The following is a 72,089-nucleotide window of genomic DNA, read 5'->3' on the forward strand; positions in this document are numbered from 1 at the left end:
TACATTTACAGACTTATCTACCCCCTGCCCCTCACTCAGCCTTCTGACTGCATCTGCTACTTGTCCTTTAATGCCTACATTCTGATGACCCACATGAATATTAAAAAGTCCTGCCTACGCAACTTTCATTCCAGTTGCTGGATAGGGCACTCAGAATGTTTGCTGGAAAACCCAACGCCATCACCAGAGACACTGAAACTGTAAACTAGGAAATGCATCAAATTGCCACTGCCTGTCTTCACTCCACCATCCAAGGAGGCTTTGAGCCCAGCATCTGGAAATCTTCTTGACCAACTGCCCGCTGGACTCAAAAACGGGGTCTGTAGTTTGTTCTCACCATTAATCTCTGTTTTCTTTTTGTTCCCAGTGAAATGCCCATTACTAAGTGCCTCATTTGTCACACCACAGGGAGGCCTAACTTAGGGGGGCACCTTATTCCCATCTATACCACCGACCCCTGAAATGAGACACAGCTGCTTAACTGGACTGACCTGTTTCAAGACTGAGAGGCTGATTCAATGAGCTAGGGCAATGGCTGAAATCTGTCCTTTGCTGCTTTCTTGTAGATTGTCCCAATCTATTGTGGTGTTTTTGTTTTCTCTCTCCCTTTGTAGATGTCTTATCTTACAAACCCTAACCAGAATCTCTCTACAGCTACCAGCTCGATTTTGAGATAGAAAACTTCCTGGAAAAAGGAAAGTTTCAAAGGGCAGAATGAGGGGTACCAGAATATGCTACTGCAAAATATGCCTCTTTGGCGTATGGATTATTTTGAGTTAAATACCACTGAGTAGCAGCAGATGCAGGAAAAGCTCTAAAAACAGTGCACAAGTTTTCCTTTTGTAAAGGGAATTTACATTTATAAAAGAAATTTCTATTTGTAAAAGCCGTCTCCTTCTCCCATGCCCTGAAGAGAACTCTTAACTCTTATCAATGGAGAAGTCACAGACTGAAATCCACATAACAAACCTTACTAAATAACCCCTGTTTACCATACCTTTCCAGGTCACTTTCCCATAACTTGTCTCCCCCACCCAGAAGCCCCAAACTCCTCTTCCTTTAGCCTAAAATGATTTTAAGTCCAGTTTCTAACCACCCCTTGGAGCTACTCATGTCTGGGGTGCTCCCACATGTAAGCTCCACGCACATGCTAATAAACCTCTGTTTGTTTTTCTCTCGTTAAAAAAAAAGTTCTGTCTACCTCCAAAATATTTCCCCCAATAGCCTGTGACTCAGAAGACCAAGGTAAAAAGTGTTTAATTTGAAAGATGTTGGTCTTTAACAATGATCTATGACACTTTAGAAAGGAGAAATAGATACAGCCCTAACAAGATGGAATACAATACAGGTCAGTTTTAATTAAGGTAAGGAAATAGATGAATTGGTTTAAAAAAAAAAAAAAAAAAAGCAAGAACAGAAAACCTAGCCAGTAGCCCGCTTCTTGCAGCAGTGAATTACAGAGGGCATTTCAGGAAAGTGGTGAGTTGAAGCGGCCTGAAGAGAGACCAACTCTCGCCCCTCCCCAACCCCCATAGGTAACTATGGTATTAGACATTCAAAGCCTAAAGAAATACAGAAATTCAGATTATTCAGGGACTTGTTATACATCTAGCCAGACAGCTTGAGAAACCTAAGTGGGAGGGAACGGTCCATTTCCCAGAGGCTTGATTTCATATGTTGACAAGGTAAGGTGGTTCATAGCCTCCTTCCCATCTTCCCACTTTAGTAATTATATTACAGGGCATACAAATGACTGCTTTGTCAGCACTTCTGTGCAGACACTAAACACAGGGATGTTTCAATTCCCTCCCAAGGCCAGCCTGTTGGCGCAAGCTCATATTTGCTCCATGAGGACACAATTCCCATGGTTTAGCATCTCTACAAGATCAAGCAAATCAGATTAATGCCTATAACTTTAAGAACCCACAGGCTGGGACCTGCTGAGAATAAAGCTGATTTTTAACACAGTGACTCTAAAAATAATGGCTCCTGTTAAACAAAGTCCCAACGAGAGGTTATGAGTAATCCCCAAACATGATCTACCAATAGTGGAATCACTGCATATTATTAAATATCCCTGATAAATTTTCACAATCATACATGTAAGGTTTGAATAGGAAAACCATTAAAGCAAGATCATCTAAAATACCATTGCCTGGGATGACATGCATGAGTCCAAAGCTTTAACATAAAATGACTGAAGCACCGTATGTGAGGTAGGAGAGGAGTGTTTCTGAATCTTCTGTCAAGGATGTTTACCATCATCACATCAAGTTCCAGTCTGCTCCCATTCCACCCATATTCCTCCTTTGGAGACAGCTCTACCAATTTTATGTCTAAAGAGGAAGGAAGGCTAGGATAGGAGGTCCACCCCCAGACAACCATAGGACCCAAGGGACCCCATCCCCTTAGCCAAAACCTTCATTCTAAACAGAGTTATTTAAGTCTGTGACCGAGGACTGATGGATCACAGTTCTTCCCTGGGATTCACTTTGGAACTAGAGGAGAAGGGGGTTATCCTTGGGTTACAGAGCTAGATGGATGTGATTCTAGAGCTTATGAAGGCACTGAGAGGACAAGGTCTGTGATGGGAAGGAATAAGGCTAAGACAGAGAAAGAAGAGCAGAAATAAAAGAATCGAAAGAGACAGAGACAAAGAGACAGAAAGCAAGCTAGCAACCAGAAAAGCAGCTGAATCTCAGGAGCTGGGGCAGACCAGCTTCCTCACTAAGACTTCAGAGTCTGGTTGCGGCTCCGTTATATTAGCCAAAAATGCTCATTTTTGCTTAGAATTCTTTCTGCTGGGTTTCCATCCTGCACAACAAAAAATACCATAGCTAATATAATTGACAATACACTCTAAATTTCAAAGTATCCCCAAAGAGCAGATAAGACTGTTAACCTCTCCTTCTATATAAGAAAATTGAACCACATTGATGTTCAGTGACTGCTTGCTGTTTTCTACATGGGCAAAGAAAAACATATTATTCTTAGAGAATAAAAATATTGTAAAACACAAATTCTTCCATGCTGGCAAGCTAGAGTTTCTTCAGTTTCCAGGGGCATTTTTGATGTAGTTTTGCTTCTCCTGGGCAGAAGCCAATGCATTCACTAGTGATTCTGTAAAAAACACAATTTACCAAGTCAGTGCACTGAACACCCACGGAGAAGGGAGCAGCCTAGGACAGGCCCAGAGGTCCAGAAACCTTCTCTAAAGCTCCATCTTCAATGTATTTTAATAGAGCTTGCTAAGCATTTGCTCAAGCTGGTGAGAGAAATATCTGTCCTAACACATGCCACCTCTCTAAGATAGAGTCTTTGGAGGAGCCCAAAGGCTACCATCCCGCACCGGGATCATCTTTGAGAATTAAAAAGGAGGGAGAAAGAAAATGGGGTAAAAATGTACATTTTAAGGACAGAACACTGGCCTTTATTATCCTTGTTGGCAAGTGTTATTAATAAGAGTTACCATTCATTCTCCACTTACTATGTGCCAGGAACTACTGAGCATTTCAGCAACAACTTCCCCTATGAGGCACGTAATATTATCCCCAATTTATAGACAAGAAGCTAAAATTCAAAAGGGTAAGTAATTTGCCAAATCCCACTCAGCTAGTAAGTGGCTGATCCAGGACCTGAACCCATGTGACAGGTTCATGAGTTTAACCATTATGATATATCGCCCTCTGACTTTTATCCATTGTTTCCCTCCAGTGAAGCCACTGCTCCTTTGTTCCTGCAGATATCAAAAGGCATTTAATTCATGGGTCCTACTGCACTATAAACACAACTGAGAAAAAGAAGACTAATGGTTAGATATCACTGACCAAGAAGACCTGGGACTTTTATACACTTTTAAGGTACTTCCTTCCATAATGACAGTTAATCTGATATGCAACTCTCAGCCTTACTGTTTTCCCTCCTGAATAAGAATTAATAAGCCGGGGCTTCCCTGGTGGCGCTAGCGGTTGAGAATCTGCCTGACAATGCAGGGGACACGGGTTTGAGCCCTGGTCCGGGAAGATCCCACATGCCACGGAGCAACTGGGTCCGTGAGCCACAATTACTGAGCCTGCGCGTCTGGAGCCTGTGCTCCCCAACAGGAGAGGCCGCGATAGTGAGAGGCCCGCGCACCGCGATGAAGAATGGCCCCCGCTTGCCGCAACGGGAGGAAGCCCTCACACAGAAACGAAGACCCAACACAGCCATAAGTAAATAAATAAATAAAATTAAAAAAAAAAAAGAATTAATAAGCCTGTGATCCAAATGATCTTGTAATAAGTCCTAAGAACAGCTGAGCAACGGCTGTTGAATAGCAGTGGTGCGCCCGTAGATGCTCCTTGCTGTAGACAACACAACCTAATTCTCTCTTCAGGAACTTAGATTCCCCCAAGAAGGCACACAGCACATGATGCCACATACCTCATACGCAAACATAAATCACGCTTTAGTACAACTACAGCCACTGTGGAATAACGTCAGATGTTAAACTCCTTGACCTGGTCCTCTTAAAGGCTTGGGTCTGGACATTCACCTCTCCATAACTGAAGCACCCATACTGCACAGGGCTGTACCACTGATCCTGGACTCTGCATTCTGCCCATCCGGAGTGTGTGAATGCCAGTGTCAAACTCTTCAGGAGTCCGCTAGCAGCAGTGTGAATGATTAAAACAAAGGGTTTTCTGTGGCAATCTCAACAGCAAAGGGGGATGAGGAACCCCCTCCCATTCACACCCTGCTCCCAGCTACTTGTGCTTGAGTTAAAGGAGGACTTGGCTCTGGCCTCGGGGGGCGGGGCAAGGTCATTGCTTATTATTTGGGGGTCAGCACTTACATGCCTGAACAGAGACTGCTTTTGCAGAACTTGGAGAGCTCTGATGGAGGAAGAGAAATGTTGATGGTGATGGTCGTGGTGTTGTTGTTGATGATGATGATGATGATGAAAGAAGAAAACAGTGATGGTGAATGCCACCTATAAATATAAGCACAAAGCAGCAATAGATATCCTTCTGGTCACTGCCAGTCATAACCATGAAGCAGCTTCCGCTCCCAAACCAAGCCCACTGAAATATTCCCCCTCAGAACTAAACACATCCAGCTTCAAAATAAAGCGCTGCATCCCTCCCTCCCCCACCCGCCCTTCCACCCTCCCTGTGCCAAGCTGCGAATGAGACTGTCCTGGCGGGTCAAGAGGGCTGGGAGTTAACAGACAGTTCTGCAGTGAGGAGCGTTAAGAAGACCCGGCTGGGGGGACCAACAACGCACTTCGGAACCTCTTAGTTGTGGAGCTGGAGAAAAGGACGCAGAAGGGGAGGAAGATAAGGTAGCCGGGCAAAACAGATTCGACGCCTCTGTCTAGAGCTCTGAAGCCCCAGGAGGCGGAGCAGGCAACCTTTGGTCGGGAAGGAGAAGAGGCAGGGCAGACCGCCAGCAGGACAGACAAGGTTCTCTTTACCTGACCAGGTGCAGCCGCCGTAGCGGCTGCAGCGAGGATGCTGCGCTCGAGTCCGGAACCAGAGCCTGAAGCCGCCGGCGCGCCGGCCTCCGTCGAGGCCCCGCCCCAGCCCCACCCACAACCACGAGGCCCCGCCTCCCTAGCACGCGCCGGCCAGACGGGCTGTTTAGGGGAGGCGAGCTGTGGACTGATCGGCAGGGCTGACGACCAATGGGAATGCGCAGCGGCTCCTGGGCGGGCGGATGGCAAGGTGGGGTGGGAGGCGACCGCGCTCAATCAGTAGAGCCGCTGAGCCTGGCTAGGGCACGGTGAGGTTATTGGGTAACGCAAATCCAGGCAGCCGGGTAGGAGGTGGTAGTCGCAACGCTAGGTCTAAGGTAGACAGCCAAGGCAACGGGCAATCCCCGGCCCCAGGCCCCGAGCTTGCCTGCTCCCGGGCGCCTCTCAGAGCACACGCCCTGGACTGCTTCGAAGCGATGGGGGGAAAGGGAGCAGGTCCGTGGCTCCCACGGTTCCTGAGATTCCCACGCCTCGGAGACCCCGCAAGGTTGTGCCACTCCCGTGGTCAGGTCAACGGCCTCTACCCTTGCACCCCCAGCCTAGCCGTTTTCGATCGTAAGTGCTAAAAGGAGCCAAGGAGGAAAACTCAGGAAACAGAATCCACACGTAAACACAAACTCTTATGTTAGTCTCCCTCACACTCCCAATTCTGCTCCACATAGCTCTTTAGCCAGAACCTACGGCAGGTAAATTACTTTGACTACTTGCAGTTAAGAGCTAAACAGGTTTGAGCGAAAGTGTGAGCTAGGGCCTTGGCGAACCGGGAAAGGAGGTTTGAGTCCAGATGTCAAGAGGCCTGCCTGAGCCTCACAATGGAAGCTACCTGCTTGCTGGAAAACCTTGGCGTTCAAGATCTGGTTGCCACTGCTTCTGTGCTGGTTAATCCGTGTACAGTTTGATGCCAAGGTAAACTGTTTTTCCGCTAAGTAAGTGTGTAATCGTTACTGGAATGAACTACCTTCAAACGTTTCATAAGAGGATTTGAGGCCTTAATGATACAGTGATTTGGTCTGTGATTTGGGTGGCATTTCTGTCTGTTCCAAGTAGGTAGGCAAGAAAGGGCATTGCCTTCAATCTACTTCCTGATAAATGCAAAATGTATCATCCTTCTGGCACGTTAGAAGAGAAATCTATCCTGAACAGATTCTGTACAAATAATATTCTGTTCAAATCATAAATAAATGTGAAAAAAATGGGTAAATATCTTAAAGTGACTTTTTCCTCAATTTTTTTTTTCTAGATAATAGTTTATGGACACTTTGATATGTTCTTACTCATATTAACCAAACACTAATAGGCAGTTTATATATAGTTGTCTCCTTCAATCCACACATCTATCTCATGTAAATTCCACCTTTTAGATAAGAACACTGAGGCTCAGAGAGGTCAAATAATTGTTCCAGGTTCATATAATTAGTTAGGAATAGAGTCAATACTAGACCAATATTTCTGTTTAAAACCCGTTATTATCAATTAGAAGAAGAACAAAGAGCATTAAGACAACTCATTACTTTGAAGCTTTTTTTTTGTTTTGTTTTTTTTACCTGAAAAACTATACTAGAGGGACCCAATTCTCACACTTCTTGAAACTGCGACTTCAGAAGCACTTCCAAGAGTGAAGCATCGCCTCTGAAATGTGTTAGGAGCAATTGCAAGTCAGCTTTGCTCATAGAAAAGAGATGTGATTTGATATTGATGGGTAGGAAGTAAATTTTTCCAGGGCTTGAGTCTAACTAGATTTTAACAGAAGTAGGACTCTTTTAAAATAAACCAATAAAATAACATCATGGCCATAAGAGCTTAGTCCTAGAAAGAAAAAAGAGGATATAACCCAAAGTCTTATTTTAGCATTGTTTCTAAAGCTTTCTGAAGAGATTCATAATCCTCTTCTAACCTTCTAATCAAACTTGGAAATATGTAATCGCTCTAAGTTTGGGAGGGAGGGGTGTGTAGGAAGCGGCTTAAAGAGAAAGAGAAGAAAAATATTTTTCCAAAAAGGTTATTTGTAAACACAAAATATAAGTAAGTTAAAGGTCATAGATAATAGATAGGTATATACTAATTAACAGGTTAGTGGTATAGACATTTAGAGTTGTACATGCTCACCTGGTTTAATAAACAATTACTAAGTGCCTAATATGTGTTAGTGGCTGTACTAGACTCTGGGGATATCCATTTCAATAAAACCCATTTCATGACCTTGATGAAACACAACTTAGTTGAGGACACACAGTTTGGATCAGGCTTGAAGAGATCACTTTGTAAATATCATCACTAGTCTTCACAGCCACCCAGCAGGGTAGGTACTATCCTCATTCCAAAGATGAGAAACTGAGATTAGAGAGAATGATAACTCACTTGAGGTTACATAGTTGAGAAAGTCTTAATCGCAAATTCTTCTGACTCAAGAGGCCCACATTTTTACAGTACACCATTCTGCCTTCCTAAGGGAAGAAACTATCTCTAATAATCCCCATAGAATGCACCCCTCTCTGAAATATATGGTATGAATTTTTAAATACTGAATTTGGTCAGTTTGTTTATCAAAGCACTCTATTTTCTAAATGGAACCAAGAAAATATAAAAGACGATTCCTGCCTACTTGGGCTTCATGTAATGTTTACATGTCCACTTTTTAAGCCCTTAGTGGTAGGTAGAAGATTTTCATGTAACTCCCCATCTATTCCCAAACTCTCTTCATTACCTCTTAGTTCACTTCTAGTGAAATGAGATAGTGACATTCACTCCAATATGTGGTCAGTAGACCAACAGGATCAACCTCACCTCAAAGCTTACTGAAAATGCAGACTCTCAGGACCACCCCAGACTTACTGAATTAGAATCTGCACTGTAATAAAATATCCCAGGTGATCCCTGTGCACTCAAGTATTGTTTAGCTTGTGTGAAATGCATTTAATAACTCCAGCAGCTTACTGCCCGAAGAGGACTGCTCCTGACCTTGGACTGGGGAGGAGAACATCTGCAGTTCACACGTTCACTTATGCTTCTACCATGACCTCTAACAGCAAGAAACATTACTAGTGCTCACAGATCATTAACTCTCAACTCCTCTCAAAAGATTAAACCATCCCTTTCCTACAAGAAAGGGAGAAAGAGAAACTTAAGCCAGACTCTAGACTCAGATGGATCCTCCATGTACCTGCAGCTTCTCAGTCCTACTGCTGTGACCTTCTACAGCCAATGAAAACCACCGATATCGGTTCAACCACTAAGAGCTTCCTTTCAAAGAATGAAATAAACAGGTCCTCCCTCCATTAAGCTCCAGCTCACAAGCCACTGCCTCCCTGAAGCCTTCCCTCCTCCCCTGTCAGAGTTCGTTTCCAGCTTTGCGCTTCTGTAGCATGTTGTTTGTACTTCTCTTATCCCCTTGTCCCTCGTAAAGGGCTGCAGACATATTTGTTTCCCCCTTTGGGTTCAAAGCGACTTGAGGGAGAGGATTGGCTGTGGTTTACCACTTTATCCCCATAATGCCTTGCATAAAATAAGTGATCTGCTGTGTTTAATTGCATCTCTGCCCTTCCCTGAAGTAGGTGATTTCAATGTCAAAGAAAAAGCAGAAGAGGTGTCTGAAAAAGAAGCAAAGAAGCCAGACACAGAGAAAAGGACACAGACATTTTGGTGGTTCCCTTTGGAAGGACTCCAATCCAGGCAGGGAACAAAGAGATGAGATGTAGTAGGTGGCATCATCTGTGGCCTCAAGAGTCCCACCTTCCCATTATGTGACCAGACAGGAGCAAGGAGTTTCTTCTACCCAAGGGCTGATGTCAGGGAACAGACATCTATAGAACCCATGTATGGATATGCCAAGGGGAGACCAGCTGGAGCGAACATGGGAACTAGACACTACAAGTGAATTCTGGGAGCTGTGATGGGAACATGGATAGGAAGAGACCCCCAGTGAGCACTCCCAGGGGGGTGGACTTGCTCTCCCACAGAGAAGGGCCATGCTCTGGCAGGATACGACAGCATAACAGATAATTCTAGAAAGGATCCAATATTTCCTCACACTGTGTGGCCCAAATCACCTTAACCAATCTGGACCTCATTGTCACGGACAGGGGATGACACAGTCATCCCAGAGCGCCTGCCATAGGACCACTAATTTTGATGTTGTTCTTTGTCCTGACTGAGCTAAATTTCTACCTGCAACGTTCTCCAGGATAGATTTTGTGTTTATTTCAACCCCGGGAAAAGCTGTCCACAGGAAACGTTAAACCAATGATCGCATCCCTCTGAAATGTAGGACACAGGGAGCAAACCTAATCTCCAAGATGTTTCCACCTCATTTGCCCTGGGCTGTGTAATCAGCTTTTCATCTCAACACCGGATAAATGCATTTTGCCCGCTGCCACATTCGTCCTCATATAGATGCTATTTTGTCAATCAGTAACTACTCATCACCCCCAAATTTCCTGAAAATACTTAGTGGTGCTAAGATGCCAGTCTCCCTAGCATATCCAGGGATCTAAGACACAGAAAAACAAGGCTTTGTGCTGCAACTTTGTTACTTAATATGGATTCACCGTCTGAGAAAAGATCAATGAGACCATGAGAAAGCCCAGAACTCAAATAACAATTGAATGTTACTTAGACCCCTGTTCAGGCCACCAGAATAATAGCTATTTCGATTAAGTGGGCTCTGTCCCTTCTGATGCCTCATCCGTATTTATTTATTCTCCAACTCATTCCGAAAAGGATTTGAAATGACAAATTATCCTTGGAATGTTGCAGTGCGTAGGTGAGCATTGTGGAGGCTGGTAAACTGTTTGCAGACTGGCAAGATCGTTTTAACTTGCCTACAGAAATATTAAAACTATCCCACATACCACCTGAAGTACCATATGGAGAAATTACTCTCAATAAGATGCAACCGTTACTGCATTTATGCTGTCAGCTTGTAGGAGGAAAGTAAGAACTTGAGTCTCAAGCTGAAACCATTAAATCTCTTGTATTAATTCCACGGAAAAGCTCAGGCTTGACTCAACAGGCAAAGTCATAATGACTATAGTTCTTTTGAATAAAGGGGAGTGGAGTGGAGTAATGTGTGATTGTTTCATGCCAAGAGATACAGCCTCAGACAGCGTAGCAGAACTTGCACTCAGTAAAATCCCACTGTCTCATCGTTACCTGGCAAAACAGGCTTACTACACTGCTTTGTCCAAGAGTCATCTGCTGAGTCATGGAAGCCAGCAAGCTGTACCTCTGAGGGCAGGAGAGAGATAACAGCAGGAATCCAAATCCACTGCTTTGTGCCCAGTAACCCAAAGGTGATGGGCTGGGAAGACTGTCCCTAGCTGGGGCAGAATTTCAGACAATGTCGCGTAATCCTGTTCCATTGCTCAGGCTAGCCTAGAACAGTAGCAGTCAGAGGAATCAGTGCCAAAGGCAGCAGGCTCTGCAGAGAACAGCTGTAGCCTCAAAGGAAAGGAAAAGCTTCTTAAAAGTGACTTTCTTTTTATTATAAAAGTATCACAGGATTGTTGAAATTTGGAAAATACAAGAAAGCACAAAGGAGAAAATTAAAAGGGATTATAATCTCATCATTCATGTATTTAATTCAGCGAGTATTTAGTCATGTATTTAATCCACAAGTATTTCTTGAGCCCCTTCTAAATACCAGGTCCTTTTCTAGGCACTGGGGATGGAAAGGTGAACACAAATCTGCTCTCTTTGAGTGTATAGCTCATGAAGGGAGACAGATGAATAATATAACCACACAAAGGAGACTATCAGGACTTACTAGGCTAAGTAGCACAAGGAAAGCAATATAGTCCTTAAAAGCAGATTATAAGAGAGTCTGTCCAGACTTTGGGGGATTGGGGGAGAGGAGTGGTGGTCTGAGAAGGCTTCCTGGGGGAGGTGACTCTTAAACTGAGGTGCGCAGGATGGCAGGAAATGATTAGTGAAAAGAAGGATGAAGAACCACGCAGGCAGAAAGAATAACATGTGGGAAGGAACATGAGGTGTGTTGCAGAACTGAGAGAAGCCAGTGTGGATAGACGCAGAGCTGGAAGGAGAGGGTGACATGAGACTGGAGAGGCAGGCAGGGTCAGACCCCACAGGGCACTGTTGACCTTCATCTAAGTTCTTCAAATAGTTTATTTATGCGTATATATATATGTATATGTGTATATGTGTACACATATACATGTGTATACATGTATGTGTGTGTATATACACATATATGTGTATACGTATATATACATATACACAACATATGTGTATATGTGTGTGCGTGTGTGTGTGTGTGTGTGTGTGGTTTAATCATCACCATCAAATTGCCAAACTTCCTTCCAGAACGTATGCACCAGTTTATTCTCTTGCACTGGATATGAGTGTCAATTTCACTTCATCTTCAGCAACATTCACTATCTTTTTTTTACCTTCAACATTTGATAAGCAAAAAGTATATCATTGAAGTTTTCCTTTAACAGTGAACAAATATTTATTGCCTGCTGTTTTTTTCACTTGCTTCACAGAGAGCAAGGCTTTCCTCTCAGTGAAATAAGTATGCTATTGTCAATGTCAGTCAAAGGCAGTAGGAATAGCCCCTCTGTTGGAGATATCTCTTGCAAAGGTTCAGCCTGGGTACCTAATGGACCCTCACCAGTCATCCTTGAGCTAAGGAATTAAAATGTGAAAGCAATCCATCAAATTAGTGTTTCCCATTAGTCTTAGAGCAAATGAAGGCATGAGATTAATTTCCTCCTGGCCAATCACATAGGACAGCCCTGAGGGAGAGAGGGAAGTCAGTTAAGACCTGTTGAGAGGAGAGAAGAGGCAGGTCTGGGCTTGACGGGGAATGAGCCAATCTGAAGGAGGGAAAGGAATAGTGGGAATAAAGGGCCCCATGAGGAGGCTGCATGCCAAGGAGAAAAGGATGGCCAGTAGGAGAGTGGGGCAGCAGAGAGAAGCGATTTGAACACAAGTTTGACAGCTTTGCCGTTCTGCCTAGGGAGCACTGCATTCATTAGCATGCATCTCATGCAAAGACCCATTGGCCTCCCTTCTATCCCTAAGTCCCTTCTGCACAAACAGGTCTTGATCTGGGAAGATCAAGACTGTGATAGAGGGTGTGTGAGGGCTACAGCGGCTTATACATAAATCAGATGTAACATATGTGGCATCTTCTGGGACTGAAATTACACAGTATGCCTGGCAAAAACCACAGCTGTAGGAGAGGACCAGGGAGGTATGGGGGGGGAGGCAGGGAAGTTTACTTATTTACACCCCCTGGGACACCAGAATCTTGATAACCATGGTCAGGAGGGACTCAGTCCAGAGGACCCACTACAGCAACACTGGAATAGTTGTTCAGCTTAAGAACTTTATGAAACAATAAGCAGAGAAATTGAAATTTTTTTGTAAGTGAAGTTGCCTTTATTTTGTATTTATTTTATTTTTAAATATTTTCGGCTGCGCCGCCTGGCTTGCTAAACAGGTGAGCTCTTGGTGGGGTCGGATTCTGTCTGATGCCATGTCAGAGGGGTTTTACTTGTTTTTGAGTGTGTGTCTGCGGTGGTGGAGTGGTAAATAATCCTGCCTCTCTCCCTCTGAGCTCAGAACTGATAGAGGAAATAAGCTAAGGTGCCAGCCAGGCTCCTAGGGGGCACCAGTGGGGCCGGGGATGAGGCAGTGTAAGAGTGGGAACCCTGGCAAACCTGGTCCTTCCTGGCAGGTACCTCCTCTCACCTTCTCATTCTGGCCTGTTGCTCCAGGTGCAACAAGTATCTGAATGTCATGCTCCCACCCAAGATTGGCCCTGTGCTACAGCAGTGCAGCGGCATTACTGGTTAATTATTTCATACCCCAAATGTGTAAGCTCAGACACAGAAGCTTTGTTTAAAACACACACATGGGCATGTGCATACTCACACACACCTACACATACACACACACATACAGAGAAATAAATAAAACTAGATCAAACTAGGGACCAAAAATGAGCAACCAGAAGTGTTTCAGTGGGAGTGTACCAAAAGGCATAAAAATTAAGATGGATGGATGGGTGGGTAGAGGGATGGTGGATGGATAGACATGCGATAAAGCAAAAAAGCCACAAGTTTCCTGTAGAAACTGGGTGATGAGTGTATGAGTATTCACTGCATAATTCTTTCTTCTTTTCTGTACATTAAAAAATTAAAATAAAATGTTGTCAAGGGAAGTGTAACTTGTCATATTTTGTTTGCATGCATAGTCTGCTGAAAATCAGGGGATGTAGTAAAATCCAGATTTTTATGTTTCTGTAAAAAAAATCTAAATTCTGGTAATACTGAACCTACTTGCCGAGTGGTGGGCTGAGGAGCATCTGCCTTTTCCAGGGGTGTGAGCTCACCAGGTCTCCACATCCTTACCATTTCCATTGCCTTATGTCCTCCCTGAGTCACTCAGTTAGGTTTCCTGCCCGACCCTCAGAGGTAGCTGAGTAGCAATCCCTGTCACAATTATACACATCAGTGGATTGATTATGTAAGGATTATTCACTTCATAAAAGTGATCTTCCCACAATTCCTCGAGATTTTTGACGTGAAGACTTTAAGAGTCTCCTAGAAGTATCTATAAATTTCCTGAAATTATATGTGTCTGAAAAATAGTGTGCCTATATCCTTATATTCATTTTTCTGGAGAGATTGTTCATAGCTTTTTATTAGGTCCTCAAAGAGATTCATGACTCAAACATAATTAAGAATTTACAAAGGCATTCTAGTAGTATATTTTAAATGATTCAAATTAAAAAATGCCTTCTACCCAGAACCAATCAGGTACACTGTTACCTTGGGACCCCTGTTATCCTGGGTAATAAAGTACCTGTGTACCCCTTCCTGAACCAGAATGGGTCAGGGATCTGTGTGTATGGGTGTGAGTGAGTGAGTGAATGAGTGTCTAGAGGTAAGGTGAGATTTATTGAAGAGGAAGGACAGCACATAAAGAGTCCCGAAATACTGTGATCCCAGTACTCTACTTCATGTGCATTCTTAAGGGCTGGTGATCTCCAGGAAGTTCTGCATCTTATGTGTACATGGTTCCAGGAGAACAAATTAATTTGGTGAATCGTTTCTTGGATATTAACAATTTTAAAACTCTCTCCTTCTCCTCTTCAAGTCCTTTCTCTAAGAACAGCTAACAGTACCTTGCTTCCCCTCCAAAACTTGACACCAGGATTTCTTGGATTTGTATAGACAGTGATAGTTTATTATTCTAAGTCATTGCTTGCTCACTCACCTCTCCTTCCCTGCAAGAATGTGAGAAGAGACAGTTGCAAAAAAAGTTCCTTTTTACACTCAATGATTCTTCCATCAACTTGCCTGATCTTTCCATAATTCTGACTGAACACAAACCACAAACACAAGTTAGAAATGGATTTCATCCAAAAAAACATGTGTTGTGGGCCTACCATATTTCATGTAATGTGCTAGTCTCTAGCACTAAGAGCAAATATGACTCAGTCCCTACATTCAAGGAACATTTGCTATGAATACTATTGCCTTGTTTTTTGTAGAAGTTACAAGACATAAAAGTCCTTAAGATTCTATTTGATATATAGCTTCTTGCTGAGAGTTCTTATATGGATTATCAAAATTTAGTTTTACTATGCTGAGGTTTTGCCTTTCAGAACTCTCCCTAGTCCCTTTTTCTTCAGGGTTGGTCACCCTGAACTTGATCTCACGAACATCCCTCCCAGCCAAGGGGGTGTTCAGGCAGCTGTGACTGTTTCCTGGATCCTAGGCTTGGTGACTGTGTGTACGGGGGGAGGCAAGGCACAAGTGATACGTCCGGGGCCAAGAAAACATTGGAGCCAAGTAGAGGTCTAGTAGGGTCATCAGTCAACGGTCCTGAGTGGAGAAGTAGAAAGGGGTTAGGAATCAATAGCAGGATGTAAAGTAGAGGTACCTGGATGGGGAGCATAAATGGAAATCTAGAGAAATTCTTATAGGTATTGTACTTGAGAAGCTTCTCATAGGGAAAGGGATTTGTGGCACATTTACACTTAGATCTCTTGTATAAGCAATTCTCTAGGCCTTTGGGTACCCCTCATCAATCACTAATATTTGTCTTCTCTCCATTTCTACTTTTTTATATATTAAGCTCTTCAATTCTGTCACTGACAATCTTCTGAATAATTCCATCTCATGGATTCTAGCCTCATTGCATCTGAGCACATCTATAAAAGTCAGAGTCTGGAATCACATGTAGATGAGTTCCCAAAAAAGGATATTGACTTTTCCAAAATTCTTCCAGTGACAGAACCAAGATAGGAACTTACATCATAAATTTAAACATAACTTTTTAACTTTTTTTTTTTTTTATAATAAGTGTTTCTTTTTTTTTTTTTTAATTTATGGCTGTGTTGGGTCTTCGTTTCTGTGCGAGGGCTTTCTCTACTTCTGGCAAGCAGGGGCCATACTTCATCGCGGTGCGCAGGCCTCTCACTATCGCAGCCTCTCTTGTTGCGGAGCACAGGCTCCAGACGCGCAGGCTCAGCAATTGTGGCTCACGGGCCCAGTTGCTCCGCGGCATGTGGGATCTTCCCAGACCAGGGCTCGAACCCGTGTGCCCTGCATTGGCAGGCAGATTCTCAGCCACTGCGCCACCAGGGAAGCCCAACTTTTTAACTTTTTATTTTCTATTGGAGTATAGTTGATTATCAATGTTGTGATAGTTTCAGGTGTACAGTAAAGTGATTCAGTTATACATATACATGTATCTATTCTTTTTCAAATTCTTTTCCCATTTAGGTTGTTACATAATATTAAGCAGAGTTCCCAGTGTTATACAGTAGGTCCTTGTTGGGACTGACATGTACACACTGCTATATTTTAAATGGATAACCAACATAACTTTTAATAAGTGACTCTTCTTTACTTAAATGAGCTGGAAGGGTCTTTGTAAATCCAACAAACTGATAAGACACCAATATATCACCCCATCTAAAGCTTATGGTTATAGCCCAGCCACTCAGAGGGGCCTTTTGACATAGGTACCAACTATCTCTGTAAATTCCACAACAATGCCCTCCCACTCTATTCATCTACCAACTGGGGAGCTGAGGCCAGTGAAAACTGACAACCAGATCCATATGTAACCACAAGGGACCCAGGTTATCACCTGAATCTGCACTCCCCAACATCCTCTACCCACCCCTCCCCAAATCAGCTACCTATTCTTAGTAAAGCTCTCATTTATCAGATTCTCTGGGTCAAACAGAGCCAAGAAGATGGACCTAGATAGGATTTATCAACCTCAGCACTATTAAACTTTGAGGTCAGATAAGTCTTTGCTCGAGGGCTGCCATGTGCATTGCAGAACTTTTAGGAGCATCCCTGGCCTGTACCCACTAGATAGATGCCAGGAGCACCACTCACCACCCAATTGTGAAAACCAAAAATGTCTCCAGACATTATCAAATGTCTTGTAGAGGCAAAATCACAAGTGCTTTAACATTAATTCTATGATTTAATCTCACACCAACTCTTTAAAGCTCAGAGAGAAAATCTGGGATAAGATTTCCAAACTGAGACTAGAGCAAAGAACTTCCATTTCCATGACCAGGGTCCTCTCTACAATCCCACCTGTACCCAAAATGAGTGCTAAAATGCAAATGGGCCAAGGTTCATTGGATTTTTCTGTTCAATGCTAATCCTGCTTTTTAGGAACCAGAAGTCACATTCACAACCTTCCAGATTGCTCTCTTCTTGATTTGCTTACTGCTTTAGTAACTCAGCTTCACCTCAGGTAACCGAATTCATTCACCAACAGATATCACTCCTACTTATTAGATTTGTGGTCTGTTGTGATTTCACAACAGACCTTCTTTAGGATAAGCTGTTCAAATTAGTTTTTCTCATTTAACAGAGAAGCATCTAATGCCTAGACACTGGAGTCATGTGAGGTGTGAGGATACTCCTAGCCAGGAAGAAGACAATGCTGACTACTGAGCTGGAACTTAACGATTCCCTGTGGAAAACGGAAAAGAGGAGCAAGAGCAAGGCCCGCATAATGGGGATCTGATCTTTCCTTTCATCCACGCTTGCTCTAGGGCACTGCCACCTCTAAGCCAGCAGGTGGCTTAGCTTTCTGCTATAGTGAAAGGAGAATGTGTTTGTTCCTGCGATACTGATATGCCAGCTGTTTTACTAAATGTGATCATTAACAAAAATGCAGTTCTTTGTGTGGCATCAACTCTTTTTTTAAATTGAAGTATAGTTGATTTACAATATTGTGTTAGTTTCAGGTGTACAGCAAAGTGATTCAATTATATATATATATATCTTTTTTTCAGATCATTTTCCATTATAGGTTACTGCAAGATATTCAATATAGTTCCCTATGTTATACAATAAATCCTTGTTGCTTATATATTTTATGTATAGTAGTTTGTGACTGTTAATCCCATACTCCAAATTTACCCTCCCCCCTTCCCCCTTTGGAAACCATAAGTTTGTTTTCTACGTCTGTTAGTCTGTTTTTGTTTTGTATATAAATTCATTTGTATTATTTTTTTAGATTCCACATATAAGTGATATCATATAATATTTGTCTTTCTCTGTCCGCCTTGCTTCACTTAGTATGATATTCTCTCATATTCACTTAGTATGATATCCTCTAGGTCTATCCATGTTGCTGCAAATGACAATATTTCATTCTTTTTTTAATGGATAATATTCCATTGTGTGTATATATATATAAAGCACATCTTCTTGAACCAATCAACTCTTGAGTGTCATGTCTCAAAGTATTAAAAAGAAAAGCAAGTTCACACCTGGAGTGGGGGTAGGACTAAGGTGATAAGGTGATCAGATGTCTTTGCTAATCACTGGATTTATTATCTTCCCTAGTACACTCATCTGGCTCCATGCTAGAGCAGAGACTCATTGGCTCCTTGCCAGAGGACACATGACTTGAAATATCCATATCTTACACAGTTCTAGAATATGAAAGAGGGAGATGAAATTAATTGATAGGAAGATAGTCTTCACCCTTAGAATTTCCTTTCTCATCAAGGTTTATTTTAGAGATTTGTGTATCATTGATTTAGGGCAGCATTCTAGAATTAGTTCATCCTGATCATTTAAGCTATAAAACAAGATAGAGACTTAAGATACTTTATCTTCACTATATGAAATATACTTACATTCAAGAAAACTGGAAGGCTGGGAGGAAGCTCCTTGTTTTGCCTGGGTTTTTTGTTTGTTTGTTTTGTTTTTCAGTAATTTCCCTCAATAAACTAATGGGTTTATATTTGACAAATTACAGAGATTAACTTAATTTTAAAAGATTTCTTGCAATCTGAGTCCTTGGAAGAAATGGCTGGGGAGGCTTATAAATTTTAAAAAGCCCCATGTAAACAAAAGACATTTACATAATAGTAGGCTGAATCTTCCTAAAAATAAACCTCTCATAATATGTATGTGAAAGATGGGAAAGTCCCACCATTGCCCTAGGCAGAAGTTTTTATTTTGATATAATTGGAATCACTCCTTCTTACTTTCCCTTCACCCTCATAATAATGTACAAGAGGGGATGCTGCATTTGATCTTTGAGCTCTTGGGAACCTGGGATCTGCCCAGAAATGAACCTGGTAAAACTGCACGTGCAGCCCTAAGGCCTAGGATATTCAACCACACCAACAATCAGTGTCCCAGCTGAGCTAGCAAATCCAGTGGAAATTTAAGTCAGCTGTCCCAAATCCTTCACAAACCAGATTCAGAAGTTGGCCCCAAACTGAAATAAAGTCACTTGGGCAAAGACTTATTAGCCAGAATGATAAAATTAAGAGGACAGTTGTGCCATGATCTGACTCATTTGGGTGGAGCTAGGCTCAGCTCTGTGTCATTTCTGTGAATAGTTTTGTTTTTTAAAAAAATGGTTTTTCAATTGTAGTTAGAGATAAAAACCTGAGTAACTTTAGATCAGTAAAGTTATGGACTGTACAAGGGCATAGACAGTGAATATTTATTTGAGAGACTGGGGAGAGGCAATCTCATGGTGTTAACAAAAGCAGTTCCCAGGATCCTCCAGAACCCATGTTCTCACCCAGAGAGCCTGAGAAAATAGCCCCTCAATTAAGATGAATATTAGAACACGTAAAGGATAATGGTTTCATTGAATGTTCAATTATAAGAAAACACCTTCTCTCTGATTGGGAACATCTTGTCAATCTCAAAGAATTTGACATCAGAGAGTAAGGGACAAGAATAAAGTATAGGCTGGACCAATTTATAGGAGCAGAGTGGAGAGGATCCCTGTCGTCTTGTGAAGTTGGAGAAGAAATCCAAGAAAAAGGAGCTGGTGTTTGGGTCTAAAAGTGTTACGTGTTTTTTTATATAACCTTCAAATTAGATCATAGCTCATGTAAAACATCTTATTTTAGTTGTCTGGGGAGCTCACTGAGTCCATTCCCTTGACTTTGGAAACATTCTGGAAAAAAATTTCCAATTTTGTATCTCTACTTGTCTCCTTTTGAATTTTTAAGTAAATGGTATATGAAGATTAACCTTCTCAGCCACACTTTGGGCAGAGTTTTTTCTCTGCACCTCACATGTATCTACTATGTTTTCAGAAATGTGATTACAGTATGATTTACTTTAGCCATTTCATCATGTGTTCTGCTTTCATATTTCATACTTACATAGTATTAAGAAGAATAATTTTCTATAACAAATTTATTCAGACTTCTAGTTCTTATTTTCTTTGCATTTCATCTACAAATAAGTCAAACACGCCAGAGTTTTCATTTTCCTGGAGCTTAACATCAAGTCCCTGCTAGTGGAATATGTATATCCATGACTGTGGATCTTTGGCTCCTCCATTTATCTCCCCAGAATTTTAACTAGAATTCAACTTAATCACGAATAACAACATGGTCATCAATGATGGCTAATATTTGTTGAAAACCTACCATCAGCCAGACACTATATTTAATAGAAGAAGCAATTGGCCATGTGCTCTGAGCATCCCTGCATGTTCTCCTGGGTGTGCCAAGGATGCAAAGCTCTGACCACTCTTTAGTCAGGCCATTTCTCAGAGTTGTGCTTGCAGCACATAACCTTGAGGTCTGAGGTAGGGTCTCCCCCCTGGACAACGAACAAGTTGGCTTTTGCTTTTAAGAAAGCGGTAAATCCCCAAACTTAACTTAGTGGTAAATCCTGCAACTTAACCCATTGTGTGTGCGAGTGTCTATCACAGGCCTTGAGTTGCCCCGAAGGGACTTGGGGGACATAGAGAACCAGTCCAAATGAGCAGGAAGCTCTGGCTACTATGAGTAATAAAGTTCTTTGTTTTTGACTTAGGAGTCTTGTGTCTTCTGCCAGCATCCTGCAGCACGCTGACTTGGTAGCTTATTAGTAGGGTAAAATTACAGACCCTGCCTGCACAGTTCCCGACAAAGTTTTGTATGGTATCAAATTTAACTCTCATGAAGCCCCTATCAGACTCTTTTCTCCCACTTTCCTGAAGTTATTCTTGACAAAAAAATTAATAGTCAATCTAAGAAAGAAATGGAAAATTTTATTTGTGCCAACCTGAGGATTGTAACCCGGGAGACAGTCTTTCAGAAAGCTCTGAGGACCATTCTGAAGAAGTAAGGTGAGGAGGGCAGTATAGACGAGATTTTGGTGAAGGGGTGCATGCAATCAAGCACACATCTTGGTAGAAGGTTACTGCTATTTGTGAGGAACAGATATGTTAGTTAATGGTTTTACTGCTTTTCTATGTATGGGAAGATGCAAGAAACTGGGCTCATAAAATGTTCTTCCAAAAATAGCTAACCATCTGAGGGCCGGTCCTGCCAGTTTTCCCAGAGCACAAAGTGCCTCATCCCGAACTTCGCCCTGCATTCCTTTCAGGGTTTACTTATTATAGGTCAACGACTTCAGTGACTTGATAGAACTGGATGGTGAGCAACATTCTTTATTTCACGATCCCCTCCTTTTTGTTCTTAATTTCAACCAAGGTTTGGGAGGCATGTAGTGACCAATTTGTCCCATGGCGCTAAAGTATTTAAGCTAAGAACTTTCATTAGGTGCAGCCCAATATCTCCCCAGATGGTCTGACCCAATAGGTTCCATACCAATTGCTATCTTTAAGGGAATTTATATATCGGCATTGTACATAAAAAGTTCACAAAGACATTTGCACATACAAGGTGAGCGGTTGGTCATCATGACCTCTTACAGGATTGAGAAAGGAGTATTATCTTCTAAGCCATTAAATCGCTGGCGCCAGAAGAAGAAAAATTGATCTTTAAGGTTGAGCAGGTATGTCTGCAATTGGGGTGGTCTGGTTAACGTATGATGCAGATGCACAATGCACACTAGAGGGAAGGGAAGAGGCCCAAATGAGCAGAGAGAAAAATTCTGTTTGGATTTTTCTTTTTTTTTTAAACTTTGGGTTTATTTATTTATTTATTTATTTTATTTATGGCTGTGCCGGGTCTTCGTTTCTGTGCGAGGGCTTTCTCTAGTTGCGGCAAGTGGGGGCCACTCTTCATCGCGGTGCGCGGGCCTCTCACTATCGCGGCCTCTCTTGTTGCGGAGCACAAGCTCCAGACACGCAGGCTCAGTAGCCGTGGCTCACCGGCCCAGCTGCTCCGCGGCATATGGGATCCTCCCAGACCAGGGCTCGAACCCGTGTGCCCTGCATTGGCAGGCAGACTCTCAACCACTGCGCCACCAGGGAAGCCCTGGATTTTTCTTATCTGGCCTTGAAATATGCATTTTATTTCATCACTATCAACACTCTACTGATCACATTTTCCTTCATCACTAAGTCTAGAGTCCATTGTTATTCTCTTGTCAGCACCCTCAACTCCATATGCTTCACCTGCAACCGCAAGGTAAAACCCACAAAGCTGTTCAATCCCAGGTAAACTTCTCTACACCTGTGCTGTTAAGAGCAGTCCTTTCATCTGCAGACAGGGAGATTCACCACATCCAGCCTCAGCTGAGTCATCTCTGACTTCTCTTTGCTGGTCTAAGGAGCGTTTCTGCCTCACTTTCTCCTCAGATGCTAAAACTTCACTCTTTCCTGAAATCTCTTCCTCTAATTCCTTGACTTCAGTGTCCTATTTCACAGAAAGCATAGATATTCCTGGGAAATAATTTCATCAACTCCCGTACACAAAGACTATTAAAGGTGTGTTTGTGAACATGGTCTCCACTGCTTCCGTTCTTAAAAACTCAAGCTTTTCAAGTCAAATGCTTCCCTCTAACCCATGCCTTTGATCTAGTCTCTGCTCACCCATTGAAACAGCACATGAAACATTGACAAGCTTAAACTGGTTTTGCCTCCTTAAATAGGTTGTTGATTAATCAAACCGTGAGTTATTTTACAGAGACAGCACTGCACATGTGCAAGATGGGAATCCCTGTCTCCAGGATGACCCAGAACCAAGAATCTTCAGTCTATGGAACTCAAAGAATAGAAATGTTAGCACCAAAGCCTTTTGAAAAACAAGTCTGTTGATGGGCATTTAGGTTGCTTCCATGACCTGGCTATTGTGAATAGTGCTGCAATGAATATTGGGGTACATGTGTCTTTTTGAACTATGGTTTTCTCTGGGTATATGCCCAGGAGTGGTATTGCCAGGTCATATGGTAATTCTATTTTTAGTTTTTTAAGGAACCTCCATACTGTTTTCCATAGTGGCTGTATCAATTTACATTCCCACCAACAGTACAAGAGGGTTCCCTTTTCTCCACACCCTCTCCAGCATTTGTTGTTTGTAGATTTTCTGATCATGCCCATTCTAGCACCACTTAAATTTCTAAGGTGGGCTCAGACCATGTGACTGAAATGTTATTCTTAAATAACCATAAGATGCCAAGTGTTAACTATGGTAAGAGTTGACATTTGAAGAGGCTGGTGAACTAATAGGTAATTTATAACAAATGACCTGCAAATAGGTTATGTCAGATCATTTGCTACATAGAGAATAGCAAAATATTTTTTTCAGTTTGAGGTTAACTTATTTGCATCATTTTTGACTATTTTTATTGTGTGCTCGTCGTGTATCCTGGGGTAGTATGTATCATAGCCACCACTGCTGTTTAATTTCTTTAGAGACTTAGATATTTAGCTTAAACTGCAAGAGTCAGATATTCCTTGGCCCCATGACATCCCTTGGCTGTACTCTGTATTCAATCATTTGGCAACACCTTCCCCCGTGATGTCTGCCAAGCACAGACATCAAATGTATGAGTGGAAAGATCCTTGAAGATTACTGAGTTCGACACCAAAATTTTACGGTTGAAACTAAGATCCAGGGATGCCACAGGAATTACTTAAGGCCAAGCAGCAGTTATTAGGAGAGATTAAACTGGAATTCAGTTTCTTTTAAGATTTAACAATAAGTCTGCTCTTATTTCTACTTCCCTGGCTTTGCATGGGGCCACTCAAAATGTGGAGCAAATCTTCTCTTAACTGCTGTTCCATTGCTTACAGCCTCCTTCAGCTGGAAGCAGCGTGGAGAGGTGCCCACTGCGTAGTGCTGAGCATTTGGGTACTGTTGTCAGAACCTGACTTTGACCTAATAGCATATGTGCCCTTGGGCAAAACCCTTCCCTATTGGGCCTAAATTTCTCCTTCAGAAAAAAAAGGAAGGAGGGGAGTTAGAACAAAAGACTCCTAAGATCTCATTCAAATCTCATTCTGTACAAATGCATAAAGTAAAACTTGAGTTACAGCTGTGAAAATTTGTTTTTTGAAAATAGAGATGTGAGTGTACTATATCCTCAAGGCATTTAAAATCTCTCTACAGATATTCAAGGAGATTTCTAAGAATTACAATTTATCATTTAAGTGGATTATATTCTTATTTCTAAAAAAAGGACACTCATTGAACTTTAATAACATCAGATCAGAATCACCAAAATTACTATATATCCACTTCCAAAACACATTTTCACCTAAGATTTTAGTGACCCCTGAGGACTAAGAGAGAAGGACCTGGATCTGATTTAATTAGGACTATTTCCATCATTTGAAATATTTGAAGAAAAAAATGGTAGAAAGGATTGTGTGTCCAGGTCCTCCAAGCAGCAAACACTAACATGTGATTAAACAGGCAAAGGTGTTATTAGGTGACATGCCTATGAGAGAAAATGGGGAGGGAGCCAGAAAAGGGTGGGAGAACAATCAGACTATGATGCCAGTTTGACCACAACTAAAGGAAAGGGGGGAGGAAGTTTGGGTGGAAGCATCCTGGACTCTCAGACAGTCCCAGGAAGGTTCTGCAAGGTCATCAGGGGTCCTTGAACTAAAGCTGGCCATCAGAAGAGTTCTAGCTTTAGGAACAGACTTGCCTCAGTGTCCCTCCTGTGTTCAGGGAAGGGGGATAGAGCATGGGAATCCATTCAGAGTTGGGGTCCTTGGTTGATTCAGTTCCCTTAATTAAGGTCTTTGAAGCCCATGCTCAAGGCCTCCACAAATTTATATTCCTTTGACTTTTTAATATCTTAGAAGTCTTTGCTCCGGGTACCAGTTATCATTTTACTGGCTTCCTCATATAGGTGATCCATGAAAAGAATATGAATTCTAATTCCATAATTTCCACTTAATCCCTCTGGAATTAACTTTTTCCATACATAATGTTGGCTTTCCTTATCGATCTATCTTTTAAAAAATTACTCTGAAACATGATTAAAAGCATCTTGTAGAAAAATTTGTAAGAATGCTTTGGGCTACAGAAATTGTCACAAGTATATTCTCACTTATTTAGTAGGTTAGAAGGGAGTGGAGTATTAAGATAATATTTTCCTTCAGGTCTTAAGAGCTGGACCTGGCCTGATCTTTGCTCACAGCCCCAAATTCTAGGAACCACAGAGGGAAGATGGAGAAGATTCATGAGAAGGATCAAAAAGGATGCATCTTCACATATCCACACTTAGCTCTCCCACATGTCGACCCTACTTGTGTGGGAAACTTTGCCTAAAGGGTGTTAGAGCCTCTTACTTAGATCTGTACTGTTCTTGTGCCATGCCCCTCCTGTTCTGGGATAGAGTTTCCCTTATATTTGAGAACTTATTGCTAATTGCAGGAAATGTGTATGTTCTCAGGCCATCAGTCATGGGTCAGATTTTAAATCTAGAATTCTCATCTATATTTAGAGTACATTGCTTTCCTCCAATTTCTCTCTTTTAAATGCCTGCTGCCAGTTCTTTGTCAAATGGGAATGTGTTGCAAATGGATGTAAGCCAAATTGGTCATGCAAACTCTCTTAGGTTCTTTTTTAACAAAACAACACAAACCGAAAACGTAGTCACTGAAAAGTGTGACGTGGCCGAGAATTAGCATCTCTCAGTGGCTGGAAACACCAATTTGGAATCAAGCCTGTGGTTCCATCCACAAGGTATAGGCTACATGCCTCACTGGATTCTTATAGTCTCTGTTCATGCATGAATAGGGTGTGATTCAAAATATTTTGGCCAGATTTTCTTTCATTAAAAATAAGGGGGTGGGGACCAGAGGGCAGGCAGCAGAAGCAAGAACTACAATCCTGCAGCCTGTGGAAAAAAACCACAGTCACAGAAAGATAGACAAGATGAAAAGGCAGAGGGCTATGTACCAGATGAAGGAACAAGATAAAACCCCAGAAAAACAACTAAATGAAGTGGAGATAGGCAACCTTCCAGAAAAAGAATTCAGAATAATGATAGTGAAGATGATCCAGGACCTCAAAAAAAGAATAGAGGCAAAGATCAAGAAGATGCAACAATGTTTAACAAAGACCTAGAACAATTAAACAACAAACAAACAGAGATGAACAATACAATAACTGAAATGAAAAATACACTAGAAGGAACCAATAGCAGAATAACTGAGGCAGAAGAACGGATAAGTGACCCGGAAGACAGAATGGTGGAATTCACTGCTGCAGAACAGAATAAAGAAAAAAGAATGAAAAGAAATGAAGACAGCCTAAGAGACCTCTGGGACAACATTAAATGCAACAACATTCGCATTATAGGGGTCCCAGAAGGAGAAGAGAGAGAGAAAGGACCAGAGAAAATACTTCAAGAGACTATAGTCGAAAACTTCCCTAACATGCGAAAGGAAATAGCCACCCAAGTCCAGGAAGCGCAGAGAGTCCCATACAGGATAAGCCCAAGGAGAAACACACCGAGACACATAGTAATCAAATTGGCAAAAATTAAAGACAAAGAAAAATTATTGAAAGCAGCAAGGGAAAAATGACAAATAACATACAAGGGAACTCCTATAAGGTTAACAGCTGATTTCTCAGCAGAAACTCTACAAGCCAGAAGGGAGTGGCATGACATATTTAAAGTGATGAAAGGGAAGAACCTACAACCAAGATTACTCTACCTGGTAAGGATCTCATTCAGATTTGATGGAGAAATCAAAGGCTTTACAGAGAAGCAAAAGCTAAAAGAATTCAGCACCACCAAACCAGCTCAACAACAAATGCTAAAGGAACTTCTCTAAGTGGGAAACACAAGAAAAGAAAAGGACCTACAAAAACAAACCCAAAACAATTAAGAAAACGGTCATAGGAACATACATATCGATAATTACCTTAAACATGAATGGATTAAATGCTCCAACCAAAAGACACAGGCTCGCTGAATGGATAAAAAAACAAGACCCATATATATGCTGTCTACAAGAGACCCACTTCAGACCTAGTGACACATACAGACTGAAAGTGAGGGGATGGAGAAAGATATTCCATGCAAATGGAAATCAAAAGAAAACTGGAGTAACAATACATATCTGATAAAATAGACTTTAAAATAAAGAATGTTACAAGAGACAAGGAAGGACACTACATAATGATCAAGGGATCAATCCAAGAAGAGGATAAGCAATTATAAATATTTATGCACCCAACATAGGAGCACCCCAATACATAAGGCAACTGCTAACAGCTATAAAAGAGGAAATTGACAGTAACAGAATAATAGTGGGGGACTTTAACACCTCACTTACACCAATGGACAGATCATCCAAACAGAAAATTAATATGGAAACACAAGCTTTAAATGACACAATAGACCAGATAGATTTAACTGGTATTTATAGGACATTCCATCCAAAAACAGCAGATTACACGTTCTTCTCAAGTGTGTATGGCACATTCTCCAGGATAGATCACATCTTGGGTCACAAATCAAGCCTCAGTATATTTAAGAAAATTGAAATCATATCAAGCATCTTTTCTGACCACAATGCTATGAGATTAGAAATAAATTACAGGGAAAAAAACATAAAAAGCGCAAACACATGGAGGCTAAACAATGCATCACTAAATAACTAAGAGATCATTGAAGAAATCAAAGAGGAAATAAAAAAATACCTAGTGACAAATGACAATGAAAACACGACAATCCAAAACCGATGGGATGCAGCAAAAGCAGTTCTAAGAGGGAAGTTTATAGCGATACAATCCTACCTCAAGAAACAACAAACATCTCAAATAAACAATCTAACTTTATACCTAAAGAAACTAGAGAAAGAAGAACAAACAAAACCCAAAGTAGGTAGAAGGAAAGAAATCATAAAGACCAGAGCAGAAGCAAATGAAATAGAAACAAAGAAAGCAATAGCAAAGATCAATAAAACTAAAAGCTGGTTCTTTGAGAAGATAAACAAAATTGATAAACCATTAGCCAGACTCATCAAGAAAAAGAGGGAGAGGACTCAAATCAATAAAATTAGAAATGAAAAAGGAGAAGTTACAACAGACACCACAGAAATACAAAGAATCCTAAGAGACAACTACAAGCAACTCTATGCCAATAAAATGGACAACCTGGAAGAAATGGACAAATTCTTAGAAAGGTATAACCTTCCAAGACTGAACCAGGAAGAAATAGAAAATATGAACAGACCAGTCACAAGTAATGAAATTGAAACTGTGATTAAAAATCTTCCAACAAACAAAAGTCCAGGACCAGATGGATTGACAGGGGAATTCTATCAAACATTTAGAGAAGAGCTAACACCCATCCTTCTCAAACTCTTCCAAAAAATTGCAGAGGAAGGAACACTCCCAAACTCATTCTACGAGGGCACCAGCACCCTGATACCAAAACCAGAGAAAGATGTCACAAAGAAAGAAAACTACAGGCCAATATCACTGATGAACCTAGATGCAAAAATCCTCAACAAAATACTAGCAAACAGAATCCAACAACACAGTAAAAGGATCATACACCATGATCAAATGGGATTTATCCCAGGGATGCAAGGATTCTTCAATATACGCAAATCAATCAATGTGATACACCATATTAACAAACTGAAGAATAAAAACCATATGATCATCTCAATAGATGCAGAAAAAGCTTTTGACAAAATTTAACACCCATTTATGACAAAAACTCTCCAGAAAGTGGGCATAGAGGGAACCTGCCTCAACATAATAAAGGCCATATAAGACAAACCCACAGCAAACATCATTCTCAATGGTGAAAAACTGAAACCATTTCCTCTAAGATCAGGAACAAGACAAGGATGTCCACTCTCACCACTATTATTCAACATAGTTTTGGAAGTCTTAGCAATCAGAGAAGAAAAAGAAATAAAGGGAATCCAAATTGGAAAAGAAGAAGTAAAACTGTCACTGTTTGGAGATGACATGATACTACACATAGAGAATCCTAAATATGTCACCAGAAAACTACTAGAGCTAATCAATGAATTTGGTAAAGTTGCAGGATACAAAATTAATGCACACAAATCTCTTGCATTCCTATACACTAATGATTAAAAATCTAAAAGAGAAATTAAGGAAACCCTCCCATTTACCATTGCAACAAAAAGAATAAAATACCTAGGAATAAACCTACCTAGGGAGACAAAATACCTGTATGCAGAAAGCTATAAGACACTGATGAAACAAATTAAGGATGATACAAATAGATGGAGAGATATACCATGTTCTTGGATTGGAAGAATCAACATTGTGAAAATGACTATACTACCCAAACCAATCTACAGATTCAATGCAATCCCTATCAAACTACCAATGGCATTTTTCACAGAACTAGAACAAAAAATTTCACAATTTGTATGGAAACACAAAAGATGCCAAATAGCCAAAGCAATCTTGAGAAAGAAAAACGGAGCTGGAGGAATCAGGCTCCCTGACTTCACACTATACTACAAAGCTACAGTAATCAAGACAATATGGTACTGGCACAAAAACAAAAATATAGATCAATGGAACAGGATAGAAAGCCCAGAGATAAACCCACACACCTATGGTCAACCAATCTATGATAAAGGAGGGAAGGATATACACTAGAGAAAAGACAGTCTCTTCAATAAGTGGTGCTGGGAAAACTGGACAACTACACGTAAAAGAATGAAATTAGAACACTCCCTAACACCATACACAAAAATAAACACAAAATGGATTAGAGACCTAAATGTAAGACCGGACACTATAAAACTCTTAGAGGAAAACATAGGAAGAACACTCTTTGACATAAATCACAGGAAGATATTTTTTGATCCACCTCCTAGAGTAATGGAAATAAAAGCAAAAATAAACAAATGGGGGCTTCCGTGGTGGCGTGGTGGTTGGGAGTTTGCCTGCCAGTGCAGGGGACACAGGTTCGAGCCCTGGTCTGGGAAGATCCCACATGCCGCGGAGCAAGTAGGCCCATGAGCCACAATTACTGGGCCTGCGCGTCTGGAGCCTGTGCTCCGCAACAAGAGAGGCCACGATGGTGAGAGGCCCATGCGCCATGATGCGGAGTGGCCCCCGCTTGCCGCAACTAGAGAGGGCCCTCGCACAGAAACGAAGACCCAACACAGCCAAAAATAAATAAATAATTAATTTAAAAAATAAAAACAAAAAAAAATAAACAAATGGGACTTAATGAAACTTCAAAGCTTTTGCACAGCAAAGGAAACCATAAACAAGATGAAAAGACAACCCTCAGAATGGGAGAAAATATTTGCAAACAAATCAACGGACAAAGGATTAATCTCCAAAATATATAAACAGCTCATGCAGCTCAATATTGAAGAAACAAACAACCCAATCCAAAAATGGGAAGAAGACCTAAGTAGACATTTCTCCAAAGAAGACATACAGATGGCCAAGAAGCACATGAAAAGCTGCTCAACATCACTAATTATTAGAGAAATGCAAATGACATTTCATCTTGCTTTGCATGTCCCACTTTTATAAATGCATTGTACAGAATAGATATGGTTTCAGTCACCTTTGTAAAATATTATTATGCATTATATTGCCCTTTGGACTTCAGAAATCATTTGGAAACCTAAAAAAAAAAAAAAATTTGGCCAGTCACAAAACTGCATACACTTAATTTTAACAGTAAAAGCCAAATTTCTAATATTTAAACTATTAACTAGTCATTAATTTTATAGATAAATTAATTTTTGAAATTTATTTCATTACCCAAGCTTCTGGTGTTGATTGGGTGATGGATAAGAGAAGTGCATGGAGTTGTTGCCTTTAGAATGTAGGCCTTCTCATTAGAGGCTTGCTGACCCTCAAGGCCAGCCGCATTCATGACTAAACAGCTAAAGGTGGGCTGTAGCTTAACCTCATCTGATACAGACACATCACACCATCCATGCTGAAGTAATCAGATGATTTCTTTCTCTTTATGGAACCCTAAGGCTCTTCTTTCTATCATACTTCTGTCTGCTGCAGGGATATGAGCCGGCCTTAGTGTACTCCCACTGTTGACAAGAAATGCTTTCCCTTCCTTCCCACCTCATCTCCCCCCATCTCTTCTTTCCTCCCAGCTCCACTCTGAGTAAAGCCAGCTGTTTCCTGCCTCAAGGCCTTTGCCCTTGCTCTTCTTTCTTCTTGGAGTGATTTTCCCTTGGCTTTCAATTGCCTAGCTCTTGCTCATCCTTTAATTCTCAATTTGAATGTCAGAGAATTAAAGGTAGAGGAACTTTCCAGTGTACCCCATCCAATTCAGCTGGCCCTATTCCCGTTACTTTTTATAACATCAGCCAGAGTGTTTTCTGCCTATATCATCTTTCTCATCTGTTTCAATTTGCTTGTTATTTATTGTCTTGGTAATTATCTGTTGCTTTAATTGTTTCTTATTCATTGTCTTATTTTAAGGGCCAAGAGGTTGGGTACCATGTCTACCTTGTTTACCACTGTCTCCTTGGTAACCAGAGGAATAGTTGCTCCTAGTAGGTGTTCATTAAATATTTGCTGAAAGAACATATATGGTCTCACACTCTGGGCAGGAGAGACGGACCACTAAACACTTCTGCTCATAGCAGCCAGGGTTTTCCTGTTAATTCATTTCAGGTTACCAAGGGCATTTTGGGGTCTTCAAAAAACAAATATTCTTTTACATATCACTAGAGCTTTCTTCCTTCACGCCCAACAAACTCCCTTCACTCCCTGTCTGTGAGACTAAGATTGCTCAGTTTATCACCCTATGGCTTGTATAGGTGTTTTCCCACCACTCATCTAAGTTTTTGTGCCAGTTAAAGATTATTGACTCTGAGCTCCAAATTCATCCTTTTTGCCTGCTCTGTGAAAATGGATCTTGGCTTCTCCAACACTGTTCCTTTACCAACTGACCAAGTGTCAACTTGTCAAGAGAGGACACCAGAGAGACATTGCAGGAGGAAAAGGTTTTGCTTCCTGGTTCCTGGTTTGCTAGGCACAGATTCAGCAGAGCCTAGTAACTTGTAAAATGTCTGTTTCCCAAGGCTGTAGACAGGAGGCACTGAATAAATATAATAGAATAACACTGGGTTCCTCATCTTAAGTTCTAGCCTGAGAATTCAGCATCTCAATAGAACTGTCTTGTCTGCATGGCCTGGTGCCAAATCACTTATTAACAAAGTTTCTTCTAACTTAATGAAATCTATTGACAGTGTGGCAGAGAATATGTACTCCTGGTTCCTCCAAAAAGTGCCCAATTTGTAAAGAGCTCTGAAAAGTGCAAATCATTAAAACCAATCTATTAAGAGGTGCTATGCCGTAAGATGTCCAATAGACACTACAAAAGAATATGAGATAAATCAAAGCTAAAGCCCTTCATCAAAAGTGGAACAACTAAAAGTAACACAGCAAGTGCAAAGTGACATACTGCATCCATGAACAGATGAATGGATAAACAAAATGTGGCATATACATAAATGGAACCTTGAGGACATTATACTAAGTGAAATAAGCCAGATACAAAAGGACATAACAGTATAATTCTAATTATATGAGGTATAAAATCAAATTCATAAAGACAAAAAGTAGAATGATGGTTGCCAGAGGCTGGGAGGAGAGAAAATGGGGAATTATTGTTTAATGGGTACAGAGTTTCAGTTCAGAAGGATGAAAAAGTTCTGAAGATGGATAGTGCTGATGGTTGTGCAATATTGTGAATATACTTAGTGCCACTGAATTATACACTTACAGATGGTTAAAATAGTAAATTTTATGTTGTGTGCATCTTAATGAAATAAAAAAATTTAAAGTGAATTCCAAAATGAAAACCTAAAAGGGCATCTTGCCCTGATACCTTCTACTTCCAACAATACACACACACACTCACTTCACCCTGATTTTGTGAATATCATACTTTTTCCTCTGGAAAAAGGCACAAAATAGCTCTGTAACATCAGTATTGTGCTGTTTTATCCAATAGATGAATTACTCATATGCTTTATGGCAGTGCTATCTAACAGCAATAGAATGCAAGGCACATGTGAAAATAATACTTTAGAGGCCACATTAAAAGGTAAAAATGAACAGGTAAAATTAATTTTAGTGTTATATATTATCTAATCCAATAAATCCAAAATATTATATCACTGCAGTGTGTAACCAATACAGAAAATTACTAGTGAGATATTTAATTTTTTTTCTTTTTTAACCATTCTAAGCCCTTGAAATCTGATTTATTTTACACCTCCCTCACATCTCATTTTGGACTAGGCATATGTGGCTAGCGGCTACCATGCTGACCAGTGCAGATGTAAGGGCTCCAAAAAGAAACATTTAGGGGCTTCCCTGGTGGCGCAGTGGTTGGGAGTCTGCCTGCCAATGCGGGGGACACGGGTTCGAGCCCTGGTCTGGGAGGATCCCACATGCCACGGAGCGGCTGGGCCCGTGGGCCACAATTACTGAGCCTGCGCGTCTGGAGCCTGTGCTCCGCAACAAGAGAGGCCGCGGTGGTGAGGGGCCTGCGCACCGCGATGAAGAGTGGTCCCCACTTGCCACAACTAGAGAAAGCCCTCGCACAGAAACGAAGACCCAACACAGTCATAAATAAATAAATAAATAAATAAATAAATAAAAGAACGCGAATTTCTTTAAAAAAAAAAAAAAGAAACATTTAAAAGTAAAGCACGTTTTAAAGAATTTGATATTTGATTTTTGTACAATGCAATGTAAAAGTTACCACATGGAAAATCGTATCTCATTTATTTTGTGATTTTTGAATTAGAATTGAAAATGGTGTCTGTTGATGATGTCATAGTTTAATTAGCAGTATCTTTTTTTTTTCCTAGTGTCACATGACATAATGGTGCATCTTCTAATTCATGACATTTCAGATTTTAAGAAATACAAATCTCAACCCTCACAGTCTCTGGCTTTTCCTCCATAGAACAAGACAACAAGAGGACCTATGGAATAGGGTTGTTAGGAGGGTTAAATAAGATAATGTGTGTAAAATATTTAGCAGCTTCTAGGTGCTGCCTCTGTTTCTTGGCTCATGGCCCCTCCCATATTCAAAGCCTTTGCTCTGACCTCTGCTTCTGTCATCATATCTCCTCCAACTATGACTCTCCTTTCCTCTTTCACTTGAAACAACCCTTGTGATTATATCAGGCCCACTTAGAAAATAGAGGATAATCTCCCCATCTCAAGATCCTCAGATATGATCCTCAGCTATGATCCATTATTCATATCTGCAAAGTCTCATGTGAGTCACACATTTATAGGTTCCAGTGAACAGTATGTGGATATCTTGGGGGACATCATTCTGGCTCCCACATTTGGAAAGGGGTAAGGTTTTGCTTTACCCTGATCTCTATACTCTCTCTATGCAATAGAAAAAAACTCACTATGCTAAAGAAACTATTCTTATCAATTCGAGGTAGGTGGCAGCAAATGCAGACCCAGCTGGAAGATGCCAAAGCAGCGTAAATACGAAGATCAGATGGGTGGCCGCATATTGAGGTGAACTCTGTCTTCCCACATAGAGATGTCCCTGCTTCTTCTCACTTACCTTCCCAATTTGGAAATAGCTGTCCCCACCTTTCTCTTTGCATAAAGAGCCTGGAGGTTACTCTAAATGCTTTTAGAGCAGTGGTTCTCAGCCTTGGCTGTATATTGGAATCACCTGGGATGAGGTGGAGGAGGGCTTTTCAAAACTAACAGTGACCTTAAATGAAATCAAGATATCTGAGATTGGGGCCCAGGCACTACTATTTTTAAATATCCCCAGGTGATTCTAATGTATTACTCTCTAATGGACTCTAATGGGAGTCTCTGGTGTAAAGGAAGTAACTGAATTGCTCTTCCACAGACTCACAGAATGTTCTTTCCCTTTTTCTTCTCTTTACTAAATAATGTTTCACTTTGGTCTGAGTATCTCTAGAATCACTGGCCTTGAAGGTTTAAGAATTTAAGTGTTGGATGAGATCATTGAAACGAGGTGACTACTGATTGACCCATGAGCTGGACCTGGGCAATCAGAGGCTTCTCACCCCTCCCCTGTCCTTGGAATGTGTATTTCATCTGCTCCCCCGCCCCCCACTCCAAAACTAGAAGATGCCTCAAGGACATAGTGTTGAAAATGCAAGGTGTTGTTGAGACCATCTGGGTGGTATACACGACTGAACCCCCGCTAAAGCTGCTACATAAACTTTAAGATTCTGGAGGGCGGGTGCGGAGATCTACTCATCTCGTGACCACCTAAGACAAGCCTCATATGTAAATGTCTTGCTTATTAAACTGCCATTTACCAATCGGGAGTGATTCACCTCTTCGGTCTCTCCTTGCCCTTCGCGTTCGGGGACGCGCAGGATTATCAGAGAAATTCTCCCTCCAATCTTGTCAATATCGAATCCATTGAAGACAAATGTTAATTGAATCCGCTTTGGAACTCTTTCCTGCAGACCAAATGTAAGTGAATAATTAATAACATTTCTTAAACAATTAGTAATCAAGTAAGCTGCTGTTAAGATTTTATCTCCTGGGAGAATTTTCTTTCCATGTTCGAAGGTTTAGTGGCGCTCTACCCTCTCCCTGGGCAGTTTAGATCAGTTTATTTAAAAGCCTGGGGAGTATTTGAATCACCATTTCTCATCTTCCCTCAGAAAGCCCTTCCTCCTCTATCTCTGAGGGTAGAAATCCTATCTCTCTGTCAAAGCTTATATCAAATGACACCTCCCTATCCTTCCTTCCTGCTCTAGATATAACTATCTCCTTTGAGCCTCCTTGACACTCTGTATGCTCTTAATGGTACTCGCCTCACTTTGCTTTGCCTTACAGTTACTAAGTACTTTTTATTAGTTGCTAGTAGATTATGAACTCTTTCAAGGTAGAAATTATATAATCAAATACCCAATTCTGCTGTGCCTATTTTTCCTAGCACAGTAGTGTAGGTAGGAAGGACATGAAAATTTGTTGACTTGACATTTTTTCTTGTAAGATTAGTCAGTGGTGATCTTCCCAACAGGACAAAACCCTGGGGAGAAGGGAGGTTTCTCATTACATAGGAAGTCACGGGTACACCGGGCTCCAGGCTTTTGTTGACTTGTCAATTTCCTAGACCAGAGACGCTCAGACCATGCCTGGAGAAGCAGGTGGATCTTCTAGCACCTTATCTCAAGTTTACCTCTTATTTCCAGACTGAAGCACTGACTGTGAACTGTACAGAGTTTAAAGTGTCATGTGGTTTTGTTTAAAGTTGACTGCAAATGTAGTTCCAGGTTAAACTGGCCTGGAAGGTAGAGAATCCCCTAAGCACCTACATTTGCAGCAGGAAAATTGTAGCAAAAGGAGGGATCAATAGACAGGAAATCCATTCCCCTTTTCATTAGACCCTCTTAGACGTTTCTCTCTGCCAAGCTGCCCCAGCCTTCACCTCCATCCCAGCTCACCATCGGGTGAATTGTAACTCTTTTAGTAGCTGCTGAAAGTCACCGCCTTTGCTCATTTCACTCTTCTGCGAATTAGTTCAGTGGGGCTGAGGAAAGCCTCAGGCTAGATCCAGGCTTCACCAGCCTGCCAACAAATGTCCCAGAAGAAAAGTAAATTCTGAGCTCCAAGCGGGGGTCAGTCTCCCACAGACTGATGGCAAACAGTAGACAGCTGCCCATTAGGGCAGCTTTGCTAGCTGAGAGCCTTTAGGACAGCAGCACGGAAGTCTTCTACCTGCCCAAGCAAGTGGAGGGAGCAGCACCTGCCCATTCGTGGTTCCTGCAACAGAGCTGGTTGCTCTTGAGCTCAGGGACCATAGAGCCCTCAGTTTCAAACTCATTGAACTCCCAGAGGAAGCAACTAACGCTGTGCTTTCAAGTTGGCATGCACACACAGGGGGCGAATGACAATGGCGTAAAGGCAAGGATTTCAAAAGATCTGATGCAGTTCTAACTGGTGAGTCTATATGGAGGGTGGGAGAAAGACCCACCAGGAACAATTCAACTGGGCTTTGCAAGACAGCAATCTGCAGGGGACAATGGCACCCCTGGACAGGGCTGGGTTCCCTCCAGGTCCAATTATTTTATACTAAAATCTGTAACCTGAGAGTGGTGTGGCTATGTGTGAGAACTAAAAGTTTCACTTGGGCTCCCCAAGGGGTATTTCAGGCAAAGCTGCTCTTGGTAGAGTCATTATCCTAATGATTACTTAGAATAATGACTAATAATGACTAAGGAACAGCTTCCCTGTTCCTCCCTCGATACAACACCCTCACCCACCTTCGAGTGACAACAGCCTTAATATTTCTTTCAGCTCCTCCCCTCCCCCTGTAAAACTCAGTTCTTCCACTTCGTATTTATACTAAGGTATGAATGGCCCTCAATGCCTTGATAAAGCATTTATCCAAGACACTTTTTTATTTTAATGGAAATCATTAAACTAGAGGGATAATTCAGCTCCAAAGGAAAATTTAAGACCGTGAAAGGAATGATAGTGGATCTCTATAGTAACTTTAAACAAACTATAGAGGAGAGAGGAAAATAAGTAATGGAAAAGTAACTGATTACACTTACTGATTCAACAGTTCTAGTACTTGGCAGATTAATATTATATTTGAAGATGGCTTCAAGGGTCTTGATCACTCTTTCTTACTTGCCTTTCGTGTTTCCTGGGGGAATCCAGAGGTGGCCTGTGAGCCCTGGCTCTGCCATTTACTATCAGGATAATCTCAGGCAGTTCACCAAACTGTGAAATGGAGACCATAGGAAGTATCTAATGCAGTATCTGCAGTACAGTTGATGATCTATAAATGTGGTTATTAGTAATTCTGAGCCCCCATTAAGTCAGCGTTTATAGTTCAGAAAACTTCGGAGTTACATCTCAACTTGATGTTGATCTGCCACACAGTTGAAGTCTTTGAGAGCATGATTTATTGCTTATTTCTTCAACTGTTCCCACTTCCTTCTCCACATCCCAGTGCACTAGATTGTGCAGTGCCTGGCACATAGTAGGAACTCAATAAATGTTTGTTGAACTAGAACTTTAAACCAAACTTCTTCTTTTTTTAAATTAATTTTTATTGGAGTATACTTGCTTTACAATGTTGTTAGTTTCTGCTGTACAGCAAAGTGAATCAGCTATACATATACACATATCCCCTCTTTTTTGGATTTCCTTCCCATTTAGGTCACCACAGAGCACTGAGTAGAGTTCCCTGTGCTATACTGTAGGTTCTCATTAGTTATCTATTTTATACATAGTAGTGTATATATGTCAATCCCAATCTAAACCAAACTTCTTAACTCATTCCTAGAGTTAATAGAAACACTGTTTCTTCTCAAGAAGAATTATAGAAACACCACCCTCTGAAAACTCCTGAGGATGAAAAGTGATGGAAGCAATTTGAGGCTTCCAGAGGGATTCCCTGGGGAAGAGGAAAGGCCAGGAAAGGGCTAAGATCACTGGGAGAGCTGAAGCCTGACAGGCTTGCAGAAGGTTAGGAGGAGGGCTGTTTCTCACTCATGCAAAGACCTGAAGGGACTAGTTCGTAAAACCAAAGAATGTCAGCACAATGGTCTCGGAAGGCACTCAGAAATCAGGCACAGAGAGCGTATGGTGACTTGTAGAAAATCAGCTACATAACAAAAAGGCTGGGACTAGGTTCCAAGGCTTGCTTCCTTATTCGGTGCTTCTTTCAAGACAACACTGGAGTTTGCAAAAAGATATTATAAAGTGCATTTTTTTTAAAAAAAAGACATTTTTAATGTTATGTTTGGAACAGGAGAGATGAAAGGGGCAGGCTACTCCTTAGGGCATGGGGTGTAATGTTAAAAGGTAAGAATCCTATTCCACATCAGCCTTCTCTATCAAGGACATTAATTTTTTTTTTTTTTTTAAACTTTGGGTTTATTTATTTATTTATTTATGGCTGTGTTGGGTCTCCGTTTCCGTGCAAGGGCTTTCTCTAGTTGTGGCAAGCGGGGGCCGCTCTTCATCGCGGTGCGCGGGCCTCTCACTATCGCGGCCTCTCTTGGTGCGGAGCACAGGCTCCAGACTAGCAGGCTCAGTAATTGTGGCTCACGGGCCCAGTTGCTCCGTGGCATGTGGGATCTTCCCAGACCAGGGCTCGAACCCGTGTCCCCTGCATTGGCAGGCAGACTCTCAACCACCACGCCACCAGGGAAGCCCAAGGACATTGATATTTAGCATGCTAAAAAAAGATAGTCCAGAATAGTTAATGGGTAATCAAATTTTAAGATAGGTGAGAAGATATAAGGAAAGTGCTTCAAGCCTTCAGACCCAAAGACATTCCATTTCAGAATACTGAAAGAAAGAAAAAAAAGACTTGGCAGCTGCTGTAACAGTTTCCTCGGGGAGAGTATAATTAGCCACTTTAAAGCAAGGGTTAACCAGCTGCCTGGGGTCAACAATTACTACAAAGCCAAAGGAGATTTCACACTCCAGCCTCTCTCCATCCAAAGTTCAGCAGTTTCTCTTCTACCAGGTGTCTCTGGTCATTAAATGGGCCAGTTAATTCCTCCATAGAATCAGGGTTTTGAATGATTGCAACAGACTGAAACAAAGCATCCAAACCAACAAATGAAATTTAATAGGGCAAGTGGTTAAGTCCTACATGGTTTTCAGTATATCGTTTTATCAGTATTTTTTTTTAATCTGTACAAATACAAAACAGAGAAGGTGTAGGATAAAAATAATTCATGTCCAAAAAGGTTAAGAATCTCGGTTGACTCGAAGCTCGTATCTTTGTGTGATACAGTTGCCAAGATGGCTAATGAAATCTTAGGCAGCATTAATAAAGTCATACTGTTTAAACTAAGAGGAGAATAGGGCTACTGTACTGTACCAGTCAGACCTCATCTGTAGTGTTCTGTTCAGCTCGGTAGGTGCCAGGGAAGGGTAAATAAGAAAATACAAGATCTAGAAGCCATGTCATGTGACAGCTTAGAGGACCTGGGAATGTTCATTTGGAGAACAGAAGGCTGTTCATTTTAGTGACTAAAATAGAAAGGAGGCGGTCAATTTGCTGTGTTGCTATATAAGATTAACTGCTAGATGAAGGCAAACTTTACTATAAGAAAGGAAACTCTTGCTGTTGAATGCTCTGCATGTGTCCTTTGTTGTGCTAGGTGGGTTAATTATTTTGTTAAAATCTTTCAGAAACTGATGGACCTGTGGGGTTTGGGTGTGATAAGCTCCCAGTTGCTGGAAGTGGGACGTCCGGCTTAGCACTGCTCATTTAAAGCAGCAGTGACCTCTCTTCTGCTTCCCAGACTTTTGAGTGCCATCCAGGCCCTTCTGGAGCCAGCTTCCTACTTGGAGGCAGGCTCTCCGGGTGGCAGAAAAAAGGCCGCTGTGCTCCTGCAACATGGATTTCCAGTACAACTTTAAGGTTTCAAATCCCCAGTGAAACGCTGACTGCAAGTGAGGGACTACCTAGTCGCAATTTTCCTAAGCCGGTATTTCCTAGCCAGTCTTGAACGTTGGAACGGGCCCACATTTGTCTAGAACGTGTTGGTGGGAAGGGCTGGGTAGTGGAGGAGAACCTAGGCCTTCCATTTGCTTATGAGGGGCTGTGACCAGAGACGGGAATGACTCAGGAGATAACACTCTGTGGACACATCTCTTGGCCAGTTGCAGGCGTTTTCTTCACATACACCTTTAGTTTAGAATCACCCAAATGCTGAAATCCTCCGGCCTAAGGCATGCCTCTGGCAGTGAACGGCGGATCAGCCAGGGTCTTGGCAGGAACCAGAACTCAGCTCGGAGGATTCCAATGACGAGAGTTTAAGGAAGGGACCATTACAGAGGTGTGAGCAGGGAATCAGCAGAGGAACCTCAAACGCAACAAGGGGCACACTCCACGTTCAAGGCCACGTACTTGCTGTCTCCCTGTCGGCCATACTACCCCCCTGGTATCCATATGCCTCCTTCATCGCCTTCAGGTCTTGCTTATAACGCTACCTTGGTTAACACTATAACGCTTCTCATCATCATTCCCCTCCTCCTCCCCCATGTAACTTTTTAATATATCCTAATATCATCTGATAGTTTTAGATTTTAATTATTTATTATCTGTATCTACCCACTACAATGTGAGCAGAGATTTTTGTCTGTTCCATTCATTGCTATCATCCCAGCGCCTGGAATACTGCCTGGCCCAAGGAAGAGGTTCAGTGAATCTTTGTTGAATGAGTGAATGAATGAATACTAATTGTACTTATTAGAGCTCACAGAATTGTCCAAGATCCATCTTTCTGCTTCAACTTGCGGATCACACTTGTGCCCTTTGGAGGGAAGCCTCTGAAATGCAATAGAGCTTGTATCTGGCCACAAGAGGGTGGTGTTGATCAGCTTTTCATTTTTCTAGGAGCCTTCTGAGACCATTTCACCCTCTCCTCCTTAGACCCCCAAAAGAAAGCGTGGGATAGTGTTATGTCGGCAGCCAAAGCAAACATACAGTATGTCTCTTCCACCCTGACATCGCTGTGCAAGTGAAATGCAGTTAAAACCTTTGTCAGGAATGGTCTTGGAAGGAGAAAAGTCAGCAGAAAGCAAGAACCTCAGGAATGCACAGGAGGAAGGAGCTGCCAAACGAAGGACCCTCCACCATTGAGCTCTGGTGCCCAGTAGACACCACCAGCTGGTCACACAACCTCGTGTTTTGTGCCACTTCCTTCTACCTCCCTTCCCTTTCTTTTTTTTCCCCCCTTCCCTTTCTACTGCCAATGCCCAGTTGGCTGTACCCGCAAAAGAAAGAGCTCTCATAATACAGGTCTAGGCTCATGGTTGTTACCCTCCAGATGCCACAGAAGGGAATTACAAATTCTTCAAGGAATCTTTGTAAAGACACTGTTCTTGGGGCCATGAGGGATGATACAGAATCAAGGGGTCAGAAGCGCTGCCGTCAAGACACACAGTAACAACACTACAAGGCACAAGTGGGCAGGGCAGTAAGGGAAGCCCAGAGAAGGTGCCAGCAGCATTCAGAAGAGGGCGGGCTTCCCTGGTGGCGCAGTGGTTGAGAATCTGCCTGCCAATGCAGGGGACACGGGTTCGAGCCCTGGTCTGGGAAGATCCCACATGCCGCGGAGCAACTAGGCCCGTGAGCCACAACTACTGAGCCTGCGCGTCTGGAGCCTGTGCTCCGCAACAAGAGAGGCCGCGATGGTGAGAGGCCCGTGCACCGCAATGAAGAGTGGTCCCCACTTGCCACAACTAGAGAAAGCCCTCGCACAGAAACGAAGACCCAACACAGTCATAAATAAATAAATAAATAAATAAAAGAACGTGAATTTCTAAAAAAAAAAAGAGGGCAAGTGGGGCTGTCTTGGATTGGGAGGGGTCAGAGGAGGCATTATGGGAGGGATGGCATTTGAATTACGATTTGAATTTATGATAGCACTTGAATTTTAGGGTAATTTTCTTCTCAACTGAGAATGAGTAACCATCCGTGGACATGTAAAAGGTCAGCTTTTCAGGATATCCCACTCCTGTAAGGCATAGCATAATACAAAATAAAAGGGCTTTAGGGAAGATAATGTGTTGTTATCTTCCCTAAAGGACTCACAGACCAAATTCACAGACCAACACAGTGAACTCTGATCAAACATATTTTTTATTTGAAAGAGAAACACTCCGGAGATAAAGCGAGGGAAGAGAATGAAATGAAGAGGTCAGATGTCAAAGCAGCAGCTCTGAGTCAAAGCTCCACTTCCTTTCTGGCCCATCCCCCACTTGGGGCCACAGCCATGCCCCCCTCTCCACTTGGGTGCAGTGTGAAGCCCCCAGGTCACTCCGGACTAATGTGGTAGAAGTTCTTCTACCTCTAGAGTGAGGAAGGGAAATAAGATGTCCCTCAGCCTCTTCAAGGTGTCTCTGCTCATTACCATGGGCAGAGCATCCACAAGGAGGTCTGGGTTTATGTACTGCAGGTAGAAAAGCACATAACCCAGCAGCCTAATGAAGATCATGACCATGAAGACAAGATACCTGAGATACCTGCAAAGAGACATTCATCGTTAGCATGGGGGAAAAAGATAGCCCAGGATCCAGCCGCAGGAGGTGAACTTCACACTTATAAATGACTGATGAATTGCTTTCTTCAGGCCAACCCGATGGGGAAGTGGGGAATGGAGACACAAAGGGTGAGGGTAGGGGATAGGTGATAACAGGAAAATATTGATGTGGTGGTAAGGAATTGAATACAGCCCTCCTGACATTTAAGCCCTCCAACAGAATAGATGTCCACACAGAAGAGTTGAAGGTGCAGAAGAATAAGACCTTCCAGGTACTATATACGCAGGCCTTTGTGGAGGTTGTCAGGAAAGGTCCAGGACTGTCACACTTATGAGTCTCATGATCAGTGGCCCTCTTCAGGCCCACTATAGAAAGCAGTTCTAGAGCTTGAAATAAGTCTGGGCCATCTCTGATATTAACATCCACATAAAATGGTTAAGGTTGATTTTTTTCTAAACATCAAGTACCAAAAGAAACCAACTTAAATAATAATAGATTGTGTGTGTGTGCGCACCTGTGTGTGTGTGTTTTCTTGTGTACACCCAAGAAAATTCCACCTGGAAAACTAACCTAAGGCTTTCAGTCTTTAACTATATTGGAATGGCATAAATTGAAGCTTTTTGTTAAAGTGCCACATGGAGTATTTTAGAGTTAGTCTCCTTGTTTCAAAAATTAAAAAAGAAAAGGCCTGGAGAGTTCAAGTAATTTTTTTAAAAAAAATTTTCAGCCTGCAATAAAAGAACTAAGAAAATTAATGCACCCTTAACTCTCTTTCTGGCAAAGAGGAGAGCAGACTATCAGATTTAGGATCTGAAAAACAGAAAGGGGCCCTACTATGGGTTGTAAGAATGGAAATTGAAACAAAAATGCAACCAGCCAGCTTCATCTTGAACTTCTCAAAAATAGCCACTTTTCCAGCCACCAAGTCCTGTATAACTCTGGTTTTCAGAAAACAAGGAAGGAAGAGTTAGGATAAATCCGGGGCTGCCTGATATTTTCTGGTTGGTGGCTATGTTAATCCTCACTCCATATGCCCTTACCAAGTTACTTACTTCTACGGAGTGAAGATGACCTAGACCAGGAAAAAAAAAACAAAAAAACCCAAGATTCTACCACTTACCTGCTGTACCAAAAGATTCTCTTCTGTTTCTTAATGATGGTCTTCTCCTGTGAGAAGCAATAAAAGCCACAGGTGTGCCTGTTCATGTGCTCACAGAGAGGCAGTATAGCAGGGTGGCTAGAGAGCTTGACCCAGAAGTCACTGGCTCTGCCACATGCTAGCTGCCATGGTGTGAAGCAAGGTACTGAGCCTCATTATTTCCTAACTCTATTTCCTAACTCTTCGCTCTTCCTGCCCCCTGCACCCCCACCCCCCCCACCATGGCAGGGGGCAGGAGGAGCGAAGCCAGGGGAGGAAGGGATAGAGGAAACTCCAGTTTGGGACAAGGAAGACTTACCATGTTGCTTTGGGTGGTCTCCACCAGAACTGACCCCGGTTTCACTATTTGGGAGGAGTTGTTCTGGGCTTTGAACCTGGGTGAGAAAGATCAGATCCAAGAATTAAGTAACATAGTACATGGGACTGATGAAAGGTGATTTTCTAAGTCATGCAACATCTATGATTTATTTCCTAGATTCTTGATAACATTCACAATGTACAATATTCAAAATTTATAATTGGTCAATGTACAAAGAAACCAAGAACTTGTGGTCCATTCTCAAGAGAAAAGACAATCAATGAAAAGTAACATGACGCAACCCTGATGTTGGATTCATACTGCAAAATGTCTGTCTTCTGGTGGCAGTTCAAACCTCAGTTTGAGTCTGATATCCTCAGCTGGGCTGTTCACAGAATGCCCTGGGCATGCATGGTTTTGGAGGTCAGCCTGCGATTTGGGCCAAGTTTAGACAAAATTTGAGGCTCTCCATCTCTGGCTCACTGTTTTTTATCCAGCAGTTTGACTACCCCAAACTCTATCCTCTATTTTCTAGCCCAGAAAGACTAAGTTTTCTCAAGGTATTTTAGTTGACCCTCACACACCAAGTTTAGCTTGCCCTCAGGCTAAAAGTGATAAAATGGGGAAATCACCTCCTGCCTTTCCCTTCTTCCAAGTGTCAACCACCCCTCAGAATCTGCTTGGTTTTATTCACTCTCCAGTGCCTTCCAATTGTCTGTTCACTTCTCTTGTTTCATTGTTCAGAGTTTAGAGCTGTTTCCTGCCGGAGGGTCAGATCCAGTAAAAACTTACTAGGCTTTACATGGGAATCTTTTTGTAATCATCAAATAGAGAAGAAAGGGGAGAAGTGACACAGACTCCACATTCTGGCCATGATGGAATAGCTTGTATCAGGCTAGTCCAACTCTACAAGCAACCATAAAAACTGGACAAAATACATAAAAAAGCCATTTGAGTGCATTGAGGAATGCAGTCAGAGGACGAGGGGATACAAACCCTGAGCAAAGTAAAGCTTACTGAGGTAAGCTCCTCATGCGTTCAAGGCTTTTCCCCAAGGGCACTTGCCAATTTGTGGTACAGGGAATAGAGTCCAAGGAGCAAGTGGCAGCATCAATTGGCTGAGGAGACAGGGATTGGAGTTTAAGACCATAAGGGGAAAAATCGAAGGAAGTGTTGGAGTCCTGAGTCTATCTATTCAAACTGTTTCAGCTTCCTGCCCTTGGGTGAGTCATTCATCAATTCCTTTGTTTTTGAGGGATAGTAGTACATGAATTTTCAACTGTGCAGAGGATTTGTGTCCCTAGCCCCCATGTTGTTCAAGTGTCAACTGAATCTATAAACCAATTGTATTTCTATATACTATCAGTAATCCATTAGAAAATCAAATTAACAAATATCTTATTTACAATAAAATCAAAAATATCAAATACCTAAGAATAAATCTGATGAAAGATGATAAAAGAGGCACAAGCACACTACAGAAAACTATAAAACATGTTTATGAAAAATTAACGAAGATCTAAATACATGGAGGGATAATAATGTTCATGGCTTGGAAAACTCAATGTTGTTTAGATATTAATTAGCCTCCAAATTAATCTGTAGATTCCATGTAATTGCAATCAAGATCTCAGCAAGTTTTTTTTTTGGTAGAAATTGAAAAACTAGTTTTAAAATTTATATGGAAATTCAAAGGGCCAAAAAGTAGGGACTTCCTTAGTGACGCAGTGGTTAAGAATCTGCCTGCCAATGCAGGGGACACAGGTTGGATCCCTTGTACAGGAAGATCCCACATACCGTGGAGCAACTAAGCCTGTGCGCCACAACTACTGACCCTGTGCTCTAGAGCTTGCAAGCCACAACTGCTGAGCCCACATGCTACAACTACTGAAGCCCACGTGCCCTAGAGCTTGTGCTCTGCAACAAGAGATGCCACCGCAATGAGAAGCCCGCACGCTGCAATAAAGAATAGCCCCTGCTTGCCAAAACTAGAGAAAGCCCGCGTGCAGCAACAAAGACCCAACACAGCCAAAATAAATAAATAAATAAATAAATAAATAAATAAATAAATAAATAAATAAAATAAACATTTAAAAAACTAAACAAAGGGCCAAAAATAGCCAAGATAAGTGTTCTGTGTGTCCGTTTTTTTTGTTCTTTGGGTTTTTTTTTAGTATAGTTTTTAGGGCTTGTCATCATTGGTGGATTTGTATTTTGGTTTGGTTGCTCTCCCTTTCTTTTTTTTTTTCTTTTTTTATTAAACAATTTTTTAATTTTTAATAATTATTATTTATTTTAATAACTTTATTTTATTCTATTTTACTTTCTTTTCTTTTCTTTCTTTCTTTCTTTTTTTCTCCCTTTTCTTCTGAGTAATGTGGCCAACAGGGTCTTGGTGCTCCGGCCGGATGTCAGGCCTGTGCCTCTGAGGTGGGATAGCTGAATTCAGGACATTGGTCCACCAGAGACCTCCCGGCTCCACATAATATTAAACGGCGAGAGCTCTCCCAGAGATCTCCATCTCAATGCAAAGACACAGCTCCACTCAACCACCAGCAAGCTACAGTGCTGGACACCCCATGCCAAACGACTAGTAAGACAGGAACACAACCCCATCCATTAGCAAAGATTTTAGGCAGCAGAGGCTGCCTAAAATCATAATAAGGTCACAGGCACCCCAAAACACACCACTGGACGCGGTCCTGCCCACCAGAAAGACAAGATCCAGCCTCATCCTCCAGAACACAGGCACCAGTCCCCTCCAGGAAGCCTACACAACCCACTGAACAAATCTTAGCCTCTGGGGGAAGACAGCAAAAACAATGGGAACTACGAACCTGCAGCCTGTGAAAAAGACCCCCAAACAAAGTAAGTTAAGCAAAAAGAGAAGACAGAGAAACACGCAGCAGATAAAGGAGCAAGGTAAAAAAACACCAGACCAAACAAAGGAAGAGGAAGTAGGCGGTCTACCTGAAAAAGAATTCAGAGTAATGATAGTATAGATGATCCAAAATCTTGGAAATAGAATGGAGAAAATACAAGAAATGTTTAACAAGGACCTAGAAGAACTAAAGAGCAAACAAACAATGATGAACAACACAATAAATGAAATTAAAAATTCTCTAGAAGGAATCAATAGCAGAATAACTGAGGCAGAAAAACAGATAAGTGACCTGGAAGATAAAATAGTGGAAATAACTACTGCAGAGGAGAATAAAGAAAAAAGAATGAAAAGAATTGAGGACAGTCTCAGAGAACTCTGGGACAACATTAAATGCACCAACATTCGAATTATCGGGGTCCCAGAAGAAGAAGAGAAAAAGAAAGGGACTGAGAAAATATTTGAAGAGATTATAGTTGAAAACTTCCCTAATATGGGAAGGGAAATAATTAATCAAGTCCAGGAAGGGCAGAGAGTTCCATACAGGGTAAATCCAAGGAGAAATACACCAAGACACATATTATTCAAACTATCAAGAATTAAATACAAAGAAAAAATATTAAAAGCAGCAAGGGAAAAGAAACAAATACCATACAAGGGAATCCCCATAAGGTTAACAGCTGATCTTTCAGCAGAAACTCTGCAAGCCAGAAGGGAGTGGCAGGACATATTTAAAGTGATGAAGGGGAATAACCTACAACCAAGATTACTCTACCCAGCAAGGAACTCATTCAGATTTAACGGAGAAATTAAAACCTTTACAGACAAGCAAAAGCTAAGAGAATTCAGCACCACCAAACCAGCTTTACAACAAATGCTAAAGGAACTTCTCTAGGTAGGAAACACAAGAGAAGGAAAAGACCTACAATAACAAACCAAAAACAATTAAGAAAATGGTAATAGGAACATACATATTGATAAGTACCTTAAATGTAAATGGATTAAATGCTCCAACCAAAAGACATAGACTGGCTGAATGGATACAAAAACAAGACCCGTGTATATGCTGTCTACAAGAGACCCACTTCAGACCTAGGGACACATACAGACTGAAAGTGAGGGGGTGGAAAAACATATTCCATGCAAATGGAAATCCAAAGAAAGCTGGAGTAGCAATTCTCCTATCAGATGAAATAGACTTTAAAATAAAGACTATTTCAAGAGAGAAATAAGGACACTACATAATGACCAAGGGATCAATCCAAGAAGAAGATATAACAATTGTAAATATTTATGCACCCAACATAGGAGCACCTCAATACATAAGGCAAATGCTAACAGCCATAAAATGGGAAATCGACAGTAACACACTCATAGTAGGGGACTTTAACACCCCACTTTCACCAATGGACAGATCATCCAAAATGAAAATAAATAAGGAAACACAAGCTTTAAATGACATATTAAACAAGATGGACTTAATTGATATTTATAGGACATTCCATCCAAAAACAACAGAATACACTTTCTTCTCAAGTGCTCATGGAACATTCTCCAAGATAGATCATATGTTGGGTCACAAATCAAGCCTTGGTAAATTCAAGAAAATTGAAATCGTATCAAGTATCTTTTCCCACCACAACGCTATGAGACTAGATATCAATTACAGGAAAAAAATCTGTAAAAACTACAAACACATGGAAGCTAAACAATACACTACTTAATAACCAAGAGATCACTGAAGAAATCAAAGAGGAAATCAAAAAATACCTAGAAACAAATGACAATGAAAACACAACGACCCAAAACCTATGGGATGCAGCAAAAGCAGTTCTAAGAGGGAAGTTTATAGCAATACAATCTACCTCAAGAAACAAGAAACATCTCAAATAAACTACCTAAACTTACACCTAAAGCAATTAGATAAAGGAGAACAAAAAACCCCCAAAGTTAGCAGACGGAAAGAAATCATAAAGATCAGATCAGAAATAAATGAAAAAGAAATGAAGGAAACAATAGCAAAGATCAATAAAACTAAAATCTGGTTCTTTGAGAAGATAAACAAAATTGATAAACCATTAGCCAGACTCAGCAAGAAAAGAAGGGAAAAAACTCAAATCAATAGAATTAGAAATGAAAAAGAAGTAACAACTGACACTGCAGAGATACAAAAGATCATGAGAGATTACAACAAGCAACTCTATGCCAATAAAATGGACAACTTGGAAGAAATGGACACATTCTTAGAAAAGCACAACCTTCCGAGACTGAACCAGGAAGAAATAGAAAATATAAACAGACCAATCACAAGCACTGAAATTGAGGCTGTGATTAAAAATCTTCCAACAGACAAAAGCCCAGGACCGGATGACTTCACAGGTGAATTCTATCAAACATTTAGAGAAGAGCTAACAACTATCCTTCTCAAATCCTTCCAAAATATTGCAGAGGGAGGAACACTCCCAAACTCATTCTACGAGGCCACCATCACCCTTATACCAAAACCAGACAAAGATGTCACAAAGAAGGAAAACTAGAGACCAATATCACTGATGAAGATAGAGGCAAAAATCCTCAACAAAATACTAGCAAACAGAATCCAACTGCACATTAAATGGATCATACACCATGATCAAGTGGGGTTTATCCCAAGAATGCAAGGATTCTTCAGTATACGCAAATCAATCAATGTGATACACCATATTAAAGAATTGAAGGATAAAAACCATATGATCATTTCAATAGATGCAGAAAAAGCTTTCGACAAAATTCAACACTCGTTTATGATAAACACTCTTCAGAACGTAGGCATAGAGGGAACTTACTTCAACATAATAAAGGCCATATATGACAAACCCACAGCCAACATCGTTCTCAATAGTGAAAAACTGAAACCATTTCCACTAAGATCAGGAACAAGACAAGGTTGCCCACTCTCACAAAACTCTTCAACATAGTTTTGGAAGTTTTAGCCACAGCAATCAGAGAAGAAAAATAAATAAAAGGAATCCAAATTGGAAAAGAAGAAGTAAAGCTGTCACTGTTTGCAGATGACATGATACTATACATTACATTACTATACAACATTGTGACAATGACTATACTACCCAAAGCAATCTACAGATTCAGTGCAATCCCTATGAAACCACCAATGGCATTTTTCACAGAACTAGAACAAAAAATTTCACAATTTGTATGGAAACACAAAAGACCCTGAATAGCCAAATCAATCTTGAGAAAGAAAAACGGAGCAGCAGGAATCAGGCTCCCTGACTTCAGACTACACTATAAAGCTACATTAATCAAGACAGTATGGTCCTGGCACAAAAACAGAAATACAGATCAATGGAACAGGATAGATAGCCCAGAGATAAACCCACGCACATATGGTCACCTTATTTTTGATAAAGGAGGCAAGAATACACAATGGAGAAAAGACAGTCTCCTCAATAAGTGGTGCTGGGAAAACTGGACAGCTACATGTAAAAGAATGAAATTAAAATACTCCCTAACACCATACACAAAAATAAACTCAAAATGGACTAAAGACCTAAATGTAAGGCCAGACAGTATAAAAATCTTAGAGGAAAACATAGGCAGAACAGTCTATGACATAAATCACAGCAAGATCCTTTTTGACCCACCTCCTAGAGAAATGGAAATAAAAACAAAAATAAACAAATGGGACCTAATGAAACTTAAAAGCTTTTGCACAACAAAGGAAACCATAAACAAGATGAAAAGACAACCCTCAGAATGGGAGAAAATATTTGCAAATGAAGCAAATGACAAAGGATTAATCTCCAAAACGTACAAGCAACTCATGCAGCTCAATATCAAAAAAAACAAACAACCCAATCCAAAAATGGGCAGAAGACCTAAGTAGACATTTCTCCAAAGAAGATATACAGATTGCCAACAAACACATGAAAGGCTGCTCAACATCACTAATCATTAGAGAAATGCAAATCAAAACTACAATGAGGTATCACCTCACACCAGTCAGAATGGCCATCATCAAAAAATCTACAAAAAATAAATGCTGGAGAGGGTGTGGAGAAAAGGGAACCCTCTTGCACTGTTGGTGGGAAAGTAAATTGATACAGCCACTATGGAGAACAGTATGGAGGTTCCTTAAAAAACTAAAAATAGAACTACCATATGACCCAGCAATCCCACTACTGGGCATATACCCTGAGAAAACCATAATTCAAAAAGAGTCATGTACCACAATGTTCATTGCAGCTCTACTTACAATAGCCAGGACATGGAAGCAACCTAAGTGTCCATCGACAGATGAATGGATAAAGAAGATGTGTCACATATATACAATGGAATACTACTCAGCCATAAAAAGAAACGAATTTGAGTTATTTGTAGTGAGGTGGGTGGACCTAGAGTCTGTCATACAGAATGAAGTAAGTCAGAAAGAGAAAAACAAATACCATATGCTAACACATATATATGAAATCTAAAAAAAAAAAAAAGTGGTTCTGAAGAACCTAGGGGAAGGACAGGAATAAAGACACAGATGTAGAGAATGGACTTGAGGACATGGGGAGGGGGAAGGGTAAGCTGGGATTAAGTGAGAGAGTGGCATGGACTAATATATACTACCAAATGTAAAATAGATAGCTAGTGGGAAGCAGCCACATAGCACAGGGAGATCAGCTCTGTGCTTTGTGACCACCTAGAGGGGTGGGAAAGGGAGGGTGGGAGGAGATGCAAGAGGGAGGAGATATGGGGATATAGGTGTATGTATAGCTGATTCACTTTGTTATAAAGCAGAAACTAACACACCATTACAAAGCAATTATATTCTAATAAAGATGTTGAAAAAAGAAAAATAAATAAAATAAATATTAAAGAAAAAATAGCCAATATAGTCTTGAAGAACAACAAACCATTGCAGGACTTAAGCTATGGTAAATCACGACTAATTATAAAGCTATAGGAATTAAAACATTGTAGTATTGGCACAAGAATAGAGGCTTAGACTAACGGTACAGAATAAAGTATCCAGAAAGAGACTCACACATATACGTCACCTGAAATAAAACGAGGCACCACTGAAAATGCATGCTCTTTTAAATAAATAGTGCTGGGCCAACTGGCTATGCACACACACAAAAGAATGAATCTTGATCTCTACCTCACACCATAGGAAAAAACAAATTCCAGATGAATGTAAACCTAAGAGTCAAAGGTAAAACAAACAAAAAAATTCTAGGGGAAAGCATAAGAGAATAGTTTTAAGACCTAAATAAAGCACTGCACAAAAAAAGAAAAAAATTGATGGATTAGATTTCCTTAAAATTAAGAAAGTGTTTGTCAAAAAATTCTATTAAGAGAGTAAAACAGAAACGCCATAGAAATGACTGCAATAGCTATATCTGACAGAGGACCGTATGAAAAAAAATAAGGAACTCCTACAAAGCAATAAGAAAAAGACTGACAATCTCTCAAATATAGGCAAAAGATGTATTATAAAAGAGGATATACAAACTTCCAGTAAGCATTTGAAAAGATATACAACATCATTAATAATCAGTAATGAAATGCATCATTAAAATCAAAATTAGGTATCACTACACTCCTGCCAGAGTGGCTAAAATTAAAAAGGCTGTAAATACCAAGTGTACATGAGGAAGCAGAATAACTAGAACTAGTATAGATTCTTGTGGGAGGAGATGTTGGTACATCCACTTTGGAAAACTGTTTGGTTTTGTCTAGTAAAGCTGAAGATATGTATACTCTATGACCCAGCAATTCCACTCCTTGGTATAAAACCGAAAGAAATGAGTGCATGTGTCCACCAAAAGACATGCACAAGAATGTTTATAGCAGCTTTAGTTGAATAGCCCCAAACTGGAAATAACCAAAGTGTTAATAAATGGCAAAATAGATAAATTGGGCCATATTCCTACAATGCAATACTATACAGCTATGAAAAGGACAAACCACAGGGGCATGTAGCAGTGTGGATGAATCTCAGTGAAAGCCAGAGATGAGAACATATTGAATTTACATAATTTTCAAGATCATATAAAACCCATAAAAATGATAGACATCAGAATTGTGGTTACCTTTGCAAGGAATATTGACTGAGAAGAGGGCACAGGGGAGATTTCTGGGATACTTGAAATGTTCTGTGTCTTGATCTGAGTGATATTTAACACACCACTTAAGATTTGTGCAGTCTATGTATATTACATTATATAATACATAACACAATTAAAAAGTATAAGCAAACAAAGGAAAGTGTGGCCAGTCCTAAACCATACAAGTCTATGGTTACAGATCGTACGTAAATGGGTATCACTGGGGCCCCCAGTCAGTGTGGTGGGTTCACCATGTCCTGGGAAACGGGTCAGCACAATCAATTTTCAAGAATAACACTCAACTGAGGACACATGAAAAGAACATAAAAAGAGAGACCAGTTGCCGAGAAAGGCAAGAGAGAAGCCTGAATGCCGATGAGTTTTCAGTACAGAACACGTAGCAGAAGTTGACAAGGGTAACTTGGTGGTGGCTATTTATAGTGACATGAACTGGTCTGAGAAGTACTCTGCCCTTCAAAGACCACCCGGAGACTGTAACTTCAGCCCATTTTCCCAAACTTACACTTCTTTTTCAAGAAGCAGCACCTCCTTTTCCTTTTCCATCTGCCTCAGAACTTCCTGGTATTTCTTCCCATGGAAAGAAAAATATATTGATCATAATCAAGAATTTCTGTATATTTCATTTCAATGTCACTGATAAAAAGCTTCTCCCAAGACTAACTCCTAATATTCCAAATGGTCCACGCATGAATGTGCACACACAACTAGGAAGATGTTCTAATAAAAATTAGGAGATATTAGTCACTGGATGGATACACATGGAAAAAAAGAAAAACGAATTCTCTCTTTGGAGCCTGCTTGGATTCAAATCCCAGCTCTCACACTTACTAGCTATGTTTTCAGAGCACATTATCAAACTCCTTTGAACCTGTGTCCTCTTGATCATAACGATATCATCCCCAAAGAGTTACTAGAAAAACTGATTGAGAAAAATACTGTATGTTGATTGCTTAAAAATACTGTATGTGCCAGTGCCCAGCACAAGATAAATCCTTAACATACGTCTGTTTTGTTGTTGTTGCTACTGCTGGATAAATGGCATTTTCCCCAGTGGCAGATTTTAGCCTTAATGAGAAACCGAGGTATCCATGGCATTGGAAAAATTCTGCCTCTACTCTGACTTTTCCTCAGAGGCAGTGTACCTTTATGTAGTGGGCCTGGTCCTCACAGAGCTGATACACAGATTGGTAGTCACTCTCTATCTAGAAAGAAAAGAGAATTAACAAATTTCATGGATTAAATCGCAACCAACCAAGCCTTGGCTACTCCCAACTAGAGCACTGGATATTTGGCTGGTTACCTAGCAACTTCTTACTAGGGAAAGTAACCATGTCACAAAGTGGTGATCTCATCATTCATGGGCAGGGTCTAATTTTGAACAAAGGATGTTGTTTGCCTAGGTTCTCATATGCCTCTCAGGTGAGACATCAGATGTTTCAGGACACTTAAGTTTGGGCTTCAACAATAGTATTTAGTATTTGAGGTAGAGGGGTGTTTAAGAAATGGTAAGACCAGTACTTTTAATATAAACTTTCTTTCCCTTCACCTGCAGGTGAATCAGAAATTCTTGCTCCCTCCCCTCCTGTGCCTCAAGCTGTTCTGTTTCTAAGACCTTTGGGGTTCTCGCCCATCTGTATCCTGAACAGATCCTCAATGGAGGAGACTGCCTCTACCTTGACCAGTTCCTTCTCTTGATTTGCACAGGATTCTGTTGACTTTTGTAGTCTCACCTACGGAAGACAGCGAGTGACAGAAAAAAGTTGATAGCATTCTTAGTGGAAGGCAAATGGGTAATATTCATCCTCCCTCCAGGCTGGCAACGAGCATGATAATAATGGCTATTATATAGTGAGGACAGACTATGACAATGTGGAATGGGCTATTATTGGCCCCATTTTACAGGAGAGAAGACAATGGCAAGGAGAGGTTAAGTGCATAACTTGTTTAAAAGTCACACAGTGGGGGCTTCCCCGGTGGCGCAGTGGTTAAGAATCCGCCTGCCAATGCAGGGAACACAGGTTCGAGCCCTGGTCCGGGAAGATCCCACATGCTGCGGAGCAACTAAGCCTGTGCGCCACAACTACTGAGCCTGCACTCTAGAGCCCGCGAGCCACAACTACTGAGCCCACGTGCCACAACTACTGAAGCCTGCGTGCCTAGAGCCCGTGCTCCGCAACAAGAGAAGCCACCGCAGTGAGAAGTCTGTGCACTGCAATGAAGAGTAGCCTCCGCTCGCCACAACTAGAGAAAGCCTGCATGCAGCAACGAAGACCAAACGCAGCCAAAAATATAATAAATAAAATTTATTAAAAAAAAAATCACACAGTGGCAGAGCTGATGTTTAAGCCTTGGTCGTCTGACTGACCAGTCTGTGAACCTAATCACCCTCCTTCCTCCAGTCTTACTGACCAAAGTACCAGCCCCTTCCTCCACCTTGTACTTCACAGGGTGCACTAACATGCCGCCTCAATCACAAAGCAAAAGAGAAAACCGCCTCTTTTTCAGAGAAAAAGAGGACAGTAGGGCTCTGGCATGGTGGGCTCAGCCAAATTGCCATATTTGCCACATAAAGCTGCAGAGAGCATTTCAGTAGGATTTCTGCCCTCTTTTGGGCATCCAATTCATTCATTCATCCAACAAATATTTACTGGGCTACTACCATGTGCCAGACACTATTCTAGGCACTGGGGAAATAGGAGTGAACAACACAGACAAAAATTCATGCCTTCATTGGGTTTACATTCTGGTAGAAGAAAAAGATCAAATTTTTTAAAATTCCTTGCCCTATAAGCCATGGGTTGGAAAATCAGGTGCACTACTTGACCTATCCCTGTGTAATTGTGGAAGTTAGTATTCTCTTCTTACTTGACTATCTGTATTTGTGTGTCATTTAGATCATAAATTTCTTGAGGGCAGGTCCCGATGGGCATTCAGAACATGTGTTCTACTGACTAATAGATGATGTCTCTGGAGCAATTCCTTCCACTTTGGTGCCATTGCAGTCATCTCTGCCACGAGTGTGACTGATAAAGTTATGAATGTCACCCAGGTCAGGGGGTAAAGCAGAGGGAACAAAGGACATTGGCTCACCTCTGTGAGCGCACAGACAGACTTAGCCTGGGGGAGTCCTTGGAAGCCATTCCTCCCCAAACTTAGAACTGACACAACATCTCCCAGCAAATCTGTAGCTTTGCTTTTCTACTCACCTTCGATTCTGCCAGCATCTCCTTTAGGGCTTCATTATCAAGGCCAGCATTCTTAAATCTCTTTGAAATCTGAAATACCAACCCACAAATTGTAAACTGAGTAAGGCATCCAGACATGAAAATGTGGGATAGAGACAGACTTGAAGGTCTCAGAACTGCAGAATGGTGATTAATTATTTCAGATCCCAGATGGAAGCTCGATAGAAAAGTATCTCCTTCTCCCTCTGGAAGCTGCCTGACTCCATGCCAGCTGGACAGACCTTTCTGTTCCCATAGCGCATGAAAAGTACGGCACAAAGGATGTGAGGCAGGTGGGGAGAGAGGGAAGAGAAACTAGGGTAGGGTAGTTGGGGGAGGGAGGGACAGTTCTCTCCCTCCACAGTCCTTTAGCCTTTTCACCCCAGATCTGTAATTCCCAGAGGACAAAGGGTGGTATCAATTAACCAGAGTTTGTTCTAAGAGATTTGGAAGGCGGAGTCGGGAGCAAGCATACACTTTGGCGGTTGCTCCTCCTCCTGTCTTTCTGACTGGAGAGTTCAAGAAGACGACGACTCTATTGGGATTCCTAAGAAATGAGCTTCCTTTCAAGGGTGGACTTATCCTGGGACCCCCAAAAACCCAGGGCCCACCTTACCTTCTTCTGCAGCTCTACCACGTTCCTGCTTAGAATCTCCTTATTTTTTTCCTGGGGAAAGAAAGAGGTAAAGGGAACAAACCCCACTCTGCTCTCATACCCTCCCACTCACCGGTCACTGAAATCCCATCTGGGCGATGAGGGTACCAAGTGGGAAAATTGCACTCTGGCCCCACGCAGGGGACCTGGGAACAGAGCCCAGGCCTCACCCCTGTGCCAAGTGCATCATTCCCAAAGTACTCTGTTAAACAGCTGTGATATCCACAGACACAGCAGTGATGGGCGATGATGGTGCCCTGGGAAAGAGAGAGCAGCGGAATGCGAGCAAAGTACATCTGACAGTCCTTTTCTAGACGCCTCCTTACCAGCTTTGCTGTTTCTAATTCCAGATCCTGCAGGGCTTCCTCCTTCTCAGATATGATGTGGTTCAGCTCCTCCCTCTCTCTGGCTTGTCCTACTGACAGGGTAATCTCTCTTTCCAGACTGAAAAATAGTGTCACCCAGGTGTGGCTCAGTCCTAAGGAGGCTGCCAGGACCCCAGCTTGGGAAGCTACAGCCAAAGTCTCAGGGAGCCAAAGGGACTACCCAATGCGGTGACAGTAAAATGTCAACTTGATGTGGAAATTTAGTGCAAACATCTGTACATAAAACCTTTTGAGGGCACCACTGTTTAGTTTCAGAATTTAAATAACATGCCTAGATTCATGGACAAAGAAGTAAACCTTCCTCCCACCCCCTCTTGATCCCAAGGGACATTCAGATGAGGAGAAGCCCTTCCCCCACCAACTGCAAAGCCTGCCTTTGAATGATTTCTTCTTTCTCTTGAATTTTTTTGTGAAGAACCTGATTTGCCTCATCCAGTCTCTGCAGGTCCTTTTCAAGGCCTGAGTTCAGGTAGTTGAGGTTCTGTTTTATGACTTCTAGTTTCGGTATTTCCATCATCTCCTGCCTGCAGGAGAATCATCTTCATTACCAAACTCAGGACAGGAAAACATATGAGCTGTCATCTCATTTACTCCCCCATCTCTGTTGTTACTGTGCCTCACCAGCCCTACATTATCATTTCCCATGATAAATTGATTTCTAAGGTGTTTTGCATAAAGTAAATTCCTGGAGTCAAATCACATTTTAATTTTAAATATTATAAATGGAACCTATTAAAACACAAATATTTTGTGAAGCAAAAGAAATATTTTTTTCATTTGAATAATTATATTCTAACATTTGTTTTCACAAAAATGTATACAGAGTATAGGGAATCCAAGCCACACCTATAAAGCATTTAAATATCTGCAAGGGAGAGGAATGTTTTCAGTCTCCTTTTGTTAGAGTCTCCTAAGGAGTTTGTTATATTGAATACCTTCTACCTTAGTCAGGTAGGCACATGGGCTGGGTAGGGGGCAGGGACGAGGGTGGATCTTTTCCCCAAATAAGACTGATTTGCTTTTGGAGACATTAGCTATCTCTGAAAACACCACTTCCAGTATGATGAAGTCCAAAGAACTGAAACCAAAGTCTTTCCTCCCTAGGAAGGCTTCCAGGCTTGAGGAGGTAATGTCCTGCACAATTGAGGTTTTCTTCCTTATTGGATTGTAGTAGACGCTTTCCATACTAGCTCCTCTTTCTCATTACTTACACATCATCCAATGGGTCCTGTCCAGCTTCTTCCATTGTAGGTCTCCTAAGTTGTTAATACAAACATGTGTTATGGGAAACAAAGCCCCTAGTGTCCAACGTAGTCATTGGCCCAGGAAGGTGCAGGGAAAAGGTTTGACCAGGCAAGACAGAGCCAAGAAGAAACCCATGCCTCCTAGACCCTCTCGTATTTCAGAATCAGTTGCAATATTTTGCTAAATTACAGTAAGCCAGCTCATATCTCTTAAATGAATATCATAAATGAATCCCACTGGAGTACAGAATCTTTCTGTTTTCACAATTTTCACACTTTGGCTACCTTTCCCCTTTCTTGCCTGCATTGGCCCAGTCACAGGTAAAGTGCTAGGAGAACTCAAGCTGGTGTCTATTGGCAAACACACTGAGAGTTTATTTCTAACCCTGACCTTCAGGGATACTTAAGAAAAAGGAATAATAGAAGAGTCAGAGGGTACCAGAAAGTTGGCTGGCTGATTTCTGTTGGTCTATATCTATCCTACTTTTTAACAAACTCTAGATATTATGACTGGGTTGATCCTGAAATGGGAGCAGAAACAGTACCATGGACAACAGGATATAACTACTGAAAGGAAAAAAACAAACGTTGGGCTCTCAGGGATGGTATCTGCTCCACTGCACCAAAATTAAAGTTCAGGACTGAACCCAATCTAAGAGAAGTAGAACACCAAATCTCCTCTCACATTTCATCTTTTCTTCCTTTCTCTTTTCTTTGAAGCTTTTTTGTTTTAATTCCCCTCTTAATTCCTTCTTCTACCTTCTCCTTTCATAGCCCTCCCTGCATTTTCCTTTTCTATCTACTCTCTTGTGTGTACACAAGGCAACCCAACCCATGATGATGCCCTCTGAGCTCACCCTTCTCTTCCCAACAGAAAAGAATCTCTGTTAACAACAGAAATCTCTTCTTCTCCCACCGAGATTTCCAACTGAATGTCAGAACTTTCAGAAAAGGTATCTCCTTGATAACTGAATTCTCCACATACAGCTGGTCATGACATCTCTAGCCGGGTGGGGCAGCATGTCATAGTGGGTAGGGGTGGGCGGGGTGGCAGTGACTCTTTGTCATCCCTGTAGGCAGAGTGGGAGCAGAGTTCAAAACTTTAGGACACTTTAATTCTCTGACTGAAGTGCAATAAGATCTATGCAACAAATTTCTGGACACAGTTTAAACTGCTTCTGAAACAGCAATCAGCTCTATGGGACACATTTCTTCATTTTCCCAAATCCATAGACCTAGTAGTCGTTGATGTCACGCTCATTTCCTTCACAATCTCTGTGTGGTATATGTGCAGATTACTGCACTCAAATCCAAACCATGCAAGAGGTGGGGGTAGGAACATCTGAGAGCTGGCTAGGAAGAACCTGAGAGATGTCTTATCTGTGAACCAAGCAAGCCCTCATTCTCCCCAGGTTGGATTCTTGGAGCTGCAAAACAAATTCCTTTATTTTCCCTGAAGAGGCACTGCCAAGTCATTGGGAAGGAAAGTCTGATGTTTCAAAGGTGGAGAGTATGTGGATGTTGAGCAGGAAGGAGGAAAAGAGGAGTGTTAGGTCCACAGACCCAACTCTACTGCCCACTCCTTCAGAATTCTCTCCTCATTTTTTGAGGTCTTAAATTATTGGAACAGTAGATGGGATTTTACATATCAGTGTCACTCTACTAACCAGTTCTGGATTCCTCTCTGTGTTGATGGAGAAGGTGAGGCAGGATACAGAATTGGTGAGATATCAATACAGGTGTGTGCTTGGACTTCACATCTTCCATTTCTGTCCCTTACACTCGGTTCACTTCTCCATGATATAAGTCTAACCTTTCTCAGCTGAATTATACTAATCTCAAGTCCCTGGAAAGGCCTTACAGAACATACCACTGTCTCTCCAGGAAACTGTCTCTCCTACATAATTATCTGTCATAATCTTATCCATCCTTCTCAGTTCAGCTTAAACACTGCTTCTTCTACACTTTCCCAGATACCACACCGCAAATCCTGGCAGAATTAATCCCTCCAACCTCTGTTCTCCTCTTTTGTTATTTTACATTGTTTTTAGGAATGTGCACACACTGGTCTTCATTCCACAATTAGCCTATAAACCTCTTGAAAGAGTGTGCTTTAATCAAAGCCATTTTGATTTCCCTCCCCAGTTGTGTTCTAGGGCACTACTTGCAGAATTCAATAGGAATGGTGCCCCTGGAGTTGTTCAAGAAGGGGACGACCCTGAAAATGGAGAGTGGAAGTAGGCTGGGGTTAGACACAGAAAGCACCTGAGTTTCATTCTATCCTGGCACTTTTTAGTTGTGGTACCTTGGGCAAGCTACTTAACCTCTCTGAGCTCAAGTCTCCTGATCTGTGAGATGGACATTACTCCTGCTTCACAAAGTTATGGTAGAGATTAAATGAACTAATGCATGTAAAGCTCCTAACACAATGTGTGGCAGGCATAAGTACTTAATTCTCATCCATTCTCCAACACAGTACATGTTTCATTTTCCTAACTCATATTACCTTTGCTCATGGTACATGCTGAATGTTTTTAGAATAAATGAATGAATGAATGACTCATTCCACTCCCTTTATCTGGAACAGGAGTTATCCTCCGTTTCCTTTCAACCCACCTGGGAGATGCTCACCCGTACACTCCCATTAGTACACTCTCGTTGGCAGCACAGTGCCCCATGGCAGAACTCCCAACAGAGGGCCACACCCCCAGGAGTCTGATCCACAATCACTGGGGATGCAATTTGAAAGCCTCTGTTAAACATCCCAGAGCAGTAGCCACCTCTGATTGAGAATCAGTGACAAAGACCATATTCTCTCCGCAAAACTGCATCCCTCCTTTCTTTAAAGACACCTCACAAATTCACCTGCTCCATGAAACCTTCCAAAAATGAACCCTTCTTAGCTTATTGCCCCAAGTAGAAACTTTGAAAGTGACCATGTTTCCCTTTTCACTTTGGTACCAAGAAGCAAAAATGCCACGTTTGAAACCCTCATTTTTTGTGATTGCACTGGACATTGTGGTCTGTGTATCTTTCCTTTGGCCTTGTTTTCCTATTCATATTTCACATGGTAGTGATTTTTAACTTATTTTCCACTATTCTGGATTTAATATAGATATAGTAGTTCCAGGTGATGCAGATATAGGTAAACATAGACATGGACATAGTTATAGATTTAAATAATGTCAAATACATAGAGATCTGAGAGGGGTAGTGGGTTTAAGTGTAGTGGATAAGAACATTAGCTTTGGAATCAGAACAGAGTGACTTTGAACACCTGCTCCACTTTCCAGATATGAGGTCTTGGATAAGTGTTTCAACCCCTTGGGCTTCAGTTTCCTAATTTAAAAATGGAGATAATGCGTACCTATTTCATAAAATTATTGTGAGCTTAAAAAAAGGACTTACAATGCCTGAAACAAAATAAATGTTCAGTAAATGGTAACTGTGATTATTTAATCATTATTATGAGCATCTCAGCTGGCTTGGCACCATTGCCAGCTTCTTTCCATCCATCGCCTCAGGGAAGCTCCAGCTCCAACAACCATACTGAGCCTTTGCTCTGCTTGGATGGCTTCCCATTCCTTCCTTTGCCACATCTTTCTTTGGTTTCTACTTCTCTGTCCAGCCCTCTTAGCATTACATTTTTGCTGCCGAAGTGACCTTTGGTATTCTGGCTTTTTCCCCTGGACACTGTCCTTGGCTCTTCCTTAGTTGCACTTTCTGTCACCCATAAACCACCTTCCCCCAACACTGTACCAAGTTCATCCCCTGGAACAGTAAGTTCCCATCTGTTTATACAGGCCATGAGGGCCATCAAATGCTTCAAATCTTTTGTGGTGATAAAGGAAATGTGATGGCCACAAAAGTGGTCAATAAAGTGAGCCCTGAGTTGATTTACTTGCCAGAGAATGGGACCTAGACCAGTAAAAAAATGGCATTTGTTTCAGTAAGTAATTGGCTGGAGGAGAAAAACTCAGGGTGGGGGGTTGCTAGAAACCTAAGTTTGAGTGGGTTATACTAATTAACAATTGAAAGTTTGCACACTGGAGAGGGAGAAATGAATTCATATATTTGTATCAGGTGGGTTAAAACAAATATCATGTCCACAGGTCAGGAAAGAGTTTCAATTATGCTAGCAAGGAGCTAACATACTAGGATTTCTTGAAGTTCTCAGTTATTTGTCACCTTCATCTGGTGAGTTGCTCCAAGAAGATAGTCCTTTTTTTTAGCTCCTTATTTTTAAGCAATTATAGAAAGTTGCAAAAATAGTACTGATAGGTTCCATGTACCCTTCACATAGTTTTCCCCGAACACCATAGATGACTATAGTACAATATTAAAACCAGGAAATTGACATTAGTACAATGTGTGGAAATTTCTATGACATTTTACTGAAAGTGTATATTTGTATAACCAGCACCACAATGAGGATTCAGAACTATTCCATCTCCACAAACAACTCCCTCATACTATCCTATTATAGGTGTACCCACTTCCATCCCCTCCACTATCCTTAACTCTTGGCAACCACTAATCTGTTTTTATCTCATTTTGCCACTTTCACAATGTTATGTTAAATGGAATCACACAGTATGTGATCTTTTTGAGATGTGCTTTTTTTTCTTCACTTTTTAAAAATCCTTGAGATCCACCCAAGTAGCTTCATGTATAATAGTTCATTCATGGTATGGATGTACCAGTTGGTTTAAACCATTTGCCTATTGACATTTTGGTCGTTACCAGGTTTCGCTGTTACATATAAAGCTGCTGGGAACATTTGTATCCAAGTTTTTGTGTGGATGTCAGTTTTCATTTCTCTGGGATAAATGCCCAGGAGTGCAATTACTGAGTTGTAAATATTATAAATATATGTTTACTTTTTAAAGAAATTATCAAGCTAAATTCCAGACTAGCTGTACCATCTTACATTCCCACCAGCAATGTATGACAGATTCAGTTTCTCTTCATCTTTTCTAAGATTTGGTATTGTTATTATTTTATTTTTAGTTTTAGTTTTTTAAGTTCTTTTTTTGCCCTTCCAGTTTTATTGAGATATAATTGACATAACAACACTGAAAAGTTTAAGGTGCACAGCATAATTATTTAACCTACATACATCATGATGTGATGACCACAATAAATTAAAGGAACATCCATCATCTCACATGGATACATTTTTAAAATAGAAAAAAAAATTTTTTCCTTGTGATGAGAACACTCAGGATTTACTCTCTTAACAATTTTCATATATAACATATAGCAGTGTTAATTATATTGATCATGTTGTACATTACATCACTAGTAATTATTTAACTTGTAACCGGAAGTTTATACCTTTGACTACCTTCATCCAGTTCCCCCTCTTTCCACACCCTGCTTCTGGGAACCACAGATCTGATCTCTTTTTCTTTGTTTGTTTGTTTGTTTCTTTATTTTCAAAGTATAACTGACCTACAACACTACGTTAGTTCTTATTACACAAAATAGTGATGTGATATTTCTATACATTTCAAAATGATCATCACAAGTCTAGTTACCATCTGTCACCATAAAAGATATTACATAATTATTGACTCTGTTCCCCACACTGCATTTCATAACTGTAACTCATTTATTTTGTGATTGGAAGTTTGTACCTTTTCATCTTCCTCACCTTTTTCTCTCATCTCCTCACCAGCCTCCCCTCTGGCAACCATCTGTTTGTTCTTTATATCTATGACTCTGTTTCCATTTGGTTATGTTTGTCCATTTCTTAGGTTCTATGTGTAAGTGAAATCATACAATTTCTCTGTCTGACTTATTTCACTTAGCATAATACCCTCCAGGTCCATTCATGTGTTGCAAATTGCAAGATTTCATTTTTTATGGCTGAATAATATTCCATTTTATGTATCATCTTCTTTATCCATTCATCAATCAGTGAGCACTTAGGTTGTTTCCATATCTTGGATGTTGTAAATAATGCTGCAATGAACACAGAGCTGCATATATCTTTTCAAATTAGTGTTTTTGTGCTCTTTGGAAAAATACCCAGGAGTGGAACTACTGAATTGTAAGGTAGTTCTATTTCTAATTTTTTGAGGAATCTTCGTAATGTTTTCCATAGTGGCTGCACCTATTTACATTCCCACCAATAGTACACGAGGGTTCCTTTTTTCCGCATCCTTGCCAACACTTGTTATTTGTTGTCTTTTTGATAATAGTCATTATGACAGGTGTGAGGTGATATATCGTTGTGGCTTTAATTTGCATTTCTCTGATGATTAGTGATGTTGAACATCTTTTCCTCTGCCTGGCGACCATCTGCATGTCTTCTTTGTAAAAATGTCTATTCAGTTTCTCTGCCCATTTTCTAATCAGGATGTTTGGTTTTTTGATGTTGAGTTGCATGACTTCTTTGTATATTTTGAATATTAACCCTTTGTTGACTATATCGCTTGCAAATATCTTCTCTCATTCGGTAGGTGGCCTTTTCATTTTGTTGATAGTTTCCTTCACTGTGCAAAAGCTTTTTCGTTTGATGTGGTCCCGTATGTTTATTTTTGCTTTTGTTCCCCTTTGCCTGAGGAGACACATCGCAACAACATTGCTAAGACAGATGTCGAAGAGTTTACTGCCTATGTTTTCTTCTAGAAGTTTTAAGTTTCAGGTCTTACCTTTAAATCTTTCATTCATTTTGAGTTTATTCTTATATATTGTGTGAGAAGGTAGTCCAGTTTGGTGCTTTTGCATGTATCTGTCTAGTTTTCCCAACACCATTTATTGAGGAAGCTGTCTTTTCCCCATTGTATATTCTTGCTTCCTTTGTTGTAAATTAATTGCCCACATAAGTGTGGATTCATTTCTGGGCACTCTATTCTATTCCACGGATCTATGTGTCTGTTCTTGTGCCAGTACCATACTGTTTTGGTGACTGTAGCTTTGTAGTATAGTTGGAAATCAGGAAGTGTGATCACTCCAGCTTTGTTTTTCTTTTTCAAGATTATTTTGCCTATTTGGTGTTTTTTGTGTTTCTATACAAATTTTAGAATTATTTGTTCTGGTTCTGGAAAAAATGCCTATGATATTTTTATAGAAACTGCATTGAATCTTAGATTGCCTTAAATAGTATGGTTATTTTAACAATATTAATTCTGCCAATCCATGAGCACAGTATATCTTTCCATCTGTTTGTATTTTCTTCAATTTCTTTCATCATTCTTATAGTTTTCAAGTACTGGTCTTTTACCTCCATAGTTAGATTTATTCCTAGGTAATTTATTCTTTTTGATGTCACTGTAAATGGGATTGTTTTCTTAATTTCTCTTTCTGGTAGTTTATTGTCAGCATATAGAAATGCAACAGATTCCAGCATATTAACTTCATATCCTGCAACTTTACCAAATTTATTAACTAGTTCTAGTATTTTTTTGTGGTTCCTTTAGAATTTTCTCTATATAGTATCATGTCATCTGCAAACAGTTGTAGTCTTACTTCTTCCTTTCCAGTTTGGATTCCTTTTATTTATTTCTCTTGTCTGATTGCCGTGGCTAGGACTTCCAATACTATGTTGAATAAAAGTGGTGAGTGTGGGCATCCTTGTCTTCTTCCTGATCTTGGAGGAAATGCTTTTATCTTTTCACCATTGAATATGAAGTTAGCTGTGACCTTGTCATATATGGTCTTTATTATGTTGAGATATTTCCCCTCTATACCCACTTTGTTGAGAGTTTTTATTATAAATGAATGTTGAATTTTGTCAAAAGCTTTTTCTGCATCTATTGGGATGATCATATGATTTTTATTCTCAATTTGTTAATGTGGTGTATCACACTGCTTGATTTGTGGATATTGAAAAAATCCTTGCATTCCTGGGATAAATCCCACTTGATCATTGTATATGATCCTTTTAATGTATTGTTGAATTTGGTTTGCTAATATTTTGTTGAAAGTTTTTGCATCTATGTTCATCAGATATTGGCCTGTAATTTTCCTTTTTTGTGGTATTTTTGTCTGGTTTTGACATCAGGATGATTCTGGTCTTATAGAATGAGTTCAGAAGTGTTCCTTCCTCTGAAATTTTTTTTGAGTAGTTTAGATGAATAGTTGTTAACTCTTTTTAAATATTTGATAGAATTCACTTCACAGTTGCCCGGTCCTGGAGTTTGCTGGGAGGTTGATTTTTTGTTTTGTTTTATTTTTGTTTTTTGTGTTTTTAAAATTACTGATTCAATTTCATTACTGGTAATTGGTCTGTTCGTATTTTCTGTTTCTTCTTGGTTCAGTCCTGGGACATTGTACATTTCTAGGAATTTGTCCATTTCTTCTAGGTTGTCCATTTTGTTGGTGTATAATTGTTCATAGTAATCTCTTATGATCCTTTGTATTTCTGTGGTGTTAGTTGTAACCTCTCCTTTTGCATTTTTGATTTTATTGATTTGTGCCCTTTCTCTTTTTTTCTTGATGAGTCTGACTAAAGATGTATAAATTTTGTTTATCTTTTCAAAGAACCAGCTCTTGGTTTCATTGATATTTTCTATTGAATTTTTTAGTCTCTATTTCATTTATTTCTGCTCTGATTATTATGATTTCTTTCCTTCTACTAACTTTGGGTTTTGTTCATTTTTTTCCCCCCCAGTTATTTTAGGTGTAAAGTTATGTTGTTTATTTGAGATTTTTCTTGTTTCCTGAGGTAGGCTTGTATCATTATAAACTTCCCTCTTGGAACTGCTTTTGCTGCATCCCATAGATTTTGGATCATTATGTTTTCATTTTCATTTGCCTCCAGGTATTTTTAAATTTCCTCTTTGATTTCTTCATTGACTCATTGGTTGTTTAGTGGCATATTGTTTAGCCTCCATGTTCTGTGTTTTTTGCATTTTTTTGTGTGTGTAGCTGATTTCTAGTCTCATGACATGGTTGGAAAATGTGCTTGATATGATCTCAGTCTTCTTAAATTTACTGAGATTTGTTTTGTCACCTAGCAAGTGATCTATCCTGGAGAATGTTCCATGTGTACTTGAAAAGAATGTGTATTCTGCTGTTTTTGGATGGAATGTTTAATATATATTAAGCCCATCAGATCTATGTGTCATTAAGATCAGAGTTTCTATATTGATCATCTGTCCAGCATTGTAAGTGGGGTGTTAAAGTCCCCTACTATTATTGTGTTACTGTCAATTTCTCCTTTCATGATTGTTAACATTTGCCTTACGTATTGAGGTGCTCCTATGTTGGGTGCATAAACATTATAATTGTTATATCTTCTTCTTGGATTGATCCTTTGATCATTATGTAGTGTCCCTCCTTATCTCTTTTAACAGTCTTTATTTTAAAGTCTATTTTATCTGATATGAGTATTGCTACTCCAGCTTTCTTTTGATTTCCATTTGCATGGAATATCTTTTTCCATCCCTTCACTTTCAGTCTGTATGTGTCCCTAGGTCTGAAGTGGGTCTCTTGTAGACAGCATTTATATGGGTCTTCTTCTTGTATCCATTCAGCCAGTCTGTTTCTTTTGGTTGGAGCATTTAATCCATTTACATTCAAGGTTATTATTGATATGTATGTTCCTATTACTATTGTCTTAATTGTTTGGGGTTTTTTTTGTGGGTCTTTTTCTTCTCTTGGGTTTCCCACCTAGAGAAGTTTCTTTAGCCTTTGATATAAAGCTGGTTGTGTGGTGCTGAATTCTCTTAGCTTTTGCTTGTTTGAAAATCTTTTGACTTCTCCATCGAATCTGAATGAGATCCTTGCTGGATAGAGTAATCTTCATTGTAGGTTTTTCTCTTTCATCACTTTAAATATATCCTGCCACTCCCTTCTGGCCTGCAGAGTTTCTGCTGAAAAATCAGCTGATAACCTTATGGGGATTCCTTTGTATGTTATGTTTTGTTTTTCCCTTGCTGCTTTTAATATTTTTTCTTTGTATTTAATTTTTGTTAGTTTGATTAAGATGTGCCTTGGTGTGTTTTTCCTAGGGTTTATCCTGTATGGGACTCTCTGTGCTTCCTGGACTTGAGTTACTATTTCCTATCCCATCTTAGGGAAGTTTTTGACTATAGTCTCTTCAAATATTTTCTCAGACCCTTTCTTTTTCTGTTCTTCTTCTGGGACCTCTGTAATTCGAATGTTGGTACATTTAGTGTTGTCCCAGAGGTCTCTGAGATGGTTTTCAATTCTTTTCATTCTTTTTTCTTTATTCTGCTCCTCAGCAGTTATTTACACCATTTTGTCTTCCAGCTCACTTATTTGTTCTTCTGCCTCAGTTATTCTGTTATTGATTCCTTCTAGTGTATTTTTCATTTCAGTTATTGTGTTGTTCATCTCTGTTTGTTTGTTCTTTAGTTCTTCTAGATCTTTGTTACACATTTCTTATATTTTCTCAATCCATGCCTCCATTCTATTCCCGAGATGCTGGATCATCTTTACTATCATTACTCTGAATTCTTTTTCAGGTAGATTGCCTATTTCCTCTTCATTTATTTGGTCTTGTAGGTTTTTACCTTGCTACTTCATCTGTGACATATTTTTTGCCATCTCATTTTTTTTTTTTTTTAATGAGTGGGATTATGTTTCTGTCTTACTGGTTGTTTGGCCAGAGGCTTCCAACACTGGAGTTTGTAGGCTATTGGGTAGAGCTGAGTCTTGGTGCTGAGATGAGGAATTCTGTGAGACCTCATTCTGATGAATATTCCCTAGGGTCTGAGGTTCTCTGTTAGTCCAGTGGTTCGGACTCAGAGCTCCCACCACAGGAGCTTTGACCTGACCCCCGGCTCGTGAACCAAGATCCCACAAGCCACGTGGGGTGGCAAAAAAAAAAAAGAGAGAACAATAACAAAGTAAAAAAAAAAATTAGACTAGGAAACTAACAGATATATTAGAAAGAATATAAAAATAAAAATATAGGTGAATCAACAACCGGAAGGTACATCAGTACCACAATAGTAAAAAGGAGGAGGAGGGAAAAAAAGAGGGGGGGAGGCCTTGGCTGTGGAGGGCAGGGCCTAAGCAAGTGTGAAGTTTGGGCCATGGGCAGGGCCTATGCTTAGGACCCACAGGGCTGGAAAAGTTCCTGGGAGCTGTGGGGGGTGGAGCTTAGGCTCAAGGAACAGAAGGGGCCCAGTCTTGTCCCCCATCCCTGGTCTCAGAGGGCAGGGGTCCTCACCTGGGAGCCCAGCAGGCTTCCTGGGCTCGAGTGGGTGGGGCAAATGCCCTCCTCACTTCTCCTCCTCCCCAGGTCTGGGAGGGACCCTCCCGCCTGCCTCTCCTGATCTCCCCGGCCTCCCTCTTATGCCCCCAGGACTAATGCACTGGGGGTGGGGAAGGGGGTGCCTTGGAGGGCAGGGAACCGGCCTGGGAGCTCAGCAGGCTCCCCAGGCCCAAGTGGATGGGTCAAACGCCCTCGCTCCTCTCTCACTCCTTCCGGATGGCTCCTCCCGCCAGCCTCTCCTGATATCCTGGCCTCCCTCCTATACCCCCAAGGACCCACGCAGCCTGGAGGGGGCTTTGGAGGGCAGGGAACCAGCCTGGGAGCTCAGCAGGCTCCCCGTGCACGAGTGGGTGGGGCAATCACCCTCTGCTCCTCTCCCCGCTCCTCCCTGAGGGCCCCTCCTGCCTGCCTCTCCTGTTCTCCCCTTGGCCTCCTTCCTATGCCTCCCCATATTTTACATGTTTTGGTTTTGTGTATCCCTTAACTACTTATTACAGATATAGATGATTTTACTACTTTTGTCTTTTAACCTTCCTACTAGCTTTGTATGTGGTTGATCTACCACTTTTACTGTATTTTTTAAAATTAATTTTTATTGGAGTATAGTTGCTTTACAGTGTTGTGTTAGTTTCTACTGTACAGCAAAGTGAATCAGCCATACATATACATATATCCCCCCTGTTTTGGATTTCCTTCCCATTTAGGTCACCACAGAGCACTGAGTAGAATTCCCTGTGCTATACAGTAGGTTCTCATTAGTTATCTATTTTATACATAGTATAAATCGTGTATATATGTCAATCCCAATCTCCCAATTCCTCCCACCCCCCATCTTTCCCCCTTGATATCCATACATTGGTTCTCTACATCTGTGTCTCTATTTCTGCTTTGAAAATAAGATCATCTATACCATTTTCCTAGATTCCACATATATGCATTAATATATGATATTTGTTTTTCTCTTTCTGACTTACTTCACTCTGTATGATAGTCTCTAGGTCCATCCACATCTCTACAAATGACCTAATTTCGTTCCTTTTTGTGGCTGAGTAATATTCCATTGAATATATGTACCACATCTTCTTTATGCACCTTTACTCTATATTTGCATTTACCAATGAGATTTTTCCTTTTGTAATTTTCATATTTCTAGTTGTGGCCTTTTATTTTTTTGTTTAGAGAAGTCCCTTTAACATTTCTTGTAAAGCTGGTTTTGTACTGCTGAACTCTTTTAGCTCTTGTTTTTCATAAATCTCTTGATCTCTCCTTCAAATGATAGCCTTGCTGCCTAGAGTATTCTTGATTATAGTTTTTATTTCCTTACATCATTTAAAATATATCATGCCGCTCCCTTCTGGCCTGCAGAGTTTCTGCTGAAAAGTCAACTTATAGTCTTATGGGAGTTCCCTTGTACATAACTAGTTGCTTTTCCCTTGTGACTTTTAACGTCTTTGTCTTTAGTTTTTCCCATTTTAATTACAGTGTTTCTTGGTGTGGACCTTATTGGGTTGATCTTGTTTGGGACTCTCTGTGCTTCCTAGACCTGTATGTCTGTTTCTTTTCCCAGGTTATGTTTTCTGCCCGTTTCTTCTCCTTCTGCGACCCCTATAATGTGAATGTTAGTACGCTTGGTGTTGTCTCAGAGATCTCTTTAAACTGTCCTCATTTTTAAAACTTCTTTTCTCTTTTTTCTGTTCAGCTTCAGTGATTTCCACTATTCCATCTTC

The 72,089-nt window shown here is 40.8% G+C and overlaps 1 protein-coding gene across 1 annotated transcript; it reads right to left on the bottom strand.

Annotated features, from left to right (window-relative positions):
* Window positions 1-42,982: 42,982 nt before the first annotated feature.
* LOC103003959 (transmembrane and coiled-coil domain-containing protein 5B-like) lies at window positions 42,983-59,170 on the bottom strand. The gene is given in 13 exon segments (XM_057542075.1): window positions 42,983-43,181; window positions 44,320-44,366; window positions 44,657-44,736; window positions 46,871-46,904; window positions 49,248-49,275; window positions 54,090-54,226; window positions 54,802-54,861; window positions 55,333-55,389; window positions 56,866-56,934; window positions 57,500-57,550; window positions 57,865-57,982; window positions 58,299-58,448; window positions 59,136-59,170. Coding segments are annotated over 13 exon segments (1,065 nt in total).
* Between the last annotated feature and the right edge of the window lie 12,919 nt (window positions 59,171-72,089).

This window comes from Balaenoptera acutorostrata, chromosome 3 (genome assembly GCF_949987535.1).
Source record: "Balaenoptera acutorostrata chromosome 3, mBalAcu1.1, whole genome shotgun sequence".
NCBI lineage: Eukaryota > Metazoa > Chordata > Mammalia > Artiodactyla > Balaenopteridae > Balaenoptera > Balaenoptera acutorostrata.